The sequence below is a fragment of the Lupinus angustifolius genome, chromosome LG01, assembly GCF_001865875.1.
Source record: "Lupinus angustifolius cultivar Tanjil chromosome LG01, LupAngTanjil_v1.0, whole genome shotgun sequence".
NCBI lineage: Eukaryota > Viridiplantae > Streptophyta > Magnoliopsida > Fabales > Fabaceae > Lupinus > Lupinus angustifolius.
In genome coordinates, this window is record NC_032009.1 from 34,084,187 (window position 1) to 34,156,275 (window position 72,089).

Sequence of the window (72,089 nt, forward strand, 5' to 3'; positions counted from 1 at the left end):
TATGAATTATAATAAATATAAAAATTAATTTATATATATACTTATCAAGTCAGCTTCTGAACCAAACGAGTCGAACTGTATTCAACTTAAGTTCGTCTTGTTCATTTAACGAGCTCGATTTTTAGTTCAAATTCGACTCATTTAATTCATGAACCAAATTTATCGAGCTAAATAACAAATCGAGTTACGAACAAATAACGAGTTGGTTCAGTTTATTACCAATCCTATTTGAAATGCTCTAAATTAAAGTGTGTTCTTATTTCTTTATAATTAGTTTTCTCCACATTTGAGATTTATTGTTATTATTTTTAGCACGGTCATTAGATTAATTTTCTAAAGTGCATTTTTTGATATTATTATTTGCCAATATTTGAGTGCTAAGAACGAATCTATGAGAAAAGAGGTGTGGTCCTGATAGCACCTTCGTTTTCAAGCATATCATCATCACATGATTGAACGAACTAGAGCACTCACAGACTTTAGATTCTCCTATCATGCACTAATTAATTAACTCACAATTCAAGAATATTATGTAAATGCATGACTTCAACTCCTTTTATGATGGTGAAATTTAAAAAGAAATTTTATATTTTATTTAAAATAATATAAAATCATGGTCATGAAAAGTTTTTTACCATGTATCACAATCCAATCTAGTAGTGGACTCTCCGATATTAAAGAAGATACATATATAAATACATATACAAATAATGGGTATCATATACGAGATAAGAAGGATGAAAATGATGAGTGATAAAGGATATCAAATGCTTAATGATAAGCTGCAATTCCAATCTTATGATTTGTTAGTTGGGTAACTATAACTACCTTATTTTCCTTTTGAGATAAGTTCTTACCTTTTCATAAGTTATTGATTTAAAAAATATCATAGATTAAAAAGGAGTTTAGAATAACCTCAACTTAACTGGTATCATCACCAACCATATAAAAAGAAAATTTAAAACCCTTCATAATAAGTTTCCTCCGGTAGCTTATATATAAAATATGAAATAAATATAAAGTAATGCTTAATATTGAACATCAATATATTATTTATTCTTAATTAAATAAACTACTTATGAACTATTGAACAAATTAAATAAGCTAGTTAGTGATATTATCAAATAGATTCATAGTCATTACTTTTGTCAATTAGTTTTTTTTATAGGTATTCCTACCTTTTGACTAACAAATTAATTATTTTCGGGGTTTGTGGTGGTGCTCCTAATTAATCAGTATTGCTCTAATAAATCAATTATATTTCTTGACCTTTTTTTATATTTCTAATGATCTAGTATGGTTTTATATTATTAAATCAACATTTTGTTTGTATTTTTCATTTTTTGTGTGCAACTAGCTATTATTATTTCATTTCCATGAGTTAATTCTCGCTTTCTATAAGATTTCTTAAGAGTGCATTGGGTAAAGATAAAAGCGGTACGGATATGGAAATAACTTCTACAAAATTATTACTTAAATTACAAACAAAGTTCTGGAGGAAAAGAAAATGTTCTTAGATGGGGAAAGTTTCAAACTTATTAGCAACTAACCAGTCGACTGACACTTGGTACTGATTGACCCATATTTTTTATTTTTTTAATATATAATATATTATTTTTTATAGTATATTATTTCAGAAAAAATAATTTAAACATTTATATGAATTTAATATAGAGTGAAAATATAAATAAGAGATTGTCTAAAAGATTAATGAAATATTAATATAAAAAGAAAATAATGAAAGTAATGTGTGGAAGTTTATAGTAGTTATTAATAAGAAACGTTATAAAAGATAAATTTGGAATATAAAAATTATAAAATGATGGTGATTATTACTTGTTTTGACTTTATTAATAGTATAGATAGATATGGATTAAAAATATTATTTTATTACTTTTAAATTAATCAATTTTTTCTCTTTGATTTCATCCCAACAAATAAGTATTATTAATCTATACAAATAACTTGGACAAGTTTAGTCATTTAATTATTGAAGTGCAATTCTTTATCCATTTTTTAACAAAGTTACTTAATTACTAATACACTATAGTTGATACCTTTTTAAAGAAGTTAAATTGAAAATAAAATAGAAAAACTGGGACTGGTTTTTGATATGTAAATTTTAGAAGAAACAAATGATTCTGATCAAGTGTGATCCTAAAAGTCTAAAACCAATACAATGCAGTACCACAATCCAAATCAATGTGGTCCCATTAATGGTAAAGAGGTCTATATTTTTTGGTTACATTTGTTTGTTGCTTACATGTAAAAGATATATTTAACTATAGTTCACTATAGATGCTGCACAGATCGATAATTATAAAAAATACCAAATCACTTTAGAGCTTAAACTTTTAAGCAGAGGCTAAAAGATGGTGTCATTATTTAATTAATACTCCTTCACTTTCATATATTTTATTGTTTAATATACCCGATTTAAAAAATTATTATATTTTGATTAAAATATTCTATTTATTTCTTGAGATAACAAAAAGTAGAATTAATCAATAAAAAAATATGTATAGTTAATAATGGAGATACAAATGGAAATTTTTTGATCAAATCTTGAAACTGTAAGACAATAATTTTGAAATAAAATAAAAAACTTTAAAACACCATGGAATGGATGGAATAATAAATGGCAGCTCTCTTCCTAAAACGTATTATTTCCTCCATTTTTATAAGTAGATACTTTTTTATAAAATCCTTCCATTATCTAAAAATAATTTAAAAACGTATTGCAATCACTAAATTAACTCTGATTTTTATTTATTGCACAATAATTTCATGAGATAAGTCACTTGGTAGCCAAAGCGACTATACATTATAAAGAGTACATGAATGTAAAAAATTGAATAGGGTAATTTTGCATAATATTATATGATCCTGTTTATATTAAATAAAATTAAAATACTGAAATGTTGCTTATGTTATTGATAACGAGTTGATTATGATTCATATGGTGACATATGCAATATTCCTTAAACTTGTAGTGATGTTAATTTGGAGCTTTTGAATAATTCAAAAGTAGCACAATGTTATACAAAGTGGGTTCATAGGTTATTTATAAAAAGTAGACTTTGTATTCCTCTCTCACCTGAAAAGCTTATATTAATTGTTTTATACCTATAAGAATATATGCCACTTCCTCTGATCCTTCCTTTGATATCTATCGTGATCTGCATGCAATTCTTATATATAAAGCTACATTGCATGCAAGAATAAATAAAGTACCACATCCTTTCCCCTTTTCCTATTTTTTATGAAATTGAATTAATTAGTCACCTTAATTATTTGATTGTGTTAATTTATGTGGAATATTTGCCTCAAACTTCTGAATTATTAATCGAAGAATATTTAAATGATTTTCAGATTCCAATAAATTATTATTTGTGTTTTAGACATTATTTAAATTTTACTTAATTTTAGTGTGATTTTATTCTCTCTTCAAGGACTAAAAAATACGTAAGATTTCCATATTTTTAGGACCTTATTTAACTTTTTTAACATCTAAACTTTTTAAGGACTAATAACACACAAAAATGTTTTGTTTAGATAGTAAATCTTTTTTATAAACCCAAAACCAAAAACTATTTAACCCAATGAAGAACATACAATAGACAAAATTTAGATGTTAAAAAATTTGATGTGTAAATAATGCGTCTGCTTGGCATGTATATCCCAGAAGAATTCAAAAGTTTTAAACTTTTCTAAAACTAATTACTTGTGAAAATTTAAAGGAGGCATTATAGTCACGTTCACGTTTCTACTTATGATGACACTTTCATACTTTATTTGTTAAATACCTTTATTCTAATCCTATTATATTAACATGAGTGACGTATATATTTATCTTTTCCTATTTAGAGTTACCTTGATACCTTCCTTTTAAGTTGGTAGAATGTATGAATCAACTTTTATTTATCTTATTTCTTAATCATTTATTTGTTTTCTATTTCTGTTATGTAATTGAATTTCTAAGCACTGTTTTTTCCAAGAGAATGAAAAGGAATGGAGAATAAAGTGCAATCTTCTTTATTCTTTTGACCAACGTGTTTCTTTCCTTTATATATATATATATATATATGTGTGTGTGTGTGTGTGTAAAAGTGGTAATATGCAATTAAGGTAGTACATTATGCTTGAAACTTGAAATGTTCTATAATTTACACACAAAATTACATTTCTTAGTGATTGGTATACTTTTCAATACATTCATTTATTTATTTATTTTCTCTCACACTTTGTTCGTCTAGCTCTATGGATCATGGTCTATTCTTTATTTCTGTGAGGTCTCTGTTATATTTCTTTATGGTTATTTTGCTTTACCATACGTGAAAAAACCAATTATAAAAATTGTATGATATTGTCAGTTCAATTAGTAATCAGGTAAATTGATCCCTATATTAGTACTTTATATCAATTAAATTGTTCCTAATTATTTTGTTTTATTTCCGATGTACCAAAAAATTAAATTATTCAAGCAATTGTATCAATTAAATTTGGTGTATTATACTCACCAGTTTTCATTTAAATTGTACAAGTTATAACGATCAATTTTGATTTAAAATTATAAATTTTTGTTTATTAAAATGACTTAATTTTACTAAAATGTTGTTATAGAGAATTAAACACATAATTATTATATTTGTTTATACTTCTAAAGTATGATCTATACTAAATTACGTATTTTGTTTTACAAATAGTGTAAATAAAAATGTCTATCATCAATTTTAAACATTAGTTTTAGTATACTAAATATGTATATAACTCTACCGATATACAATTTAATTAGTAAATCACTAGTTGAATCACTATATCACATATCCATATCCAACAACAACAAAAAAGAAGCCAAAAGCAAGACTAAGGTTAGCAATATACCTTATGTATAACATCCACTAGAGATATATAGTGACATTATTAGCAAAAACTAAAGCAATACATAAGATGCTCCTATGAGAATCTTGAATAAGTAGTCAGAGCCAGATTTGCACTTGATGTTTTCTTCTTATAATTTGATTGTGACAGTGCACGTTCGGAATATGCATCATTGATGAAATGAGTGAAGGGAAAGAGACACCGATGAAAGTGGGCTTCGAAGGTTTTGACCTCAAATTTGGATAGTGGTGGTGGGGCCATCCTAAGTTGTTGGATAGGCCTAAATTAAATGTCCACTCTATCAAATTGGATATGGGCTAAGGATATGATTGAACCAACTAGAGTCCAAAACAAATTGTAATTCATGGGTGATTTTATATCATATGATATATTCTTTAGCTTATAAGTAATAAACTAATCATTTTGGATATGTGAGTATTATTTTTAATAAGTGTTCCTCTTAGAAATCAAACATCTAATATTTTGTTCTATCTAATTATCTAGTGAGATCTTATATCACTAGACTAATGTCTTATTGATTCAAATGAATGATATGAACAAGGTATATAGTTGCTCATTCCATATTAGCTTTTGTGGTTAGTTAACTAGTCTTCTAGAGGCTTAGATTGTGTTCTAAACTTTCAAGTCCAAGTCATAGTCATGGGCATTGGTTGGGGTCATGTCCTTCAACTTTAATTTTTAAAATAGTGAGATATAAGCACCGAATGGAGCCACAATTGAAAAGGTCACATGCAGGTTTTCAATTATTTTTCATCTCCATATGTTGGTTCGGTCTAGTACGTGCTAAATTCTGCCAAGCAAAAGTACCCAATTATGGAATGGTTCCGAGAGAATATACAATGATAATATAAAAAGTTTAGCTAACGATGCAATGCTTAAGGGCTTATTAAACTTGTTCATAAAAAATATACAAAATTTAAGGTAAAGAGTGATTATTTAAAGGACAAGAGTTAGGTATTGTTTCATCAACATAATGTGCCACACATCTTTGTTGATTCTCAATTATTTTATTTAAAATCATGTTTCCTATGCTTAACCAAGAAAATATACAGATATAACAAGAGTTGGTTCCCTAGAGCCAGGTTTCACTAAATTGACAAGGTATCGTATAAGGTTAAATTTTATGGTTTGATTCGTACACGAGAGTGCCGCAACACTTGTCGATGAATTAAATAATAATTAATTTCCTACACATGAAATATAAGATAATATCTTGTTTAACATAAAAAATTGTCTTGCAATGTTGTGGTTTTGACCACTATTATAATGGCATTTACAACATTTTTATCATATTTATAATTGTGATAAACATACTACCACAATTTATTAAAAGTTTTTGTTGAGATTGATAGTTATGTTAGTTTTTTTTTTGTTTTTCATGTTAAGCCCTTTCTTCTTTTGATGTATATATAAATCCTTGTATTCATCTTTCAGAATAATCAATAAGAAGCATTATTGAGTGTAACAAAGATTTGTTCTCGTTGTTTATTTTTTTTGTTTCTTTCTTTTTCAAGTATTTCTTTATTACCTTTCTTGGATTCTAGAGCATTGCCATGGCTGTTACCTTTCCTAACACAATTCAAAACTTTCAATACTCAGTATAAGAATACACCACGTGCATATGGGGGTGGGGGTGTGTATAAATATTAAAGAGATCATGTATATTAATACTTTCAATTTTACTTGAGTCATTGTAATGGTTTTTCAACTCAGGTTGAGTATTAATAATTAGTTGGTTTTGTGGCTGTTCAAGAAAAAGGAACAAAAGTAGTAAAATTCAAGCATGTAAGAATTATTCCGTATAAGAAAATGCCACAGCCCACAGGATATATATCCTGCTAAACCGCACCATTTCTTCGTTACAAGAAATTTTACGGGCTCGTTATTACTAATTTGTATGAGTCTTTGTTATCACTAATTTGTATTATATAAATCTAATCTTATCTTTGGAGAGTAGTGCAAATGAAGAGCACTTAATCAAGATAAAATATAGATTATAAGAGGGTCAGTGTCCTATTATTCTTTGGGGCATTGCGTGTTGGAAGTCTTTCATCAAGAAGTAGCATCATTGATGTATCCACACCTGAAAAAAGATACATATATTATGGTTGTAGTAATATTTTGAACTCCTGATACAACTTATATTTCTTGTTCCCTGATCTTAAATCCACCCATTAAATAAAGTGGTGGCTTTAGAAGTACACCACCAAAAGAGTGCATGATATATCTTAATTTTGCATGTGCCTGATAGTTTTATTTTGTCTGTCACTACAAGAGTGCTGAAAATATGTTTATATTCAAATACTTATGTAGCTACCCACCTTATCGTGTTTCTGAATTTCATGAACCTCGAGACAGGAGAGCTGCACAAAGTGAGTGAATAAGATAGATGGGTCAATTCCAAATAATGTAATCATCATTCGATAATATGATCAGAGTCTAACCCAAAAAATTAGTCTATTAGGTGGGAGAGCATGATAACTTAACTACTACATTAAGTTTACTATTTTACTCAATGTGGGACTCCTAACAGTGGAATAGTCTTCGATCAACTAATATCTTACTATGTTGGATTAAATTCAATATAATGCATAATTAAATCATACAATAAAAGAAGTAAGAAAATAAGACTAAACTATATTTTAAAATATATATTTCAAAATATACATTTAAGATCATGAATATTCAAGCTAAGTGAGGCATCAGGACAAATTGGGACAACTAGCATAATCTGAGTCCATCGTAAAAGTACATCAGACCTGGTTTCTGAAATTCTTAAACAACCCATCATCTTTATTCCCATAATTAAACACGTAATTCACTCCACCACCACTTCAAATGCATTTATGTATGCTTTGCTAATACATTATTTCATTTAAGACTCTTGTTATTTAGTATTGTGTTATGAGTATCACATGATCTAATAGTCTTTTTTTGATTAAATTCTTCAGCACTTAGGCTTGATTTGGTTGTACAAGAGAAAGTAAGAAGAAAGAAATATGTGAGAAAGAGACCTAAAAGAGAGAAATAGATGATAAATAGAGTAGATTTTTGTGTTGTTTGGTTTGAGATAAAAAGAAGAGAAAAAGAAGAGAAATATCTATATGAAGTCTCTTGAATAAAGATCTGTTATCCCAAATAATGTTGCAAATCTTATATCACAACAATGAAAACATGTCAATTAAAAAATTAAACATTAATTATTTTTTCTATTTTTTTTTATTGTCATCGATGCTGACAAAATTTGGGACATGATTTAGAATAATAGAGATTTCTTCCATTTTAACTCCAAAGTTGAAAAGAAACAAAAAGTATAAGTCTCACTTCGATCTCTTTCCTTCCTCTCCTCTAAACTAAAGGAGAGAAAAAGTTTATTTCTCTTCGATCACTCTTCCCTGCTTCTTTTTCTCTTATCTTTTTATCCTACCAAATAGAGCATTAAGTTCTAACAATTTGTACTATTATTATTGAGAGTAACAAAAAGTGTTACATGTATAGAGGTATAACACTTAATACTCATAGGTGAGTGGAGTCGTCAAAAGAAAATATCATCGAGTGAATGTCGATAGAGTGAAAAATATTGTGAATGTAGACCCATAAGGGATGTAGCAATTTTAGGAGTCTCACATTGGGTAGCATATAAAACTCAATGTGGTACTTAAGGCATGAGACTCTTTCACCTAAATAGATCAGTCTTTTGAATTGAACTATCCTCATATGCTTAAGTCTTAACAGTTTGTGCTTTCATTAAGAGTTGTGCCACAAAAGGGTCATTTATTATAAGATGTATCGATCTATATTATTGAACATTGATAAGTGAGTGAGACGAAAAAAAGAGAAAGTACTACTACTGGTTCAGTGTAGACAAAGAGTTGTTGTGGACATCCACTCTTAAATATGACAACAATATTAAGAGTTTGGCATTGGTAGCTAGCATAATAAACTTAATGTATTACTTAAGTTATGGTGTTCTTCCATCTAATAAGAAACTAGTCTTTTAGATTAAACTCTATTAATATAGTTGAGTCATAACATAATCTTTTTTATTATCGTTTTGTTGATTGTGGGTTAGCAACATACTTTTGCAAGATCGTGTGATATTAAACATTGAGCTTAAAAACAGTTATACTATACTTTGACTAATTAATAGTTATAATTTTTTACCTTCCGATAAATACATGATCCTGCAAGAGAATTAAAGTAAGTTATAAGTTCAAATTTTATGAAAGACATACTAACATTACAAATATTACTTATTCACAATAGTGTTTTATTCATTATCTACGACCAATCAGATATTACTATATAAATATAAAAAAAGTTTTAAAAATAAAAAGTAACAACTGTATATTAATATTAAAATTTGATTGATATATGACATAAAATAAAACACAATTAAGGAGAAATGTTTCTAGGTCCATAATAACAGGTGCTAGGAGAGGAATTGTTAAATCTGGACTATCATTCTACTATAGAAAGGTTTGAGTGTGGACACATTCAAATGTGGATGACTTGCATAAACTGAATAACTGACTCGGATATTATCTAACCATAATAACCCCTTAAATAAAACATATTAACATAAAATGTATTTAATCTTTTCAAATATTTTGCAATTTTATAATTGAGAAATACCATAAATGTATGTAATTAAGAGGTGGGATGATATCTCCCCTTAATTAAAAAATGTTAGGATATAACTATATAGCAAGTGTATTGATTAGTAGAGTAGCAAAACATGGTAACCAGATTTTCTCCCCCTCATAAATAAAAACATAGTTTTCCCATAAAAAACAAAAACTATTTATAGAGTTAAATGTAGAATCTCATACTTTGTTAGGTCTTTTTTGGAGTGAGAGTAAAAAATAAAAACTGAAAATTATATGGACGGGATTTGTTTTTTAAAAAAGTAAATAAATAAATATACCCTCCAAAATAATCTCTTTACCTTATCATCTCATGTATACAACTATACCAGTGCTTTTAATTCAGTTTTGAAGAATTCCATATTTTTGTAGATATTTGAATCCAAAATTATTACATACAGAACCCTACAAATAAACCCATTAGTCAGCTATAACTGATTAATGATATATATTTAATTCATGTTTTATTCTTCTAACCAGTAAAAAAAAATGAAGGATGCATAGAATGACAAAAAGTCTTAGACAGAAATTGTGACTCCCATACATATGGCTATGTGGATTTGCCCCCTTCTAGGAGGTGCATGGTACTATATGTAGATGATTAGTGATGAATATTGTAAAATATTCTATTTTTAGTGAACTTATATCTAAACTCGATTTTAGATATAACTAATTAATGAGGAGTAAGATAAAAATCTGGATCTTACGGAGTTAAGGATGCATCAACTTGTGAAGAAATAAGATAGAAGATCAATGAAATTTATTTAAGTAGTTAGTTATATATTACTTTTTTGGAGTTTAAATTGTTAAATTATATTAAACTAGAGTAAATTATCACCATGTATTTTAGTGAAATTACATAAACTACCCCTCATATTTTTACATCTATACAAACATCCCCTAATTTTTTCATTACATTGATCACCTTTGCATAAGAAATAAGTGGAATCTTTTAAACAAAAAATATGATAAATGCAATTAAGTTAAACAAAACATGATATATTATGGAGACAAGTCCAAATAATATACGAGTCAATATTTATTTATTATTTTTGGTTCGTTACACTATATCATAAGAGCGATTTAAACAATATTTCTTTAGAAATGTTGATGCATTATGTAACCAAAAATAATAAAGATATTTGTATATTATTTTGAATTGTCTACACAATATATCATGTTTTGATTAACTTAATTGTATTTATCGCATTTTTTGTTTAAAATATTATATTTATTTCTTATGCAGTGGTGGTCAATGTAACGAAAGTATAAAAACTATCAGAAGTTTGTGTAGGTGTAGAAAAAATGAGAGGTGATTTATATAATTTCACTAAAACTCAGGGGTGTCAGTGTAATTTACTCTATTAAAATATCTCTACTATTATATTGTTAATAACTTTGAGTTATAAATTATATTGATTCATCCATAGATTAATAACTACATATTATTTAGACAAATTATTTTTTATTGACCATATATTATAAAATTTGAACAAATAAAAAACATAAATTTTCATACATTTAAGATAAATTGCACATTAATATTAATGTGTATTAATGTATTAGTAAATAATGTTATGTTTTTGAGAAATTTAATATATATATATACACGCTACTTGTAAAAAGGAAAATTCAAAATAACTACCAACCATGGTTTAATGTGGGATTTCCCTATTTTGCGCTCACTATTTTCTAATTTTTACCAAAAAAAACTATATATAACTCAATGTTCCTCTCTACTCAATATATGTTCTATATTATATGGTTAACTACTTCTTCTTACTTTATAACTATTAGTTTTTAATATAGAATATGAATGTTCAATTTTACACCAATCAAATAAATTCAACTGTAAATTATAAATATTTAACACAAAATATTGTATTTAACATTTATAATATACAAACTATAAATTATAAATGATAGGAAAGCGAGTTAGCAGGTACGATAATGTCCATCCATATGCCAGTGATATATTAAATAAAAAAATTTCAATCCAACAAGTTTAATGGGATGAGATAAAAAATTATTAGGAACATTATCATGTTTCTATATATTGGTTTCACAAAAAAGACAGAGAGAGGCTAAAGGAAAAGATAAATGGCGCTACGTATATCTTGTTCCTCAGCAACCACTTCCTTCAACTTCAATTCCACTTCCATTTCCAAATTCCCTTTCTCACCATTCACAGCTTCATTTCCAAACCCTAATTCCATTTTCAGCACAATCCGAATCACTCTCTGCCATGCCTCCAATTCAAACCCACGTAACAAACATTCTTCTTCCTCTTCATCAACCACAAAAAAGAAGAAAAAGAAAACCACCACTGTTTCCGACCCTTTGAATTTCACTGATTTCGAAATCTTGCAAGATTTTCCCGCTGGTGTTGATGTTAATGTCCATGATGATGGTACGGATAGCATTCCAGATTCTTCTTTGGCTCACGCTTCTAGTTCATTGCCGCTTCCTGAACCTCCCGCTGGATTTGTTGTTGATGGTAATGGGAAAGTTGTTCAAGCTTTAACTGATCGACTTGTCACTATTGTGAGTTTTCTCCTTTTTAATTTGTTATGTTAGATTCAAGTGGAACTATGTAGTACTTGATGTGAATAATGAATTTGAGTTGAATGAGTATCACAGTTTCGTAATTTCATGTTGTAGTAAAACCCTAGTCATTATGATTTAATGCTCTGTAGTATATGTTTGGTTAGAGTGGAATTAGGCAGAGAGGTGGAGAATGATTATGTCTAGATATGTGGTTTTGGAAGTCTCTGCAATGACATTATATGTTGTGTGGTGCCTCATTTTCCTGAAATATCCGGAAATCGTGGTAAACATAGCATAATCACAATGACCATTTCAGTTTAGAACTGTGCTGTCTAAATACAGTTCCATTTTCTATTTCAGCTGCATATTTTCACTCCTATTTTATAGGGTTTCACAAATGAAGCCTCGAGCACCATTAATTTGCTTCTTAATTTTGCTAAGACATTCAATTATTTTGCTGGTCACTGTAGTTCTATGAAGCACGCATACTTCCACATAGTTATCGTGTCCATATAGGACACTTAATGAACATTTTTGGACATCTTCGAATACTCCTTTTAGTGCTTTACAATTTACTTTTAAAATTTTCATACCATAATAGATGGAAATATCATTAATTTCATATATGTAAGCATTTTATTATATTTACAATGACTCAAAGTAACTTCAGAAAGGTATTTCTGCCTAATTTAAGATTTGTACTTATAAGTTAATTTTGCACTAATTTTATATTTTTTATGCCATGTCTTATAATTTTTAAAAGTTGTTCAATTCCTTAGGTCGTATCATTTTGTAACCGTTTTTCCTAGCTCTAGTTGGTGTCATGCGACAAATAGGCAAATATCATAATATCCTTCTTTGGGTGTGTGTCTCTGTTATGTTGGCTCATCGTATTCCTTAAATCTATAAATTCTGAACAAGTTCGTAACAGGTTGATCCCACAAACAACCTTCCATTAGAATGTGTGGTAAGGAGAGTATTCAGAAGTTCCGAAGGACATGACTGTATGTTGCTCTGCCCAGTTGACACGTAAGATCAAAAGTAAAAAAATTCTGCATTGGTGTAGCTGTCTTCCTATGACTATCCCATTATTCCAAAACCTTTTCGCTAACCCTTTCATTCTATTATTCCTTGACTATGGACGGTGGAATTTTTACTGCAGGCCTATCCAAATATTAAAAAGCACAAATGCGGATGGATGGTCAGCTGTAAGTTTTTACTCCATTTTCTAAGTCGCAATTTTTCCATATATTTATCAGATGATGCTATGAACTGGTGTTGTTGTCTCTATTCTATGATCTTAGTTTTGACAAAGATAACATCTTTTCTCTCAGCTATATGCCTATATATCACAACAATCTCTTTAAAACCCTTCACAAATTTTGAAGCACACACTCGTCTTCATTGATGGGATTTCATTGTTTATTATGGCAAAATATGTAGTTCCTTTTTTCTCTCTTGGTGAATCTCCTCATTCGAGTTTATTCATATTTACCTTTTGGGTTTTAGGTCAGTGATAAGGAAGTTGAGTCTATTCTGCCTGCTGCAGCTTATGCACTTGCCAAGATACACATGCATCTTGTCTATAGCGGGTATGTTTGTAGTTCCTTGCAATGTAGAAAATCATGAATTTAACTTGTGTTCGATTATCACAAAATATTTATGTATCTCCATATTAGATACTGTTATACAGCACGTGGTGGTTTTTGCTACACAGAAGAAGACATATTTGACTTTCAGACGGGTAAGAATTTCTTTGTGTCCCCTTTACACAGAGTACTACTGTCTAATTTTCTTTCATCAGTGTATAAACAAAGCAGAAGTTATGTTCATTTTGTTACAGGAACATCTTCTAGTTTAAAATGTGCCTGTTAATTACTTTGAGGTTTTATAATGCACGGGAAGCTATTCATCACACAGTTTGGACGTTTTTATTTATTAAAAGCTTATCAAAGTTCTGTTTTGTTCCCAGTTAAAGCTTGGTTCTGCGGGATCAACTTTAGACTTTATCTTTTGTTATATTTCTTCTGTTTTTGAGTGAAAATAGCTTTCTTTTTGTGCTATTCCCCTCATCATCTCTCGTGATTATAAAGCCATGTGCTGCTCCATCTTACTTCGGCTTATACAAAAGCTAAGTGCTTCTAAAGCTTGTCTCCATATTTATAGCTTCCATTTATTGAGTCTCCAACTAGGACAATGTCATCTGCAACTAGCTTCCCATTTGATTCCTCTATTCATTTAAAGTTCATTCAAATACAACAGTAAACAACAACCAAGCCTTAATCCCACTAGATTTGGGAGAATGATGAGTCCTCCTTAACGTAAGAACAAAACAGAAAACAGTCAAGAAAAAAGAGAACTGAAGCAAAGCTGCCCAGTCCCTCAACATATCTACTAGCAGGAGACCCATTAATAAGGCCATGTACTTTGCATGAGGTAGAAACCAAACTCCTAATATTATCCCAAATCAAATTTTATGTCATATAATCCTCCTTAAAAATATGACAGCCTCCTAGCCTCCAACAAAAGCCACCGAAGTGTAGCATAGGTTGCAAGTTGCCACAAACTTTTGCTTCTTCTCTTTTACCAAAGCTACAAAAGCTAATCATCAGATATTGGTCGAAGGATCTAGGACACATGCAACATTTAACAAGAAGGAATTTCGTAGCGGAACAGCAGCAGAACTGTGTGAGAACAGATGTAGAACCTGTCTGAGCAGGCACAAGCACAACACATAACATATTTATCAAGGGAAAGAGCATTCCCATAATGGTCATTAGCCTAGTTCTATTAAGCACCATAGCCCCCAAAAAAAAAGAATTTACCTTGGGGAGACTTACTGGTAAAGTGATAATATGCTACACAACTATCTGAATTGTAAGCCCAAAATCTATCTAATTCAGGATGTTTTACTATTTTGCAGATGAGGGTAAAGGAGTGGATGGCTTGCCAACTGAAGCTATAGAAATTACATATTTCGATCTGGTAGTTTATTACCTTAGATTAAACAAATATGTTGCTATATCTCTGTTTCCTTTTAAAAGGTTTTTTTACTAGTAAAATTTAATGAAGCATTTGCAAGTTAGTAAGGAAGCGAAATTCCCTTGCAATTGATATCCTTTCTAGAATCTGGATGCATGGAAGTTATTATAACTATATGGGATAATGCTTTGTGATTGCCTTTGTGCTTTATTGTTTACTACTACGACATGATAAAACCAGTTTTCTGAGATGAATTATTGTTTACTTTCCATTTCAAAGTGTGTTACTATCATCTTCGGCTTCTCTTACCTACCCATACAAATGCTTCTGTTGTTTTCCCATCTTTTTAGACGAATTCTTCTGGAAGAATCCTAGACCATCAGTGCGTTTTAGTATATATGTAATTTACTATCTCTCCATGTGATCTATAGTCTGTTTCTCTCATGCAGGAAGGTGCACAATACATGATTTATACGCCATCTGATCCGCATCTTTTTGTTGCCCAAAACCTTTTCGCTAACCCTTTCATTCTATTATTCCTTGACTATGGACGGTGGAATTTTTACTGCAGGCCTATCCAAATATTAAAAAGCACAAATGCGGATGGATGGTCAGCTGTAAGTTTTTACTCCATTTTCTAAGTCGCAATTTTTCCATATATTTATCAGATGATGCTATGAACTGGTGTTGTTGTCTCTATTCTATGATCTTAGTTTTGACAAAGATAACATCTTTTCTCTCAGCTATATGCCTATATATCACAACAATCTCTTTAAAACCCTTCACAAATTTTGAAGCACACACTCGTCTTCATTGATGGGATTTCATTGTTTATTATGGCAAAATATGTAGTTCCTTTTTTCTCTCTTGGTGAATCTCCTCATTCGAGTTTATTCATATTTACCTTTTGGGTTTTAGGTCAGTGATAAGGAAGTTGAGTCTATTCTGCCTGCTGCAGCTTATGCACTTGCCAAGATACACATGCATCTTGTCTATAGCGGGTATGTTTGTAGTTCCTTGCAATGTAGAAAATCATGAATTTAACTTGTGTTCGATTATCACAAAATATTTATGTATCTCCATATTAGATACTGTTATACAGCACGTGGTGGTTTTTGCTACACAGAAGAAGACATATTTGACTTTCAGACGGGTAAGAATTTCTTTGTGTCCCCTTTACACAGAGTACTACTGTCTAATTTTCTTTCATCAGTGTATAAACAAAGCAGAAGTTATGTTCATTTTGTTACAGGAACATCTTCTAGTTTAAAATGTGCCTGTTAATTACTTTGAGGTTTTATAATGCACGGGAAGCTATTCATCACACAGTTTGGACGTTTTTATTTATTAAAAGCTTATCAAAGTTCTGTTTTGTTCCCAGTTAAAGCTTGGTTCTGCGGGATCAACTTTAGACTTTATCTTTTGTTATATTTCTTCTGTTTTTGAGTGAAAATAGCTTTCTTTTTGTGCTATTCCCCTCATCATCTCTCGTGATTATAAAGCCATGTGCTGCTCCATCTTACTTCGGCTTATACAAAAGCTAAGTGCTTCTAAAGCTTGTCTCCATATTTATAGCTTCCATTTATTGAGTCTCCAACTAGGACAATGTCATCTGCAACTAGCTTCCCATTTGATTCCTCTATTCATTTAAAGTTCATTCAAATACAACAGTAAACAACAACCAAGCCTTAATCCCACTAGATTTGGGAGAATGATGAGTCCTCCTTAACGTAAGAACAAAACAGAAAACAGTCAAGAAAAAAGAGAACTGAAGCAAAGCTGCCCAGTCCCTCAACATATCTACTAGCAGGAGACCCATTAATAAGGCCATGTACTTTGCATGAGGTAGAAACCAAACTCCTAATATTATCCCAAATCAAATTTTATGTCATATAATCCTCCTTAAAAATATGACAGCCTCCTAGCCTCCAACAAAAGCCACCGAAGTGTAGCATAGGTTGCAAGTTGCCACAAACTTTTGCTTCTTCTCTTTTACCAAAGCTACAAAAGCTAATCATCAGATATTGGTCGAAGGATCTAGGACACATGCAACATTTAACAAGAAGGAATTTCGTAGCGGAACAGCAGCAGAACTGTGTGAGAACAGATGTAGAACCTGTCTGAGCAGGCACAAGCACAACACATAACATATTTATCAAGGGAAAGAGCATTCCCATAATGGTCATTAGCCTAGTTCTATTAAGCACCATAGCCCCCAAAAAAAAAGAATTTACCTTGGGGAGACTTACTGGTAAAGTGATAATATGCTACACAACTATCTGAATTGTAAGCCCAAAATCTATCTAATTCAGGATGTTTTACTATTTTGCAGATGAGGGTAAAGGAGTGGATGGCTTGCCAACTGAAGCTATAGAAATTACATATTTCGATCTGGTAGTTTATTACCTTAGATTAAACAAATATGTTGCTATATCTCTGTTTCCTTTTAAAAGGTTTTTTTACTAGTAAAATTTAATGAAGCATTTGCAAGTTAGTAAGGAAGCGAAATTCCCTTGCAATTGATATCCTTTCTAGAATCTGGATGCATGGAAGTTATTATAACTATATGGGATAATGCTTTGTGATTGCCTTTGTGCTTTATTGTTTACTACTACGACATGATAAAACCAGTTTTCTGAGATGAATTATTGTTTACTTTCCATTTCAAAGTGTGTTACTATCATCTTCGGCTTCTCTTACCTACCCATACAAATGCTTCTGTTGTTTTCCCATCTTTTTAGACGAATTCTTCTGGAAGAATCCTAGACCATCAGTGCGTTTTAGTATATATGTAATTTACTATCTCTCCATGTGATCTATAGTCTGTTTCTCTCATGCAGGAAGGTGCACAATACATGATTTATACGCCATCTGATCCGCATCTTTTTGTTGCCGTGAAGGTAAGCTTCCATATGTACAAGTTTCATTGAGCAACTTGAACATGCAGCATTGCATATTATCTTAGTGACTTTTTTCCTCTGAAATGCATTTTATAAGTGACCGTAAACTCTCTAGATTCCGAAGTACCAGTGTCAATGTAGTGTTATAGTTCTTCTAGTTCTAAGTTTCTGTTACTGGGAATCTGGCATGAGATGCAGGTGATGCAAAGCAGAATATAATTAATTTGCCTTTCTTTGTGCAGGATCAGAATGGGATGTTGCAAGTTGCTGATGATGTAAGTAGGCAATCACTAAAGAATTGTTCACTATTTCCTGTCTTTGTTCCATCAATCTTATATTCTATAAGTTGCATGTGCCCTTTTCTATTTTACTCCATTGTTTTCTTAGGTCAGAATGCCACATCAAGGGTTTGGCTTGCCTTAATATTTTCTGTTTCTGGAACTTTGCTCTAATTCTAAGTTTCAGATATTTTTGCTCTCATTCTAAGTTTCAATTGTGAAGAATATCAATTTGTGTGTATGCCTTTTGTCATAAGGTTTATATTAGTGCCCAGTAACTGCTTGAGCTTGCTAATGGCAACATTTCTGAACAGGAACTGCTTGAGGATCCTGCTATCTTTGATGCCATAGATGAGGAAACTGAATTTAATGCTTTAGCGGTATGTGGTTTGTTCTTCCAAATTAACATTTTTTTGTTATTAAGTTTGACCCTATTCATTTCTGCATTTTGTGCTGTCTTACCCGCAGGAAGAAGAATCTGCACTTCTTGAATCGGTGATAGATAGTTGAAAAGATAAGCAAGATAATTCGTAGTTTCATAGCATGGAATGCCACATTCTGGTCTTATTGCAAATATCTTTGAAGATATAACGGCACCCTTTTGTCTATATGATCAATTTTGTGAGGATACTATATTTTACTCAGGATTAAGGACTGCATCAGAGTTCTGTAGTTGTTCACAGTAGGGTGAATTAGCGTTGAAAATTATGCATTAATTTAAACATTTGTGGTGAAGTCAACGTGAATGCATGATAATCCATGTGAATATTGATTTATGTTAGTCGAACTGTACAATCTTTTATCTCTCTTTCACTACTACTCAGAGATTTTGCTTTTATTGTGAATCATTTTCACTACACATGGATCAAACTTCTGTCGAGATTCTTAAGTTCAGTAGTCTATCGAACAACTGTCATAGTTTTAGTAATTCAACAAGGGAGAGCCATATTAAATCCAAGTTGCTATTATCAATTATCATACATACACAACATGTCTTAAAGGGGGGAAAAGTGCTGAACTGTTTAAAGATAACAAGTGAACAATAGGCCAGAGCCCTTAATCTGTCTTCTTATCTAGTGTATGGGATTTATTGATTATCACAGATGCCTTATCTTCTGCTTCCTTGGCATAGATCTCTCCCTTCTGTTGGAAATACCTCTCAAAAGCTCTTGGAAGGAACCTAGGTACCAAAAAGCCAAATAGATTGATTGAAAAGTAAACCAAATTTGCCACTGCTAGACCCCTCCCAAACCAAAACCATGCTGTGTCCTGCATGCACACACCATACACCAAATTAATTAAATTCATCTCCTTCCCATATTCATATGAATAAAGTTTCTGCTAAATATAAGTGTGTGGAAACCATGTAACTATGTGTATAATTATGTGTGTACTGTGTAGTAAAGAGTGAAGAAAGCAAAATAACCTTGAAGTGTGGATTTGCAGGCAAGGTTTTGTTGAGCCACACATTATGTATCCAATCAATATCAACAAAGATCCTCTTAACTGTATACATCAATGGCACCAATGCCCTAACGGGTGGTGAAAACAGTGACAAGCCACTAATTACATTCTCAGTCAATATTTGAACCGAGAGCAAGAACAAGTGTGGGCTTGCTGATCTAACTGCATGTTCATCACCTCTTCCAAACCCACCAAGAACATAGGCCAAGGGCAAGAACAACCCCACTATGGTCCCAACAACAACATAAGCTTGGAAAAACATGCTTCCATGGAAGATAGGGGATTGGGTTCCTACAGACCCATATGAGGGAAATGCAAAACGTGAAAGTAATAAGAGATAGATAGAAACAAGTGCTGGGAACACTAGATCAAGGAGTGGGACAAGTCCACTTGCTGAGAAAACTAACACAAAGGCCACAAGCTGAAGCTCTATTACACGTAATGAACCTATCAGGTTCATGCTTCTAACTCCAGCAGCACCAGCAACATGTTTCTGCTGAGGCTTGTTTGTGGTTGTGGTCGCTGATGATGCTGTTTTGTCTGGCTCACCAGACACTGCTAAGGTCACACCCGACATGGTTTTCCTTAGTTGATTGTTTCACTGAGGTTGTTGATTAATCAAGTCCTTTAACTAAACTGAAAATCTGTGGACAAAAAAATAGTTATTTGTATGTAAGATATAATTGCATATTTATGGACATTGTTAAAGATATCACAAGATTCATAACATATGCATTAAATAGAGAACCCATAATTCATGTAAGGTGTGAATAAAGTAGATGGGTTGGTATTTAATTGCTTAAATCTAGAATATGTATAATATTATACATATAGCTAATAGAACCTCTCTAATGTGATGTGAAAATACATAGAGATATGTACATACCTCTAAAATGACGAGTTGAAAGGGAAACTATGCATATTTATCTGAATAGTGTATTGGCATTTTATCAGATATAGATGGAGAACTGGAATAATCAGATTTTTTATTGATTGAAAAAAAAAAGTGATTCTGCTAGCATTACAATTTATCATGCTAATGTGTAGTGTAGAAAGCGTGACACTTGTTTCCTCCTCCACGTGGATTGTTCACTTATCTCCACGCCTCACGTTGTTCTTGATTGCTTAGAATTACAATTCATGTGTAAAGCTGCCACGAAGGGAGGATCGAGATGATGGTATTGTTGGGATTTGAGAGCTATAATATCATATGGAAATGGAACACACATATATATATATATAGTATTATTTTATGAGAGAAAAATATATGCACTTTTTAATAATGTATAAATTTGTACACATTATTTTATTAGATATTTTTACCATGGATACAACAGTTGTTACAATGCATGCTAGATTTGATATGCGATACAAAAATGGATGGAAGAATTATGTTATGTATATCATGAAATGCTGTACTCATATCAGCACATCCAGAGTTCTAAGATAATTAAATTAATAGGGTCTTATCACTTATATGATTTTCAATTAGCTCATTCTTTTTTTATATGGCCGAACTTCTATATTTTATCCATTCGCAATTTTGAACAATTTCTAGGATTAAGGATTCTGTCCTGTTATTATAAAACACACAAGATAAAATCATGCTCTTGCGTTTATTCAATATTAATTCATGTTGAATAGAAGATTTTCTAACATGGACTATAATATTCTTCAGGCTTAAAATGAGAAACACAATACTGAGAATAGCATCTTTAACAGGCTATCCTTTAATGTTAAAAAAACTCTAAAAGAGTATTTGAATTACAAAGAATCCATCTCAAGTTCTCAATCTAGATTTGAAGAATAGAATATATATTTTTCTAATTTGAATGTTACATTTTGTATGAATTGGTTATAATGGGTTGACAAAATTTTCCTTTTTGGTACAAGTACAAGACATGTAAAAATGATTATTTTGAAATAGTGTCATCTAAATATGTGGTTGAAACAGTGTTGATGGAGATATGAAGAGGATCCCCACCTCCCTCCTCAAACACAACCAAAATATTTCCACTGTTTTTCAAGAATGACCTAGGCACGTGATACCTGTGGCCACATCATAGAAACCATTAATATCCATAAACTACTAAATAACAACTTCATGCTTATACATTAGTTTTAGATATATATTAAAATTGAGTCAAAGTCTCAACTGAAACTTACATTTTTTTCTCTATAGTAACTCACATGAGTAAGAAAACTTGTATAAATGAAATACTAGTATATAGAAATGGTGCTTCATGGTGATGGATTAACTTACAATGCTTGTGAAGGTTGGCCTTTAGAATCATGGAACAAAATCCAGTAGCGACCAATGCTTTGTCCATTAACCCAAGTTTCACCTTTTCCCATCGAGCCAAGGTTCAAGGCAACTGGGTCATCTCCCTCCGGTGAATCAAATGTAGTCTACAATTTTATCATTAGTAATATACATTAAGATTTTCTCTATTCATTTTCTTCTTAATGTTACATTATTTCATTTCATTGATTCATTATTTCATGTCCACATAACTGTTACTATAATTCTGAAATGAAAAATGCATGTTACCATCAATTACCTTAAACCAAGTTAGCCTCTGATTGATAGTATTTCCTATTTGACTCCATTCAACAGGACTGCTATTTTGTTCTTCATATATTTGTAATTGCTCTCCCAATAATCCAACCTATAATGTATAAAATGGATCATGAAAAAAATTGTCATTCTATAAATGTTTAACAGGCAACTGAACAATGTCAAAAGTTGAAAAGAAAAATTGAAAAAAAAAACCTGATACCCCCATGTAGAATTGGTCAAATCATAGGACTCTTCACTGCACTGAATTTCCACTGAGGTTAAGCCAGCAAATCTTCTTTCAAGAAATGCACCTGAATCCTTTTAATAGTATTTGTATGTATTAGTTTTTATGGAAAGATAATAAAAATTGTTTAATATATATATTAAGAGTGAGTTTTTTGTGAGCGCATATGATTAACAATGCACTTACAAGTAGAATTCTTACATATATTAAACTCTACTAAAAATGATAATATGTAGAAACTGTTTGGAAACATTACCGGGAGTCCAACCATAACACTGAGTATAGAAATATTGTTTGCCCCTTCATTTAGAGTAATAGGAAGATCTAAGGTGAATGATTTTACATCATGATTTCCATGTGCACCTCCTAGAAGAGTTAATAAAAATGAGCATATATATGATGTCATTCTTAATTCACATCATTTTTTCTACTAAACTTTCAACTCTCAAAACATTACCCCAAAGGGTTCTACTTTCAAAATTGGCTTTTGAGATGATTCAATATTTACCTATGTATATGTCATCCACAAAAGCATGGGCAACATGAGCAGCTGATTGAAAATGAAGTATTGGTTCATTGCAAGGTGAATTATGCTCAAACCTGTTTATAAAATTGGTTATTTTCTTTGTTAGTTCCAAATTATTATGACCATTAGTAATGTGATGCATTTTACAACTTTTTTGAGAAGCCAAATTAGTGGATATCTAACCTTAGAGTATACCAAAGATAATCTGACTTGTCTTTGGTTAAGTTCATATGCTCAAGCAATTGGTTTGATATTGACAAAGTATCTTCAAAATTTGGTATGGCATCTTGAAACTGCTCCCATTTATCTGCTGAGCTTAAGCTTTGTACTGGATTGATAATTCTTTTGTTGCTCTTTGTATTTACCTATGTGTGAATGTATATATATAAGAATAAATTAATATGATAATCATTTGTTATAACATATAGGCCTGGTTGGATCGGGTAAGGCTTGTTCCTTATCCGACCATATATGTTGGTCAAATTACTTTTTTGAATTAGAACTTAGTCTTAGACCCGAAAGTTAACTTGACCTCAAATGTCGGCCGAGTCAGCTTTTGAATCTAAATTTGATCATAGACCCGATTAAATATAATGCACACAAATAAAACATTATCAATATTACTTATTATTACGAATATGTAATCTGACATATGAAATGATATATGTAGATATTTTGTTAATCATCTAAATATATGTATATATAATAAAAAATTAGAGAATCGACGAGACTTTGAGCTAAAAAAATGTCATTAATTTGTACACAGTTGAATAGACACAAACAAATATGATGAATGGATGACCATAAGACGAGTCAGGTCGGGTCATGTTTGTCTGTTATTTGACTCTAAATATTGATCAGACCTAATTTTAGAACCAAAATTCAGCTCCTCTAGACCGGATGAAATTCGACCATATCTAGGTTCGATCACCATCAGACCAAATTAGGTGAAGGGGTAGCCATTATACACCCTTTAATTAATTATGACAAAGTTGTAATAACTTACAGTTGCTGTGTTGAAAGTCACATTCTGACAATCTGGTAAGATACTTATTGACTTTGGTAGCAATTCATATGATCTGTTTTGGAATTGGACAGTAACCTTATTTACACTGTCATGGTTTACAAGAAAAGCAACACATTCTCCTTCTCCATCTTCAAAAACATAACCCTGATTGAATTAAAAACGAAAATCAATCTAATACTTGGGTTGCAATTATTAGTGAAATTAAAAATAATGCATATTTGTTGTATAGATGAAATGAGACACTTACCTCTTGCATTTGACCTAAAGAGAAATTGGTCTGAATTCCTTGCAATAAAGTGGTAGAACAATACTTAATTGCAGCATGCAACTCCTTGAGATGTCCCCACTTGGGTTGCCTCAAAAGACCTAATGAAAATAAAATAAAATATTTAAAAAAAACAGAAGCACATATATATTTATCAAATGTAATGTATGCATGTGAGGTAGGAGAATAATTAATGTTCTACATTTACCATATTCATCAAGTGGAGCTTGGTCATAATAGGATGTTATAACATAAGCTGAACTGGATCTCCCAAAGTTGGTTCCACCATGGTACTAATATAAGTTTGCAAAAATGTAAATTATAAGGTACCTTACAAATTAGAGGGAAGAGTCTATTAAATAAAAAAATGAATATAGTAGTATCAATACCATATAATAGTTGACATAGCTTCCATTTTTTCTTGCAATAAAAAGAGTGACATGGAATGCAATGTCTTCTGCAGACCTTATGTATGGAACACCACCATACACTTGATAGCTTCAGAAAGAAAAATACAAGGAATGGACACAGTTACTTGATGGGTAATGGATAAAAAGTTATTTAATAAGCAAATGTATAATATATAAGATAATATCTATGTACTATAAGTATAAAAATTTATACACCATCATTATATCATTCATCATTCATTTGTTTTTTTTTTTTAAGAGTCAATGATAATTAAATATGAATGGTGAATGATACATTGACATTGATATTATATCTTTTCCTCCTAATACTAGAGTAGAATTGAATATTTTCTTTGCAACAAGCATATCAGATTAGTTGGTGTGGATAATTGAGGAAACATACAAAGAAGTCCAATTCTCTGTCCACAACGATGGCTTATTTGGGGAGTTTGGTCCTGTAAATGTTTCTCCACATTTCATTCCATTGCAAGTATTGATCTGCATTGAAATTGAAACTCAAAACAACTAAACGAAAAAGAAAATGAAGCGGTCAACATGTTATTAATAAATCTTCCAATTATCATGGATAGGTAAAATATTTGGTGTAATCAAATCACACTAAGTAATTGAAGAGTTTGAGCCTGATAATAAGTATCTAAAAAATGTCAAGCTCACATTGACTAGAGTTTAATAGATATTGGATCAGAAAAGTTTTTTAGATCATTGGTTTAAAACCTAAAAACAACATCTCCGTTTATAAGATAAGATTATACATCTATTATCCCCGATAGATCCTCTTAAGTAAGAATCTCGTATAGTAGATTTTCATTTTTTTAATATATCCTTTATCATTTATATATAAGAATTAGTTAATGTTCATATAGTATAGAAATACTGATACAAACTATTTTCTCCTTTAACAATGTAATAGTATATGAATGTATAAATATTTGATACAGTGTAAAAATATTACAATGACATTTATTTACCTATTGTGAAATCAATGAATTTTGTTTTTATGCTCATCATGAAAAGTCAAACATATGATAATATTTTTTCCTTATAGTTTCTTTTATAGGAACATTTCATAATATATGATTGATTGAGGAATGTAAAGTTCAACTTATATATAGTTTATTCTACTAACAATGAAATGAATGAAATCAAAATTAAACATACAATATTTAATTGCTCAGTTTATGACAAAGGAGTTAGGGTGAATGGGACTAACCACTGGATCAGGAGCGTCATTTTGCTTGCACATAACCCAAGGTACACCAGTTTGAAGGCCCACTGCCATTTCTGCAGCCCATCCAACATACCTTGATCCTTCTTCTCCAAATGGTTTTTCTATGTTTTCATATTCATTCTCAATCTATATTATTCCATGTTAGTAGTATCTAGATCGAAAAAATGTATGCATTGATAATATACGAGTTTTATATATTATCATTGTATCATTTATATTTAATCATGATTGATCCTTCAAAAGAAGTAATAAAGATGAATAATGGATGATGTAATAATAATTGTGTATAAATTTTTATACTCGTATAAATGTTACACTCTAAATAAAAAATGTTATTGAACTAAATGGTTCTTCCAATATCACTTATTTAATAGCAATTTTACCTGTGACAATATAATTGGGCCTCCTTGAGCAGCATATAAGCCCTCTGATTTCATCATGCTCACTATTTTCGTTGTGAAATTTTGCATGTAGTACTGAACGTTGAAATATATAAATATGTAACATCATGTAAGACAAGAAATCATTTTATAAAGTATAGAAAAATTGAAATATATATGGAGTATGTACCTTAAATGGTTCATTGTTTGTTCGGTAGACAATGCCAGGAACATCATGCAACCAAAACGGGAATCCCCTATAAAAAAACATGTTACATGTGATCAATTTTCAGCATTATTATCATCAATCACAGTAAATAATACAGTAAAAGAGATTTTCTTTTGACTTTGAGACCGTGATCCAGCTATAAAAAAACATGTTATTATAAACTCTTAAAATTAAAATACTATAAGGTAACACTATTTGTACTCTTGAATGTGTATGTATATTCTTTGAATAATTTTGTAAACTTATAAAACTAATTTGAGGTTAGTTGAATGATGTGTGAAACTATGAAAAAATAGTTTGGAATGTGAATTATCTCATCCTTATATATAATATATTTATTCTGTGTATACTAAGGTTATAACATACAATTATCATGATTAACTATGTAATTTTTTCTAAATTAATTATCATAAATATTAAATATGCATTTTAGGCTAAAAAATGTGCTATCAAACTAATATGTGTTGTGTGTTGTACTAACAAGGTGCTAGTCTAGTGGTGTAAAACCACACTAGATCCCCAAGATCGAATGTTCAATTCCTGAAAGCTAAGTAATACTTGTTGGGAGGGTAGTCACGAATCCCGAAAATAATTAGTTCTTTATTCAAAAAGGTGAGAAATACCCTTCGTAATACAAAAAAAACTAATATGTTTTGTTCTTTTAAAAGGGGAGTTGTACTAATGTAGATGTAAAACACATCAATGGAAAACTCTTAATTTTTAAGCATTTAAAGAAGAAAAATGCATTTCTGGATAGCTCATTCCGAATATTTTATCCACACAAATACTAAAATTGGATGAAGAAAATTTACTTTGAAGCTAAAATATATGAAGAGAAAGAAATACCCGTATGTCCATTCACTTTCGATGTAAGGTCCAATCCTGAGGCACACATACAGCCCTTGAGCTTGGATTTCTTTTATGAATCTCACCAAGTCATATCTGCCACTGAAATCATACTGTTGTATTCAACGTATTTAATTATTACACTGTAAATACCTTTAATATATTTATATATCTAGAGTATTTATGCACTAAAAATTTATACAAAATCAATATATCATTTATTATTTATTAATCTTATTTTTATTCAAGAGTTAATAATAATTAAATATAAATTATAGATAATATAATAATAATATAAAAAAAAACTAATACCTGACCGGGTTGGGGTTCGTGTAGATTCCAAAACACATAGGTTTGAATCACGTCCACTCCACCTTCTTTTGCTTTCTCTATCAAGTTTGGCCACATCTGCAACAAATAAGGTTTCTTTGTCACTATTCCTCAACCTATCTACTTCTCATATATATATATATATATATATATATTTCTCTCTCGTTATTATTTTTGGAGATATTTGGGACCATCTTACTTTACAATGTGAATTTGTTATGGTTAGGAGAAATTAAATTTAAAAATGTTTAGCAAATGAGATTCTTAGGCATCTAAAATGTAAAGGAATGGACAAATTTGAATTCCACATTTCTAGATTGAAACGTTGAATTCTCATAAAAGTATCAAATTATGTGTGAAATGACTATGTGGTGTTCTTCTATCTATTTCTTTTTTGCCAAAATATAAAAATGAAACATATTATATATACATCACATTCCCAAACACCACATTTCAGTCTAGAAATGTGATAAAAATATTTTTATACCAAAGTATCCAATAATAGTGAAAAAACAACTCTTGTATTTCTACAACACTTTCTCTTACCTTGTCTTCTACTCTATATCCCATTTTATATCTCTCTTTCTCATAATGCATCATCAATCGCAATCATTATTTTCTCCCTTATATTTCTATCTTCCTTCCCTACACCATTTGTTTTAATTTATATTTTATGAACAACATTTTTCCTTTATAGATGTTTTAGAATTTTAATAAATATTTATGTTTTTCCTAAAATTATATTTTCATTTTATTATTTTTCTTTTCTATCCTTATGATGTAGTTTTCAACATAGATAAAAATATTATATCATTCAATTAATTTATTAAATTACTTACACATTGAAAATAAGGATGGCAATGGGCATGGGTGAGTAGTGATTTCTCGTTCCCAAACCCACAATATTTATGGGTACCCATGCAGTAACGAGTATTTGAGGGTACCCATGCGGTAACGAGTATTTGAGGGTACCCAACAAATTTTTAATTTTAATTATATATTTATATAATTTGTAATAATCAATATGTAAAAATAATTGTTACATGAATAATATGATATTTATATAATAAATTTATCATCATAGTCAAATAGTTGTAATTTATTATAAAATAATTATAAAGTATGTGGTATATAATCTTAAAATAATAATGAAAATTATAATATATATATAAAATTTAATTAAAAACTAAATTTATAAGTTTACGGGTACCCATGAGGCGGATATCATAAAACCCACTCTCACCTATAAGCTATTATTACGGATACTCGTCGCAGGTATTTTCATGGGTACTGATGTATGAGTTTTTTTTTGTCATCCCCTTATTGAAAACAAGGGAATACATGTGAATGAATTGCAGAAGAGGAAATATTTCTCGTCTCTATATTTCACCACTTGCACACATAGAAAGAAGATGCATTGGCACATTGATTATGTATAGTTTAAAACATTAAATTACCTGAGGAGTGCTACGAGGATAATGAATGGAACCAGAGAAGAGTATTTTTCTGTGTCCATCAATGACAAGAGACCTTCCATCATATGTAACTTCTGCTTTTGCTTCCATTAGTAATGTCAAATACAACAATAACAACATCACCAATGCCACCCACTTTTCCATTACCAAGCTTGCTTTTTCAGCTCTCTTATTCTCCCTTTCTGAGAGACACGTGAGAGTCACATATGAAGCAAGCTATTAGGGATAAACAATGTTAACAATACATATTTTAATATTTTTAACATAATATATTTTTTATTACAGGTTGGATATCAACACTGCCATAAATTTTGTTATCTCAGAAGACATGAGTTCAAATATTAAAAATAGCATATTCTTATTGAAATTGAGAATCTCGTCTATTAAGGCTGATTTTTTTATTATTTTTATTCACTAATTAAATAAAGAGGCCATAATTTCACTAATAATCCAATACAAACTACAAAGTGTAATGAAAAGAGAATAAGATGCTAATATTTATCGTGACTCATTGACCAATGCATAGATTATTTATTGTTCATTTGTGGATGGGCATTGCATGTGACACCCAAATTCTGCAATCTTATCAAATTGGACAGTTCTAGCCAATGAAACAATCACAACAGGGCTATGCACACATGTTTAAGCTTCAATAAGGAACAGGGGTATCTTAGTCATTCCACGCACTCTGTTTGCTTAGAGAAATGTGACTGGTATTGTCCCTTTTGCTTGGGTTAAGATTTAAGCTCACTAACACTATAAATCAATAAAAATAGTTTATTAATAGGATAAGTATTTTATTTAGCTTATTATATTATCTAATATAGAGACTCTTAATATTGTTGTCTCCTTAATACTAATGTCTATAAGGATTTTCACTTTATTAACATTGACTTAATATTAACTCTTTTTTTGGCGACTTCACTCATATATTAATATTTTGTATTATAAGTTAATTCAGCCTATAGTTTACTCTTTTCATACACAACTCTCAATAAATGATATAAATTGTTATAACTTAAGTTTATGATAAGAACTTGACTCAAAAAACTAATTTATTAGATAAAAAATTTAATAATATATACTATATTGAGTAGATTATATTATCCAATATCAGATTTTTATCAGCTTGTTCACATGACAATATTGCAGCAGCTAGCAGCAATGTAGCTGAGCTGTGAGCAGCATAACAACCCATTGTTATATTATTGTTTTCCACATTTGGTAATGGAGGCCATAAAAAATTAAATATAAAATTATACACCTAAATTCAATGATTGTCTATTTCCTTCTCTTATATTTTTCAATTTTACCAATTTAATTTCTAATAATTTTAAATTACTATGTATTTAATAATGTTTTTAACATGGAACTTTATTAAATACATAGTAATTTAAAATTATTAGAAATTAAATTGTGTGGCCACGTCATCACTTAATAGTGCACATAGGCAAGTCCATTAAGGTTAAGAGACGAGAATGAATGGAATGATTAATGTAGTTCAACATTGGAGACTAAAATGATAATTTAAAATTATCAATGATTAAGTTTGTAAGGTTAAAAAACATGAGAGATCGAAAGATGTAATCAAACTAAGGCATTTTTATAACTTTTATTAAAAATATCAAATGAAATCATCTTGACCACATTGCTCAATGTAAGGCCCAAACCCAAGTTGTAGTAGTCCAACCTCAATTTGAAGGTTGATCCAAGTTTCTACTTAACAAGTGGTAAATAGTTATATTTGGTTCCATACTTTACAATGGACACAAGAAAATGAAGTCAATGTTGGCAACTAGTGTGAAGGATGAAGAAATTTCCCAGAAGGTACTGAATTTACTACAGTTCAAAATGTTCATTTTTCTTTGACCTATGTTGGCTGTTCCTAAGTCCAAATAGATTCATTGCACATAGTTGTTCAATTACCATGTTCCTTGAACTATAATTCCTTTGCATCTTAAAGAATTGATTTATTAGGCCACTTTACAAGAAGAGGACGAGTAAGTAGACACATACATTAACATCGAGTACCAACAGGCGTTGGTTCAAGTGGTACATGCTTGATTCCCCTTAAGTAAGAACCCAAGTTCGAATCTTGTGGATAGAAAAAATACCCGTTGGGAGAGTTAGCCCCACATACCTGTAGATGTTCCCGACTCGGATAAGTATTGAAATAGAACTGGTTTCTATTTTCTCAATCCATGCCAAAAACAAAGTGACAACATGAATACATGATGGAGAAAATATTTGTTTAGAATTATTCACAAGATGACAAACTAACTAGCACGAACGTTTGATTATTTGTAAAAAAATTATACAAGCTAAAGTCAATTTATTTTTACATTGTTAGTTCACACTACATGGTAAATTTTTATATCTAAAATAAACTCATTTTCTCCAATACTGGTTAAAGATGGAGACACATACAATCAAAAAAATTAAGAGTCTAGATTTTTTATTATTTTGGAATTAAATAATTGAAAATTTGTAAAAAATTTCATTTTCTTGTATTCTAGTGTTATAAAACTTTGCTCAAACCGGTTGATCTGACAAGTTCAAATGTGAACAAGAAATCAGACTGATGCAAACATCTCATCTAATTAGTTTTGTATCAAAATCAAATTGATTCGATTCGACTTGGTCATGTTAAGCCTAAAATCAATGATTTGGATGGTCGGATCGCTCTGATCGACTGAGTCAATCAATTTTTATAAAAAAATCAAACTTATGTCCTTTTAAGATGAAAAAAATTAATTGCTTTTAACTTATTTTTAGTTATGTTCGTCATTTGTTAATTTATGTTATAATAAAAATATCGTTGTTTAATTAAATTTTAAACTTATTATACGTTTTTTATTGCAATTAAAGCATAACACATATATTCTTTAACGACGTTTCCAACTTATTTATAACATTTTATAGCAATGAAATATTTTTTTTTGTTAATTGGTTATTTAATTATGCATCATAATATTTTTAACTTTGAAGTATAGAGTTATTAAGTAATATTAACAAACATTCTATTTTTTAAAATTTTTAATAATAATCAATAACTTACTCAGGACCTAACAGAATCACCAACGAGTTGAAGCTAAATAATATTGATTCTAGTAGTAAGAGAGTAGAAGAGAATCTTATTTCATATCAATTATTCCCCAGTGCATAGTATAAGGTATCGTAATCCCTTACCTTAAAGGCACCTGGGTCCTACCGAAGAAAATGTTGTCGAAATGTTTCCACATAAATCCTTGGCAAGGTAACATCCATGCAGCTTCCGCATTAGACCGACGCCTTTGTCCATGTACGCCACACGTCACATGAAATAAGCTTCATAAATTTTAAACTCTTTTTCTAATCCCCTACAACTATAATAGATGAGATAAAAGAATGTTCTCGTTTGACTCGTAATAAAATGCTTAGCTACTAAATTGAGCATTTTATTTTTTTATGTTATACTCTTCATATTTTTTATTTTTAAGATGATTTTTATTTCAATTCATCGCCATTTTAATTTTTATATTATACTCTTCATATTCCATATTTTCCTCACAAAAATTGATCATATATACTAACGAGATAATGATTTAGTGATATAAAGATTTTCAATAAGACATTGAGACAGATAATCATGCAACTTGAAATAAAATGGTTCTTTTTTTAATATAGTAAAAAGATATTTTTGATTATACAAAAAAGCTTGTGGTATACTTTCACAAGTATAGCCTTAATTTGAGCATGAAAATACTACAGGACTAAAAAAGACAACAAAAAACTTTCCCTAAATATAAGAAGGGTCAAAATCCTCTCCACGTAAAAAATAAATAATATGACATGACATTTTTATTCTTTAGATGTAACATGATTATACTTTTATCATTAAAAGTAAAAACAAGATCAATAACTTATCCCAATATTGGACAATATTCTTTTCCTTATAAGAAATTATTTCTTCATTAATTTTTTGTAACACTAAACATATATGTGTTCATGGATACACTTATAAAAAGCATTTTAATATCTTTCACCCATAGATATTAGTTTTACCTTGTAGCATTTGCCTTATTTAGTTATGTACGTTAAATTGTGGCCCCAACAGTGATTAGGAAGAAGAAGAAGAAACAGCACATGATCACTACACGTGCTTCAATGTTGCTTACAGCCTCTACCGTCATAGCATGTCAACGGTATTACTCTATCCTTCTTCATTATAAATATCATTTTCAGAATAAAAACTTCTCCGATTAATTGTGACAAATTAGAAAACTTAAAATAGTTTCAAAACATTTCAAATAATTTTAATATTTTTGTAACTATTTTTCCGACGCTTTATTCACAAAGACTATTATAACTTACCATCACAATATTTAATGACTAATTTAAATTTTTACTTTCATTTAAAAGATTAATTTAAATACATATTTTGTAAGAACTAGATCATTCACTAATATTTTTAAAGTATTTGACACTATTAATTGCAATATCTTAATTATTATTTGAAAAAAGGAGGTTAATTAAAAAAATATAATACAAAACAATAATTTCATAAAAACAAAATAGAGCAAAAACATAATTTTGTTAATAAAAAAAATGTGTATCAATTTAGTGTTTGAAAAATCAATAAACTCAAAATAATTTACAAAACTATCAAATTAGAGTCAAATTAATCATTATTAATATTTTATGGCTCCTAATAAAAATTATTTTAAATGAGGGATCCATAATGTTATATTTTTTATTAAATTGATGCAGAAGGAAAAAAATCCATATTCAGTGAATAAAAAATTAAATGACATTCTTGAATTAGTAAATCATAACTAAGAAAAAGAACTTGACGGAAGCAGTGACAGAATAAGCATAAAAAGTGGGACACTCCCATTTCCCAGTTCCCAGTCACCATATAAAAACCCACGCCCCCCTCTTCTCTCATCAGTTTCAATTTCAAAGTATCTAAGCAGAGAAGAAAGAGTAATAATAGTTGCAGGTTTGAGTTAAACTCTATTGAATCAAGAAAGAATATACACGAATGCAAGGTGAATTAGTGTTACCACCAGGGTTCAGATTTCACCCCACTGATGATGAGTTGGTGAATCATTACTTGTGTACAAAATGTGCTTCTCACTCCATTCCCGCTCCTGTAATCAAAGAAATTGATTTATATAAGTTTGATCCATGGCAGCTTCCAGGTATTATACTTCATTTCTTCTTCATTTAATTGAAAAATATTCTAATTCGCTTCAATTTTTTCATGTTTAGGAATGGCTGCTTATGGTGAGAAAGAGTGGTACTTCTTTTCTCCAAGGGATCGAAAATATCCGAACGGTTCACGTCCGAACAGGGCGGCTGGGACTGGGTATTGGAAGGCTACCGGAGCTGACAAGCCGATCGGAAAGCCGAAACCGCTTGGGATCAAGAAGGCTCTCGTGTTCTATGTAGGCAAAGCCCCTCAAGGAGTCAAAACTAATTGGATTATGCATGAATATCGCCTTGCCAATGTTGACAGATCTGCTCACAACAAAAATAATTTGAGAGTATAACAATTTTTTCATTCCTCATTTACTACTATCATTATGATTTTATCGTGTTTTCGATATTTTATTGGTTGTCTCTACCTATGTCATTTTCCTGACAAGAATTATTTGATTTTGATGGCAGCTTGATGATTGGGTGTTATGTAGAATTTACAACAAGAAAGGGAAGATTGAGAAATTAAACAGCATGGAACAGAAACCACCACTATCAAATGTTTCAGAGGAACTTGTTCAGTATGAGAATGAGAGAAAGCCTGAGATTAAGAACATGTATGGCCACATTGATTTCAGGAATAACCAATTGCACATGGACACATCAGATTCAAGTCCAAGGTGGGAGCACGTGGTTTCACCAGATGTCACGTGCGACAAGGAAGTGCAGAGTGAGACAAAGTGGAATGAACTTGAGCTAGGTCCAAGTCCAACCTTTGATTTTCAGTTCAATTTCATGGACAATGAAATACACATGCCACCATATGACCCTTTTGCCCCTCAGTATCAAATGAACCAGCCTTCCCCATTTCAGGACATATTAATGTTCTATCAACAATAATAGATGAAAATGACCCTTTGGAAGTTGGTACATGTGTTTTCATTCATTGTAGAAAAAGATTGCATTCACACCTACCTATATGGCCCTATAAACCCAACATTGGTGCACGTGTGGTGACTATTTTCTTCATTTGGATTATAGTAGGATTGAGAATTTGAGATTATGTGTAAGTAAAAAAATAAGCAGAATGATCTAAAGATGTTGCAGTGTTGACATCTAAGGACTCAAGTAGAGAATTCTTGTTCCATTGATGTTGTAGTCACAATTTTTTTATTTTTTCAATTCAAAGGAATGAAAAACTAAATGTAAGTTTTCCTTTTGGTGAAAGTGAATCTCTTTTTGCTTTAACCTTGTTTTTCTAAACACCCCAAGTGGGAGAGTTCCAAATCCCACATTATCATAGCTCATAGAGAGAATATTCCCAAACTGGGGAAAGAGACTTTTGCAATGGTGCACCCTAGCATGCCTGTCCATGTTTGACTGTTTCAAAACAAATATATACATATAGTAAAGTATTTATGTAAAATCAATGAGTTATTATATGTTATTATGATAAATGAAAATAATTAATGTACACTATTAGATCTTATTTAAATGGTCAAGATTAAAAGATAAATGTACATGACTATCATGTGATCAATAACTAACTTTTAATCCGAACTATTCATGATTGGTCGTAAGACAAGATTTATTATTTTCACATAAGACAAGATTTTTAACACAGAAATGTTCTTATTTGAGTGGTATGTTCCAAGAAAATCACACATTATGGGAGTGTACATATAACGTTAAGAGATGGTCCTCTAAGTAAAAGATGTTGAAATAGATGTTCCTCTAAGTAAAGTTTTCACAAAGTTGTGAGAAATAGATGATGAAATTTCATTTATTACACTATGAGATTTTTATAGGAAAATGGTCCTCTGAGTAAAATTGAATGGGATCTACCATCTAACTCTATAATCAAAAAACAAAAGTCGATCTTTGCATCAATTTGCACTATCTTAGCTCTTTCAATTCTGGGTTAATTCTTCACAACAATGCAGTCAAACTAAGGTGATGACTCAACTTCTGTAGTAAGAAATAGTGAATACTGACATACACTACATATCATTCTGCTGGACCTCCATATCTTGCTCCAATATATTATACACAACACAAGGGTAATATACATATAGGATATGATTAAAAATACTTTGGATAGATGAATGTTGTATGGGTTGTGTAATTTAAAGTGATGGTAGAGTGTCTTAGGTGAATTGAATATGTGTTGAAGAGACCACTATAAATTCAAATAAGATAGTAAATTAAATATATGTTAGTCCTATTTATAGAGGTAAAAAGACCAAAATATTATAGGTAATCTGATTATGAAATATTTACATATCATTACTTTATTAATGGATATAATGTATAACAATGCATTATAAGATCATCTTTCAATTCATATAATTGATCTCACCTACTAACACTAAGGTTTGGTTGTGGTTGAATTTTTTATTCACTTTCTCCCTCACATTCCAGGTACCCAATTCGATCCAATGACCTTGATACTATTTGGATTGCAATGCTCTTCCATTTATTATATATCACATTTGATTTGATGTAGCTAACTAATAAAAGATTACTCATCCTAAGTAATGTCTTATTCTCTTTTCTTTTCTCAGTCAATCAAAATGTAGCTTTTTATTACTTTATTGTTTTTTAAGATTTTCTTTTATTCATATTATAATATGTGATTGACTAAGGATATGAAATTACACATCATTAAATACAGGTGATCTATATCTTTAACTAACAGTTTTGGATAGAAAGTGGATGTTGATATTCGATTATTTTTGCAACGACAAGGAAAGATAAACATATTATAATGATGTTGAGCCCTAGTAATTTTTAAAGAAAGCAACAATGTTATATACACATGTCTCTCTACAAAAATTTCACCATCCAATTATATCTGGTCCCACGTTATTGTATGCATATCAGAAGATGTGGATCATTGTAGTCAGCGAATCTGTAGAAGCATTTTCCTTTTTGAAGATGTTGACAGCATAAATATTAAATACCCAAATCTTTATCAAAATCTGATCTTTTTAACACCATATTCTCAGCTGCACTTGTCAGGTATTTGGTATTCCATATCAGGAAACTTTCCTGGAGTTTCTGCTGTGACTGTTACTGTTGTGTGTGATTATATCCTTCACATTAGTAACGGCTACACTAGTAATATTTTTGTAGGGCTAGATTTTTATTATGATAGATATATTATCCTTCATACTTCATAGGTTGGATACATAAATTGAGTTTTAATTTCTGCAGTTTATAGGAATGCATTGGGATGAACTTAGCATTTCCAATCCATGTACTTAAATTCCCCCGTGTAAGTGTAGTAAAGTAACTATAACTAATACATTTAACATAAGCATATATACGTAATATATTTATGTCTGACATTATTGATAAATCCAAATTATTTATTCACATTCTTCACTAACAATCAGAGGAAAAGTTCCAATGAACATTAGGAGTATCAAATAATCAGTCAATTTTTTTTTTATCTTGTCAATGTTGGTCCAAAGTGCTGTTTTTTACTGTGATATTTCTAGATAAAGTCTAACATCACATGTGGTGATATTGTGCTAGCATGCAATCTGCGGTGGGTTAGAACATAGAATGTCTTCTCAGCACAGTCATGTCATTTTGTCCATTTCTTTCTTTTATTGTTAAGAACATGATGTCAAGTGTTAGTAATTTGCCATATATTTATAATCTTGCTAACTGAAGAACGGACAAGGATTATCAGTTTTGCTTCATTGTAATTGGCCAGAGACGTGGTTGGGGACAGCAGATCCCCATCTAGGTGTTACTATTTATTTTGAGCAAAAGTGGGGAGGAAAAATATGAAAAAGAGGTCCTACCGGGAGTCGAACCCAGGTCGCTGGATTCAAAGTCCAGAGTGCTAACCACTACACCATAGAACCATGGTTGTTTATAAGTGGTAGTGTTATCAACAAATCGGAGAATCAGCACACAATTTCTCTTTTTTGAATAAGAAAACAAATCAAAGCTTTGTTTTTTTCATGTGTGTTGTTACTTGTTAGTACTTATTTCCATCCTTATGTTGAGCATCCATCACGTGTAATATGTTTGATGCACACAATACATTAAAATCAAAGTGATCCAGAAAATATTATCAAATTAATTGCTCTTAATTATGATTAGTATAAACATATGTCAATAAGACAATAACAACAATGGTATAAACTCTATACAACAATGGTATAAACTCTATACAACAATATAAGAACTTTTTACATTGTTAATGTATCATCTATTCTTTATGTATTAATCATTCAGAAAAAAAATCATTTCCCTAATAGAATAGAGGGGAACAATTACTAAGAGCCTTCTTGTCTAAACAATAATGTATAATATTATCTAACACCAAATATTAATACAACAAAAAACATCGCAAATTTAGTATATGTGTTTTAAAATGTTGAATACATAGACTTCAACATCAAGGGGTGGTGGCGCAGTTGGCTAGCGCGTAGGTCTCATAGCTTAGAGTAATCCTGAGGTCGAGAGTTCGAGCCTCTCTCACCCCAATCTTCTTTTTTCAAGGATCAACTTGCCACAATCATGATTTTAGTGAAATTGATGGCTCAGAATCTCTTTTAGAAAACTCAAATCACTATGATGTAATTTAATTTTTTTCACCATCATTTTGAGGAATTGATGTAACTTCACTAGTTAGTTCAACAAGTTTGTCTGATTCAAGTAGGAAGTTTTCCAAGGTTACAAGGGACTGTGATGCCTCAAGCTGCATTTGACATTAAACTCATCTCTAACTCATGAATATCTGCTTGCATTTTTTCCAGCTTTATTTCCAATTAAGCATTCTTTTGAAAAATTACTTGACCACAAAAACTAGCTTTATATCTAAAGAAAAAGATATATGGACAGATGTTATCTAGTGTCAAGTGGCATTACTGTAATACTGTGTATGTATGGGTTCTTAGGTTTCTAGTCATAGTTGTATATTACATTAGGATTAAACGTCAATCTAAGTTACTTGAAACTTGCTTTTCAAAACTTTTCTATGAACTCTCTTTCCCCAACATTCATATAATCATTTACTATATTTGAGTCACTGAAATATCTTAAATTCTGACTGTTTTTATTACAACTTTTTTGTAAAATGGTAAATGTCCACATTTACTCTTAAAAATGTATGAATGATAAAGATAAAAAAGCTTAAAAAAAGTTTAAAAAAAGCTTAAAAAAAGTTTAAAAAAAGCTTAAAAAAGTTTAAAAAAAAGCTTAAAGAAAGAAAAAAAAAAGAGAAAAAAATGAATAATATTCTCATTATTGAATTGAATGATAGTTTATAATAAAAGTAAACTATATATTCATATAATAAAGCTTAACTAACTAAAACCACTAAAACTAACTCTAACTATAACTAGTCTAATACAATATCAACACAAATACTAAAATATAGTTCAAAATATATTTCATATTGTAATGTAATGTGGCATTTTAGGTTTAGCGATACTAGTATTGATAGTTGTACTTGTATAACTGTTTAATCATAATGCTTTTATAACAGTTTAGTGTCCATTTATAATAACATTGAATTAAAGTATATATGAGTCCTGCACATCTTTGTATATAACATTTGATCCTGTTATTCAAATGCCAATTTCTGCATAGGTTGAGAGTAGCTCTCATCGATTAATGATGTGGCAAATGGAATTTTTTTGGGATTCAGCTCTTTCTCTAGAACCACCACAATATTCTGACATACTGACAATTAATTATGAGAATTGTTCTGTTCTGCAAGTCAGCTTATATCATGTTTGATTGCAGTGAAATTCCTGGAGAGATGGGGCAGATATAACACCAAGTTATGATAAAGTGGTGTAAGATTCTAAATCCCAAAAAAATCAAAAGATCAAATTTTGGATTCTTATGAACAACAATGGTTAAAAAAACAGTTACACATCTCGAAAAAGATTAACTCCTTACTCATAAAATGAAAAACAAACCGAGGTAGGATCATAGTCTTGCTGGATCCTCAATAAATGTCCTTTTGTATAAGGATTTTTAAGCAAGTAGGAAAGGTATTAGCTTCTTATATTTGACTCTAATTCTAATTGATTATAAGATCAATCTTACTTTTGTTATTATTGGTGCCTCAAAAAACACTTCAATATTTGTGGACTCATTTTTTATTTTATACAACTAAGTATTTAATTTTTATATATTTTATTTTGAATAAGTTAAATGTCTTCTTTGTATTTAAGGTGAGAATCATAATTTCAACTTTGAACTAATGTTCTGATGATTATTTATGATTATCTTTTTTTTATATAAAAATTAAAAAATATTAAAGATAAAATAAGAAAATAGAAATTACACCATAACATTATAATATTATATAATATTATAGATATATACATGGAATGCAAGTTCAAACCAATGTAATAATATATATTCAATATAAAATAGTGCAAAAAACATTTCTAGTACATTTGTATGTAAAAATGTGGTTTTGTATATTATTTACATAGAAGTATTCTTTCAAACTCATTTTTATTTTCATTTCTTGTAGAGGGATTATAAGGTCTTATATGAAGAAATAGGGAATTAAGAGAAGAGAGAAAGGAACACAGCAACCTGCAAGAATTTAAGCTCCTTATATTGCAATCCATGAATGCATATATCGCCTTTTAAATAACTGAACTGAATCAATAAGATTGTAACCATTTTTATCATATCATTATTATCATTTCAAAACAGAAATGTTTTTTTATTTATTAAATTCTTCCAAAGTCAACAAATTCAACTTCACCTTTTCAAACTAAAATAGAAACCGAACAAGCTCAGTGATAATAAATAGAAGCTAACAGTAGGTCATATAACATATATTTTTGTTAATAATAAATGATTCGCTGACAATATAAAAAATTCCTACACGATATAATCTCTACTCGTTTAATATATCAATCTTCTCATCTTATGTGTAAAAAATGAATCCGAAACAAGTGCCGATTTCCCTTCCGCTATGAAGAAAGCAAATATTTTTTCTTACCCCAATAAATAGAAAGAAAGAACAAGAATAAACAACCTGCAAGTGTACCCCAAGTTGTACTCCAAAATTGATAAGGTTGTCCATCAAAGAGATCAATATGAATATTCATGCCAAACAATCCCACCACCACAATACCAGCATTAAGCATCATGTTTAATGTGCCATATATTACTGCTACTTGTAGAAGTTGATTTCTCTTATCATCCAACATTATGTTGATGTAGTCCTCTGTGTCATCCACATACTCACTCAACTATTAATTAACCATATATCAGTCAACATTTGAGAGAAATATATATGCACAAACAACACAAAAATACTTTTACATAGTTCATTATTCACCATTCATATTTGATTATCATTAACACGTTTAAATATAAATAATACAAATAAATGGTGAATGGTGTATTGATTGTATATAAATTTTTATACTAAGAGTGCAAAAACATTACACTCATAATAAGAAATGAAAATTAGAAACATACACTGGACAATTTCTGCAAGATTCCATTTATCTGTGCAAAATAAGCTTCTAGCAGCATCTCCAATTCTTCAACATCAAGCTTTGGATCAGAGGAATTATATGACCTTTTGGAATGTGATTCATCGCTATAGACAAAACAATAATTAAATATGTAATGGCTGAGCAGAGAAATGGTGCATATATTTGATTAAGTAATAAGTATTTATTATACAAAATAAGGCTATTCTATTATATATATGTTGTTAATTGTTTGCACCTTTGGTCTTCATCTTCATCGAATTCTGTATTGTATCCTTCTTTTAATGATGTCTGGTCTACTAAGCGAGTTTCAAGCTTTTGTGTCAAGTACATTTCAGCCATGTCATGGTCATCATCCAACAAATGTTCAATTTGATCTCTTACCTGAAAAACCAATATTGATTGCTTTTAAATAACAGGGTGCACAAGGTAGCTTAATTACTATCAAAGATGATGATGACAGAGTGAATTTATTTTCCAATTTAATGTCAGATTAATAAAACCTTGATACATATATGGGGACATGACACATGAGCAACATAGTGAATATAGGGATCGGGATCCTTTTCAGTAATAGAGAGTCCAACATTGGATTGAGATTGCGATGGCAAAAAAAATGTGTGATAGTTATGTACCTTCTGCACACGACCAGAAAGTGCAACCAATCGACTTTTGATCTGTCTTACACGTTCAAGATTGAGTGTGCTAATCTTAGAGGTCAATTCATCTAAAGCTGGGTAAGCCTCATCCTCCAATGTTTTAGTCTGATATGATACAAGTCATAGAGTTTATAAGCATATATAACTCAATATAGAAGATAACATATATGGTTAAAGAAACAAGAGAAACTTCATCAACAACAAAAATCCAGAGAACAAAAACAAAATCCATGATGGAAATTTTGTAAGATTGCCTGCTCTACTAGAAAAAGATAAGATCAATTGTCCCACAAACTGTCCCACATATAGTCCTCTATACTAAAATATATATAATTCTATTATTTGAGTTCACTGATAAAGTCTTGCAATATTCTAATTAGAAATTACCCATGTAAGACAATATTAAAGTGTTTATAAGTTGAAGACATATATTTTGCTAATTTGACCCCACATTCCACCAACAATATGTATAATTTACAAAACTCAATGAACATGTTTGCTCTATGAGTGGAAGGCCTATTGGTTCTCCATGTATCATGCTAGGCCAAATGTGCTAGGTCAAATGTTAAATGTTCAATTTCTATAAGCAACACTCATTGGGAGGGAGTCAGACACCTGAGGGGAATGGTTCATTACCCATAGGACAAAAGGTATCCTTAGTTATACCAATTTCTTTTTAGCAAACTCAGATAGAGTAAACATATAGAATAAAAAAGTAAGTACAAACCTCAGATTCAAGGCACCTGCAAGCAGATTCAAGACATGCTTCAAGTGCTTTGAACTCAAATGGTAACTGCTTAGGTGGTGATGCTACAGGTACATCTTTTCCACTCCTAGAGCTACCCCATTTGATTTCAATGTTTGACTTGTCTGGTAAGAAATCAGAACCTTCATGCATTGTCATGGGTGAATTGTTTTGGGAAATAGTGCGACTGTTCAATGAAAATGATACCTCCATCATAGTATTTGTGCTATAATCATTAGTATCCATGTCATTGCTCATCTGCGGTGTCAAGTTTAGAGTCAAATCAATGGGAGAATTTGAACCAGTAAGAATGCAACAACAAAATTAAAGTTACTTTGTTCTTCGCAAATGATGTATTTAACATTTTGTAAAGTGTGAAACATGAATGAATTCCTTGATTCTACCAATACATTTTTATAAATTGTCGTTACATCATTTATTATTATATTTATTATTATTAACTTTTCAGGAGAAAAAAAAGTCTAAATAAATGCATGAAGGTTGAATAATGTAGATTTTACACGGTTAATATCAATTATATGTATATGTTTAAATATATTAAGTGAATGTAGTAGTATCCATGCACACTTCCTCTAGTATTTATCTGCACTGTTCCGCAAGGTTAAAGTGTAACTTTTGAGGTAATTTATAGTCACAAGTAAGTAGTTTCCAAAAAAAAACTAAGAATTTTGAATAATTTATTGATCAGTTTTACCTTTTAAAATTGCTCAAATTAATTGCATCACACTACAATACATACTAATAATTATATATAAATTATAAATAAATAATCATAAATCAATAATTATTAGAAATAATTACTAATAATTCTACCTAATAATTATAAATTTTTAATAATTTTACCAAACTATTAATAATTATTTATTATATATATGTATTAAGTTACTCCAATTAATTATCATAACCAATTAAACAAATAATAAGTTAATATTACATGTTTTTATTCATCTAATAAAGTTCAGCGGCAACAAAATTAATTCAATCAACTACCTACATACTCATAGCTACAAATTAATTTTGTTGAACCCACCCAAAACTTTTAACCGAATTACACATAAATAAGAGGTGGTCTTTATTTTTAAAACAAACTACGACATTCAATTTAGTCCCTTCTAAGTATCTTGAGAACTTTTTTCTGTTCCCATTGAAGGTGCATGTCACGATCAAAACGTGGAAGTTCAACCTTGGTGTATATGAATAGAGCTATATCTTCTATCCTAAATTTTATATTATTACCATCATTGGTTAGAAATAAAGACTACAAGAAATGACACATGTCTTATAATATTGTTATAGAGATGTTATGAGTGATGCTAGCAAATATATTATAGAAAAGGAGTTCAAAATGGTGAATGCTTAAAGCTCTATCCTAATTGCTTAAGTTAATAACTAGACTGGGTTTGTTTTTAGAATGAGTAAATAAACTGTCATTCATCATTAGTTTGATAAAATGCATGCAGGTTTTCCATCCGTATTGGATTAAATATGCCCTTATTTGGCAAAGTTTCTATGTAATATCTTTCCATAAAATTCTTATGTTAATCCTCCTGGTATCAAACACATAAAATGTAATTAATGTTAACAAGTTTCAAGATACCATGATAAAAAGAAGAATCTAAGCTAATTTAGAATGAAAATATAAGATTCAATGTTAAACATGAATTACCCGGTGTGGCATTTCATTGGAAGAAGTGGAAATGCGAGATTGAAGATCTTGAAGAAATTGAAGAAACAAAGGATTGGATGAGTTAATCATGAGAATCTCAGTGGCTGTGATAATTGCTTTGATATGTTCCAAATTAATAACAATAGCTTTCTCTCTTCCTAAGATTGATGATGGTTGAGACAACATTGGATCCAGAATCCTAAGATCACGTGCTGGTAAACTTGTTCGTCTCATAATGTAATGTTTTCCAACTTCTTCAAGCCGTGATTCTCCTGTTTCTGAAACAAATAACCATACTTTCACTCCTATACCTTTTCTTCGTGTTTGTGCCGTTGATTGCGTCATTCTTACTTTCTTCTATGATGTTTTTTTCAATTCTCTGTATATGTATGTTTGTTAATTATGATCACTTTCATAATAACCAAACCTATCTTCCTTAAAACTCTCTTATTTCTATACTTGCGCAACAAACTTTCAATGCAACCCTCTTATTTATTAATTGTTTTATTTATATAATAAGGCTTTTCTGCTGGGCCAGTTTTTATTTCCCAATAACTATAAGCCCAAAAGATCACATATCTCAAGTTGATATCGTCAATCCTATTTCACCTAATAATATGATGTCACATAATATTTTATTTTATTCAACAAAAAAATGAAATGATATATAAAAATAAATATTTTTTAATGACATATATGGTATGATATTATTGGACGGGACAATTTATAGTGAAATGAATTTGTGCAATGCATGGGATTTATGGATTTTTAACTAATAATAAAGCTAGTTAATTAACCCAAAATAAGCCAGTTTTACAATAATAAAATTGTAACAAATTTAAAAATGAAACTTTGAATTAGCTAAGACTCTTTTTTAAATTTAAGTTAGATCACCTTTTCAAATTTCTAATTTAAACGAAATTACTTTTCTAAGAGCGTTTCTGCAGTTTTCCCCCTATCTGGTATAACAACCTTCCCAAACTATCAGCTTTAATTTTATCCTAGTCACTCCAAATAGGCTTTACTTCTATCCTTTCCCAATATGAGTGTAAATGTCACAAGTTCTATGACGTTTTTATATATAACTAAGTGATCTAGAGTTTCAAGGAACATTATAATACTAATCTTTATTTTAGGGCACCATATATTTTGGTATAAACTATCCTGCAGGATAAGATAAAATAATTAATGTATGCCGGTCATAGGCATGGATCATCTCCAATATTAGAAAGGAAAATCGAAGGATATAACTATTATTATATTTTGTTTTTCATAACTCTTCGTCTCTTCCCTCTCTGTTATTAGAGATGATGTTAAATATATCTTTAGTTAGAGTTAGTTTTAGTTAGTTTGTCTTAATTTTCCATGTATAAATAGTTTATTTTCATTGTAAACTATCATTTACTCATTTTCATTCAATATTCAAATCCAATCATTCAATGAATGAAATTCGTATTCTCTCTTTACTCTTGATTATTAACACGGTATTAGAGCATAATCATTATATTGATCGCTTCCGCTTATGGTTCTATCATTACATTCAACAAAGCTTCATCATCATTCTTCTCTTCTTGCTGGAGTTTGCAAAGTGTTCTTATTCAATGGAATGCTGCCATAGAAATAGACAATTATGTACGTCCATTTTGATGCTTTGAAGAAATTGCATTAGTTGCAACAATAATAGATGTTCCAGGGGTTGCAGCAGCTTATTTTGGTTTCTTGGAGATTCTATTCAATGACGTATACAAAGGAGAAGTTAGTGCTGGCACATGCATGCACAAAACTTCTTGCACAATGGGTTTAACACATTGGCAAAAAGAATTTCTTGATGAACTTGAAGGTGGTATCATTTCATAATCCATTTTTTGTGTGCCATATTCATGTTACCCTTTTGTGTATCTTTTTTTCTTTTTCTGATCATTCACACACACCATCATTGAATGGGAGCTTGTCAAAGACATGAGATATGTATAAAACAATAATTCTGCACATCTATTAAGGGGTTATGTTACACCCTTTTATAGAAAGGAAAATACAAGGATTGCAGATTGTTGTTTGCTGCAACAGCTAGCTAAAGAAACGCTATATACAAGGCCAATCTTAATAACTATAGCCGTGATTTGAATGATAAATTATAAGACAGCTATACAAACAATTAAACATCATTTTGAATGTGAATGATAAATTATAGGCAGTGATTTGCTCTTCCTTGAATTGGGTAATAACTATAGCCGTGATTATCTCTTAATATACCCCCGCAAGATGGACGGTCTTGGGACTAGGCCAATCTTGGATAATAATGTAGATAATCTAGCTGAGGCAAGTGGCTTGGTCAGTGCATCGGCCAACTGATCATCACCTGAAATGTGCTGAACTCTAAGTTTGCCAAGATGAACTTGTTCACGAACAAAGTGAAAAGCTAGAGCTATATGCTTCATTCTTGAGTGGAAAAGTGGATTTTTGGAGTATTGAGTTGTGTTGAGGTTGTCACAATAAATGATGGGTGAAGAAGATAATGTGACACAAAGTTCAGTTAATAGGGATTGCAACCAAAGTAGTTCAACGGTGGTTGTAGCAACTGCGCGAAACTCAGCTTCGGTGGATGATCGAGCAACACCTTGTTGTTTCTTAGAACTCCAAGAAAGTGGATTACGACCAAGATAAACAATGAAACCAGTGGTTGAGAGATACGTGTCATGATCACCAGCCCAATCTGCATCGGTATAGGCATGAAGAGTAGGTAGAGAATCTCGATGAAGAACTAAGCCATGATCAAGAGTGCCATTCAGGTAATGTAGCAAACGTTTAAGTGCTGCCCAGTGCAAGTCGGTTGGTCTGTGCATAAATTGTGATAATTTATTTACAGCAAAGGCGACATCCATACGTGTGAGAGATAAATATTACAAGCTTCCAACTAAGGCTCGATATTCAGTTGGATTGGGTATAACAGAACCAGCATCAACAGTGAGTGGAGGATGAGCTATCATAGGCGTGGAAACAAATTTGGCAAGAGACATATTTGCACGAGTCAATAAATCTCTAATGTATTTCTTTTGGCAGAGAAACAAACCATGAGCATGATGAATGACTTCAACTCCAAGAAAGTATGACAAGGGACCCAAATCTTTCAGGGAAAACTTGGTGGCCAGTGACTGAATAAGCTGTTGTAAGGCATTTGGTGAAGGACCTGTGATAATTATATCATCCACATAAACCAGTAAATAAAAAAGTTGACCATGCTTGTTATACATAAACAGTGAAGTATCAGCTATTGATTTGATGAAGCCAAACGAGATGAGATAAGAACGAAGCTCTTTGTACCAAGCTCGTGGAGCTTGTTTCAGACCATAAATTGCCTTACGTAGCTTGCATACATGAGTGGGTTGAGCATGATCAATGAAACTAGGAGGTTGAGACATGAAGACTTCTTCTTCAAGGGTTCCTTGAAGGAACGCATTATTGATATCCAGTTGACGAATAGGCCAACCATGAGTGACAACCAGGGACAAGATCAACCGAATGGTGGTAGGCTTTATAACTGGGCTGAATGTTTCAGTGAAATCAATGTCAGCTCTTTGATGAAACCCCTTGGCAACAAGTCTTGCTTTGTAGCGTTCAATCTCACCAGAAGATTTATATTTGATACGGAAAACCCATTTGTTACCCACTAAATTTTGTGATGGGTGAGATGGGACAAGAGCCCATGTTTGATTTTTGGTGAGGGTCTGATATTTGTCAGTCATGGCAGCCCTCCATTGAGGACTTTTGAGTGCTTGAGTAATATTTAGTGGTTCAGTGGGAGAAGGATTGAGTGTGATGTGGTGAGTATATTTGGGGTTAGGTTTTTGAGTGTTATTTTGAAGCCTAGTGACTGTGGTTCGTGAGGTACAAGGAAGGGGGAAAGGTTGAGAGGTTGGTAAAGGTTGAGAGGTTGGTGAATGGGAAGCTGGTGTGGCAGAATGTGGTTGTGATGGAGAGGTCGAGGTAGAGTGAATTGGTGGTGTGGCTGGTGGAGCTGAAGCTGAAGGAGAGGTTGAGGGAGAAGCTGGATTTGCAAGGGGGTTAGTATGTAAAATAGGAACATTAAGCATAGTCCACTCCTCAATAGTATATGTGTTGGATGGTGAATGAGTACTGCATAGATCATTATAAGGAAAAACATCTTCTACAAATTTCACATATCGTGATGTAAAAATGCGATTAGTTAATGGAGACAGACAATGATATGCACTTTGAGAAGAGGAATAGCCTATGAAGACACAAGGAAGAGACTTGGGATCAAGTTTATGGAAAGAGTAAGGCCGTATCCAGGGATAACAAAGACAACCAAAACTCTTGAGCTTTTGATAATTTGGAGCATAGCCAAACAGTTTGAGATAAGGAGATAGATTGCTAAGAGTTGGAGTTGGTAGTCGATTTATTAAATAAGCAGTAGTGGATAATGCATGGGACCAGAAATTGAGAGGCAGTTTAGCATGACTGAGTAAGGACATACCAGTTTCAACAAGATGACGATGACGACGTTCACCATAACCATTATGTTCTGGTGTATGAGGAGGAGAAGTAAGATGAGAGATGCCATGTGTGGATAGATAAGGAGTCAGTTTGACATATTCACCACCATTATCACTGAAAAATTGTTTTATTTTACAGTGAAAGAAATTTTCGACTAATGCTTTGAATCGAATGAAAATGTCAAAAACATCTGATTTTCGTTTGAGTGGATAAAGCCAGATATATTTAGTGTAGTGATCCACAAAAATGACATAATACTTATAGCCATCAGTAGAGTAAATTGGTGCAGTCCAAACATCAGAGAATAATAATTCAAGGGGATGGTGAGATGTGAGAGAAGAAATGGAAAATGGTAATTTATGACTTTTATTTGTGTTGCAGGCATTACAATGAGACAGCTGAAAAGATGGAATTGATAAATGAAAGTGTGAATTTAAAACCCTAAGAACCGATGAAGAAGGATGTCCTAGACGATGATGCCAAGCATGTATAGGTATGCTGACAGAGATTAATGCATGAGGAAGAGGTGGATGCCACTCATAAACACCATTGCTAGTTGGACCTTGGAGGAGAGTATGACCTTGAGAAAGCTCCTTGACACGAAAAAAAGAAGGTAAGAACTCAATACTGGTATTATTTTATTGACAGAATTTGGAGATAGACAAAATGTTACGTGAAATGCATGGTACATGTAGAACATTTGAAAAGGTGAATTTTGTAGAAGATGTGGATATAGAAAATGAACCTGTGTTTTGAATTGGAAGTGAGGAACCATCACCAATCACAATTTCTTCTGTACCATCATATGGAGCATGGAGTGAAAGATTAGATAAGTCATTGGTCACATGGTGAGAAGCACCACTATCAAGAAGCCAAGTATTAGAAGAAGGATTCATGGTAGTAGCCACATGTGCTTGAGGGGCATGAGGTCGAGGTTGATACTCCTTTGATGTGGGACGATGTGAAACAGCTCGGGGAACTGGTACATTAGGAAATTGACCCTTGAATGAGGAGCAGTTGCTGAGAGAATGTCCTTGTGCCCTGCACCATTGGCATTTGCCAAGATAGGGACGCTGTTGGCGAAGAACATGAGAGCCTTGTGCAGGATGATATTGAGGGTGTGGTTGCGGAAAAGAAGTAGCAGATTGGGTCTTGGCACGATACTGAGCAGTATTGATAGTCATTGGAAAGTTGGATGAAGTAAATTTGGGAGAGACAGTGATTTCTTTGGTGATTAGTCTTTCATGAAGCTCTTCAAAGGTGATAGGAGTATCTCTGGCATTTACTGCATCAATAACAGACTTATATTGCTCATAATCCAAACCAGAAAGTACCTTATCAATGATGTCTTCATTGTCCATGGGTTTGCCCATGGAAGCAAGACGATCCGTGCATTGTTTGATGGATTGCATGTAGGAAGTGATGGATTGAGTGGAATGAGTAATCTGACTGAGATGATTTTTTATTTGCTTAAAATGTCCTCGAGAAGGGTTGGCATATGTGGTGGCAAGCACTTTCTAAGCTTCTGCGGTAGTCGTTGTTTCTTAAACAAGGGCAACGAGATCATGGGATAAAGTACCAATAAGGGCAACAAAGATCAACAGATCTTGACGAAACCATGATAGATTGGCAGGGTTGACAGTGGAAACACCATTCGCATATGTGAGAGTAGGTGGGGGAGAAGGAAAAGAACCATCAACATATTTCCAAAGATCATATCCTAGTAGAGTGGCTTGAAGTTGGGTTTTCCATGCAACATAGTTCATGGAGTTGAGCTTAATGGCATTATGCACCTAGATATTAGTGAAAGGTTTGGAAGGATCGGTTGGGTTGGGAACAATGGTGTTTTCAAGCGACATGATTAGAGATGTTTAGATTGGGAGAATCGTATTTACTGATACCATATAAAACAATAATTCTGCACATCTATTAAGGGGTTATGTTACACCCTTTTATAGAAAGGAAAATACAAGGATTGCAGATTGTTGTTTGCTGCAACAGCTAGCTAAAGAAACGCTATACACAAGGCCGATCTTAATAACTATAGCCGTGATTTGAATGATAAATTATAAGATATCTATACAAACAATTAAACATCCTTTTGAATGTGAATGATAAATTATAGGCAGTGATTTGCTCTTCCTTGAATTGGGTAATAACTATAGCCGTGATTATCTCTTAATAATATGAGAGACCAACAACACATATGATGAGGATGATAATGTGTTTCTTGGCTTCTTTACAAGGTCTCTCACATTAAACTGATTCGTTCCAGCAAAAACAAGAAAGAAAAAAATTGAGAGAACTAAGAGAAAGAAGACATCTTAGCTTTTGTTATTGATCTTGAATTAAACCTGCACAATGGCAAAGTGCAGAATATATACATCTAATGAAGATTGGTAGTTACTTAATCAATCAAGTAAAGGTAGAAAAAGTAAAATACCAACCACAAACCCAACTACCATAACAACCATGACACAAACTATACAGTAACCTATACACATATTGCTGCAATACATACAATGGTGTATATAGCCATATATTTAACAACCCTCATTAAGTTCGAGAGTGAATACCATTGACTCACAACTTGAGTAGAAAGTAATTGAATGGAGAAATTCAATGCTAGAGCACATATAGCATTGGAAAAGAAAATCCAAAAGTTGAACTGAATCTGTGAAACTTCCATCATATGCAGGCAACTAATAAACAACATATGATCTTGCACCGTGAATATCATAATGTGGAATACAATATAGCTCCCAAGAAGTTGAAGCAAGAAAAGCAGCCAATACTTCAAATGTTAGACATGCATAAGTTATATACAATATCTCAGAAGTATCATTTTATAGTAACTAGTCAAGATGGTGATGTTGCAAGTGGAGCCTCCTCCTTATCTTTAGCAAGAGGAAATGTGAGGATCATATCCATAGTAGTTAAACTCGCGATTTAACTAGTAGGATCGGTAGATCTTACTAGTTTTCAAGAGGTAACGAGCCGCGTGCCCATTTTGACTGCGATGTCACCATTGCTGGTGAGATCGTCGGGGAAGAGCGTAAGATCGGCCAAGATCTTACGAGTTTCTGTTTTCATGGCAAAAGCCACAAATTGTAAAATAAAATCCCAATCTTCAAACCTGTATAGAAGGGAAACCATGGATCAAAATCATTTGACCCGCCCAAAATTTTTCTAAACCCTAAATTGCAATATAACAAACGTACCATACCAAAAATTGATTCTCATAGAAGTTCCTCTCATCTTCACTTTGGGAAAATTATGCTCACTTTCTCTCTTTGAACAAATACAACTGCCCTTTCTCTCTCTTATTAGAATAAGTTATGCTTGGTGTACATGACAACACAGATTTGAAGTACATGTTGAGGAGCCACTTGATGAGATTAATGAAGATGAAGAGCTCATCGAAGATGATTATCTTGATATCCCCTTGCGTGATTTGATTTATTGATTTAGATATTAGGTTCTTATACTTGTTTGTGTTTTTTGTTGCCAAACATTTTACTTGATTGTGTTGACAAGTTAGTTTTGCAATTATATGAGACTTAATACTTTAATATGCATATATTTTGATATTTAAGTTTAAGTTTTATCAAGTGTTACTTGTTAATTTTGTTATTTATAGCAACGGAGAAAGTTGAAATTTTTACTATTTTGTGTATATGTATATATAAAAAAATTAATTATTTGGTAGGATCTTACGATCCGTGTTACGATTACACATTTTATGTTTTCTTCTACCCCTTCTGATCTTATATAAGATCTCGATCTTGTCAACTATGGTCATATCTCTTCATTTAAGAGATAGAAGAATTCTTCAAAATATAGCACATGAAACTATCAAGGTTGTGCTAAGAGAATTAATATGGGAGTTCTTAGAAGAAAATGAATTGAAAGTAATGATGTTGTTCATCAAGAATCAACACAACATGAAGAAGATCAAATGATCAAATGATATTATTGCTCAAGAATACTATCTTGGTTTCTTGGCCAAAGGATAAGAGAAATTTGGACAATATTTGCCTCAAGATTATCAAAAAGAATATGATGAAATATGAGCATTCTTTTTTTTTTTTGCTCAAAAATAACAAAATGGGAATATGATGAAATATGAGAAATGTAGTATATGAAGTTTGTACAAAGAAATTAAAGAATAATAAAGAAAGAGAGGGATTAATTGAAACCAAAGAAAGAAAATATTTCTATGCATGACCAAACTTTCTAATTCTGGAAGACAACTTCAATAAACTTTGTAGCTGGAACAATCTATATTTTTGTGTCAGCCATAATAGATAAAATTATATTCCATAAACTTTGTTGACAATCAGACTCTTTGCAAGTTAGAAAATGAGTAGTTCCCTTTCACATCTCTGAATCATTCTTTCACATTCTTCAGCATTTGCAAGTGCATAGGGGTATCATGGTTTAGCATATTCTCCAGCATTTGAAATTGAGAGTCTTTTAGCCATGGATGATGAAAGCACCTCAGGTTGGGCAATCTAAAAATGATTAATCATAAGCACCTCGAGCCTTATGTTTAAATCATTTGTTGTAAACATTTTTATATGATTAATCATTGTGGGCTTTTTACCAAATAACACATATTGCATTATAACTTTAATTGTAAGTTTTAAATATCCTTAGCTAATTTTTATTATATATTCGAAGAAAGTAATATTTTAAGTGATGTGTGATTGGATGACATAATTTTATAATCCTCCAAAAATGTTTATAATCAAGAATTTTAAAAAAGTAAACATGGGCTTTATTATATATTCACCATTTTAAATCCTTTGTTGTAAATATTTTTGTGAGGATTAATCATTATGGGTGTTTTTACCAAATAACACATATTAAATTATAACTTTGATTGTGGGTTTTAAAAATTGTTAGCTAATTTTTATTATATATTACGTGAAAGTAATATTTTAAGTTACATGTGATTGGATGACATAATTTTATAATCCTCCGAAAATGTTTACAACAAAGAATTTAAAAAGTGAACATGAGGCTCAAACCTACAACCAAACGCTTAAAAGCTTTGTTACCTACAAAATGATTTGCAAGACATTTTATTTATTAAACTTACTCATAAGTCATTATATGGCAACATAACTTCTGTATATTGAAAAAAGTACTCATAAGTTGTAAAAGATGTAAACGACTTTTTGGCTTAGAAATTATTAAAAACTGTTCCACAACTTTTATATACAAAATTAGTAATGCACAAAAATTATACAATAACACTATGGCTTCTAAAAATTGTCATCCAATACCCAGTTACCAATTTTCAATCTAACAATTAATAAATAATTCGCATGGAAGCAAACTAAGATATAGTTCACATATTAATACCAGCCATATTTTTTCTTATAAATAAATGGGAGTGTATGCATATGTAATAGACTGATACTAATATGAAGGGAAAAAATTGTTGTGAGTTGGCTTGTCAGTATAGTACAAAAACAGTTTCAAGTGCTAATAAATTGATGATGAAGGAAGCTATGAACAATAAACAAGTGCAAATTGTTACCAAGTTTCAAGGTTGTCCTGGAACCATCATCCCTTAGCACCTCTCCTCTATGTAGAGAATTATTATATGTGACATCATTAATAAACCCAATCAAATATCAATCATTGATAATAAAGTAATGATTTAAAATTAAATAAATTTATTCTAAACTAATAATAAAAACTGTGATTCGGAGCATGGGTATGGACAGGGGAAAAATTATAATGCATGTAGTGTAATATTTTTATAAACTATTATTATATTATTTATATTTCGTTATCATATTCATTATTCAAAAAGAAGTGAGACATGAATTGGAGTAATATACTAATTTTGTACAAATTTTTATACACATAAATATTAGATTCCTAATTATATTCATTTCCCAAACACATTCATATCCTGAAGACATGGTTTGATATCTTTTTACTCTCTCTCTCCTTCAATTTCAAATTCCAAAAGATCTCTATTATTACTGTGACTCCCACCAAAAGATGGATGGAGGAAGCTCATAGCATCACTGATCACACCCTTTTTCCTAACATGGTTTCTGAATTTTCAACAACTTTAAAGGCTCCATAAATACTTTTACACTAAAACACACATGTTTTCAGACACAACCACTCTCTATCACACACATATATAGCAGAAGAAGATAGAAACACCGTTTCTTATATTTTTCTCTTTTTTCCATGGCATTAGTTTGCATCATCTTATGCATGTAATATATCTGAGTCGTCATGGTAATGGAAGATGGTCATATAGAAATAGTAACACATTCATAGAATCCCTAGAGATATTGAAAATTTATAAGATATTCGATGAAATCAAAATTATTTGATAACACAAAATAATATAAACTCTATCTTATGTGTTATAAGTTACTAAAGTGAAGTTTTTCAAATACGAGTTTGCTGACATAAGTTAATTTATTAAGTTACTTGATGATGTTACCAACATTCTTTATAATATTTTGTCCGAGAAAAAAATGTAAGCACATCTCTGCATCATTAATTATGTATATTTAATCATTATTGACATCTTTATATATCTCATCAATTATTATTGCATGCCTTCAATACTCATTACTGGCATTTCAGCACACAACAAAATCTCTAATTAATTCAATAGAGTGCATTGATCAGTTAGATTTAAAATATTGCTCACATCATATAATTAATATAATGATGCAAAGAAATTTATCCATTAAGTTGATTTATTAGCTTTTCTTTACTGGATTACTGTTAATTTACCTGAAGTACATCCAATCAGATTCATGAAATTTTAACCCTTCCTTATAGTTTTCACCAGTCTAACCCAAATAGGGTAAATTCAAAAAAGCTGAAAGCAGTTTCAGAATTGAGGGGACTTTATAGAGTTTGAAAGGCTAGAAAGACCTAGAGGGTTGAACAGTTAGTTGCAGATAAAGAATTTCACTTGTGATAGGTTTTAACTGTTCCTGCCTCATGCTAATGCAGCTTTCTTGTCCACGTGAAATAAACATTCTGGGGTTTGATTAGACAGTTTACTCATATTAATTACTTATAATAACAAATGTCTACTTTCTTGCCCATTATGTCATATATTAATGATAATGAAATAAAAATATGAATAATTTTTAATTAATATATTATGTTTTTATTTGTGCTAGATACTGCTATTTGAAAATGAAAGTGTTGGTTTCACACTGAAAATAAATTAACACAAAAACCTCACAAAGTAGAGGTGTTTCTATACAACTGTTAAATTAAAATCACATCATAAAGTTCTTTTTTCTTTCTGGATGTTCTCCATGTGATATGCGCGAAGCTTCTGTGTTCATTTCTTAACACACCTGAAAACAAGGAAGACCTGAAGATGCAGATGCATGCGTGTCTCTATCTCTTTCTCTCTGTGACTCAGAGAGATAAAGGAACATAAAAGGGGCTTAGTTCTTCAATAAAAGTGCTTCAGGTGTTAAAAAAATTACAGCTTATATGTGATACTTGAGCACAGTTACATTCCAATTAAAAACTTCTTTTTTCACGGTGAAATGATTTTGTTGTGCATGATTCCAATGTTTTGAAGTAAATGCAATTCAATGTTAAGTTCTAAACAGATGCACACTACTAAACTTGTATTTTTGTCATAATTTATATACAAATACAAAGTGATGATTGAACCAGAACCAAAGTATATAAACTCATCATTTCAAGTGGTACTTTTCATTTTTCAAACTTGGACGGAACCTGAAAGAAGCTAGCATGACTGCACAAGGTTAGCCACAAATGTGATGAAAGTTCAAGTCAGAAAGGGTAACAAAAAATACAATCTTTATAAAATATTTACAACAACCATAGCAGTGAAATGATACCATATTAGATTCTAAATTCTTACATTGCAAATTATAACTGTAAAAATAGCCTTTAATTTTCTGGTATATAGCACATAGAAACTAAGCTGAAGGAACAGAAAACCTTACCAACAACAAGTCGTAGTAAAATCATCATAAACAAGTTGAAATTAAGAGTTGCAAATAACAAAGGTTAGCTGGGGAGAATGAAGCCTGATCCGAGAATCATTACTAACCTTAGAAACTTACACCGAAAGAATTGAGATTAGTACACACACTTCATAACCCTAGAGCCAAACAACTTTCCTCCCAACTAAACCTTTGTGGGGTTAGAATATTTAACCAAACAAACATTCATATACAATAGTGAAGTTTGAACTTCAAAAGCAAACAAGTTTTGAGGGGAATGAAGCCTGGTCCGAAGCCTTATTGTTCTTCAAAACTACGAACATTGATTTGTAAAAAGCCTCGAGCCAGCCAACATTCCCCTCAACAAAAAAACCCATCTGGTGAATCAACTTTTTGTTTCTTGCCTCCACTCACCTCACCTGAAAACCCTAACCCACATACAGGTTCTTATATAGGGAGGCTGAGTGTGTGAGTTAGAGAGAGAGAGAGAGAGAGCACTGACTCACACTACACTAATGTGCTATTTAGTTACCGATTCATATGTTCCAAAACCAGCTTATGCAGAATGGCACGTTTAAACTCAATTACTGCATGCCTAGCTACCTTTAAGATAGTAAAATTGCTTAAATTGTTGTCGTGATTGCACAGTCTTGGTCACTATGATTACAATTATTACAAGCGTTATGGTGTGATGTGGTTCTAACGATCATTGTAACTACAATATTGTGATCGATACATTTTATAATTTAAATCACTGGACACTAATAAAATAAACCAAATTATTATAGTCAGCAACATCATAAAAGTTGTAATTAAGGAGATCATTCATTGAACAATCAACACTTATGTGATTCAATTTTTTTATGCCAGTACAATTTTCTTTTCTTCTTACCAGTATCTAGAGTGAGATTAACTACAGTGTTAGGATCATTTTTTTCCTGAAATTCACGACTCACACAATTTTCTTTTTTTCTTTAAAAAACTATGGGAGTGCAAATGTATAATGAGATCTTGTAAAATAACTGTATAGTGAGCTACACAAAATTTCAAGGTAAAGTAAATATACTATAGCTGTGAAGATATTACCCTCTATAGTGTAAGGTATTTTACAGGCCAAAATACATTAATATGGACTAATTACAATGTACATTTAATAAATTGAGTTGAGATGTAATATTGGTTGATGATTATGTTGAATACTTATTTTTGTCTAGTCACACACACTACATAAGGAAACTTAATATTGTTGGAAATATCCACATCACGTTGTAACTATTTCTTTCGGCAAGAATATTTTTCGCACATAAGATTCAAATTTAAATCCAAGCATAATGAGAAGCCATCATCGCTTAAACTAGGGTTGGCAATGAGCCGAACCAACTTGGTATTTGTTCAAAACTTGATTCGTTATTTAGCTTGATAAACTTGATTCATGAACCAAATGAGTTAAATTTGAGCTGAAAATTGAGCTCGTTAAATAAATGAGTCGAACTTGAGTTGGATATAGTTCGACTCATTAGGTTCATGAGTTGATTCGATATATTTATATATATAAATTAATTTTATGTATATTATGATTCATACATTATTTTTTATATTTATTGTTATTATATATAAACAATATTAATATATATAAAACATTTTGGAGTATTTTTCAAATTTTAATTAATTATTTGAGTTGTCCAGATGAATCATTCGAACTGAACCGAACAATTCGTAAACTTTAATCGAGCCAAACTCGAGCTAAAAAAATAACTCGTATCAAAACTCAAGTTTCGAGCTGAGTCAATCCTTATCAAGAGTCATGGTTCGGCTCGTTTCGAGCCCTAATTCACCTTTGGTTTCACAATTGGACATATTAATGAAATTAAATACTATAATATATCAAATATAAAATTAAAATAATTGTATTATACACTCATAAATAAAATGTTATCTGAATTCTGTATTCTTTATTAAAATAACGGAAGCTAAATAAGACAATTAACATTTGCCAGGTTTGGCCATACAGGGAATGTTAAAAACTGACGCTAGGACCAAACATCGTTTTAGGAAGTTAATTAGAAATATTATTTTACATTGGAAAATGGTTTATTTTTAATATTTTAATAAGTTTTAAGCTTAATTTTATAAGATTTAACTGCTTAATTGGCATTTGTTAAATAATAACATGAGAAAATTTGTTAACACAGCTCTAAAATATATACATACCAATAATTTCATCCATCTATCTTATCTTAAATATTCACTCGGCCATTTCACATAATTAATGACCCGAATAAGATATTACTTCCATAAGAATAAACTCATTATATTGAAAGATATTAACTTGTAATAAAAATTAAAATCATTAAATAAATACGATGAACTCATAACAAAATATAATTCGACTAGTTAATGAATTAGGTGATATATTTTAAATCATTTTTCTCTTAAAAATTAGTAGCATTTCTCACCTAGTTTATATTTTTTAATGTTAAGAAAGCAGGTTTTGGTTCGTTTCAAATAGGAATACCTGCTGCTGCCCGTCAACAAAGGACCTATTACCGGCAACCAGCTGTTCCTCCTAATCAAACACACAGAACAAGACAAAATGAGTATTTAAGATCCACTTTACATTATAGATGAGTGATTGAATCTGCATTTAATATGATTCGTTCATCATTGCCTTATTATTATTTTTAGCCTTTTGTTATCCCTACTTTCAATTTCCCAAATAGTACTATACTTTACCCGCACGCTCACACAAATAATCCCATATTGTACTCTTCTTGGGTTTATAGGTTGTAAATGAACTCATATATTTTGTACTAAAATTTATACCATTTTATATGTTCTTCTTTTTTACTGTCAGAAAATTAAAATAAAAGTTAAATATGTATTAATGAGATCTTTATTTGCTTATTATATTTTTATGGAGGTAATATCCCATTGCCATCTCAATGACAATGATGATGGAGAGTTAAGTCATGACTCTACTTCTTATTTGATTTTCAGATTAAATAAATACTCCCTCGTAAAATTGTTAAAAACATTATGACCAATCAAATTAAGGTAAAATAATATATGACAAGAATTTAAAATTAGATACTACAATTATGATTGAGTATTGAGAAAGAGAAAAAAGAGTATATTAATTTAGCATTGTCAGACTTCAAATTATGTTGACTACTTTTTTCTGAGAAAAGTAATTTAATGTATTAATTATTATTATGATAAATGTTTTTTATACAAGTTATGATATATGTTAAATAAGAGTTGTAAATTGTTAATAATAATTATGAAGCATTGAAGAAGGTGCTATGTTATTTTTATTTACTATTTTAATTTTTATATCTTTATGGGATGGAAGATGTAGAATATTTTTAAATCAAAAAGTAATATGTGATTTCAGAGTAAATGTATTCATTTACTATTTTTAATTATGTACTTCTCTTTCTACCGAAAAAAATTATGTGCTTCTCTATTTCGTTTTACCCAGTTCTTGTCCATTCATCTTATGGTCACTAAGTTTTTAACCATAATTTAATCTACTATTATATTACATAAAAAAAAATCATTGCAGGAAAGGGAGAGATTAAACCCCACACAATATATGTGTATGAACTTAGCATACATGATCGGTCCATACATATTAAATTCATAAATATATTATTTCTTTCTATGACCACATGAAAGTTCATTAAGTTTGGAAGATATGATCATAACAATGCTTGCAGAAGATAGTACATATATGTTATCTCACAGTTTATATCACTCCATATATTATGAGCTTTTGATCAATCAAAAAATACATTTAAATTAAAATTTAGTTATTAAATATTTTGTTAATCAATCATAAGTGCATGACATATGGTGTAAGACAATAGACATGCCCTATGAAGAAGAAGGGTCTGGTTTTACTTCTTGAGAACTTCAAATCAGATAAGGGTATTTAAGTTGTTCAACGGTGTAGTAATATGTAGTAGAACTATTATTATAGGATCTAAAAATTACTGAATTCCAATAATTAGAAGAATGGAAAAGAAATGATAATGCTAATGATTATGAATACAGTTGGTGATCCTATGTATAAATGTATAGACTATATTGATGTTTATAAAGTGGGTATGGCTAGTGGACAAAGATCATATGTTTTGAACAGTGTCATATTTTCTATCCCGAGTTGATCTAAGTATTATTTTTTTTATTCATATCGTAATATAATATTAATTCGGGTAGGAAATAGGACACTATTAAGAAGGGCTGATCCCTTTCTATTGCTGTGGCCATCAAAAAGTGTTCCGTGAAACACGACATGGGAGATAGCGAATGGGGAATGAGTGAATCGCAACCGTTGAGTTCCAAAATCCAAGAGCCAGGAATAAGGAAACCGTAGACCGCACATGTCGGTGTCAGCGAGAGCGTAGGAACGGGAGAGAACCCGAATAACGAGGAGATCATGAAATTAATACCATCACCAAATACTCTATCATCTTCTGTGTAATGCACCAGCTGCATTTAATCCTCTTCGCGCTGACCACTCAAACTGAACAAGAATTTACTGTCTCCGAGTATTTAAATTAAGAGAAAAAGATGTATGCACTGACAGTGTACAAAATTTATACATTGTCATTAAATCATCCATTATTGATGTTTAGTTATTGTTGACTTTTCAAAAAAAATAATCCAAATAAAAGGTGGATGATAGTATGCATGTGTATAAATCTGTACACGGTCAGTGTACAGATTTTACACTCTTAAATTAATTCCTTATCAATCAAAATATGTTACCTCAATTAAATATTTAGACATTTTCATCTAATTGGTTCCTGATAGGTTATATGATTGAAACAATAGATCCTTGTCCACTCAAACCAACACAATATACATACTAGAAAGTAGAATCTCACCCCTCTCTACTTTACACTCTCATCTGTTCATTTCTTTTCCCCTTCTTCCCAGTTTCAACCTTTTTTTATGTAAAGCAAATAAAACCAAACCCAGAAATGAGTTAAGGAAAGCATTTTACTCTGGTTGATACATCTAGTATATGTCTTCTTTCCATAACCCAAATTACCTAAAGAAAAGCACACATATCAATAGAACAAAGGATTTGTTTTTACATATATTTTCAATGACAAATATAATATTTCATTATATATAAAATAATAATAAAAAATTATCATATTTCTTTTTCCTTTGTTTTTATAGTTTGCATCATGATCTTTACTCATATCAATAGTATTACCTTTTGTCATTCATTATATCATTTGTCATGATTGGTTAATACCATGTAATTTATCAAGTAATTACTTATTACTGATATGAAATAACAATACTTCTTGACCAATTCAAAGATACACAATAAATGAGAGATAAATCATATAGTATTACAAATTATGAATAATACTCTCTTACTATTTGTTCTGAAACTTTTGATTTTTAAGATTATGGATGTACATATATAGTTTTAAAATTTGATAAAGAGAAAAAAAATGTATGTATTGAGAGTGTGTGACTTTCACATATTGTCATTTCATCATCTATTGATATTTAATCATTGTTGACTTTTAAAAAAAAGTAATGTAATCTAAATGAATGGTGGATGATGTAGTGTCTGAGTATAAATATTTATACTAACGTGTATAAAATTTACACTCTTTGATAAATGGTATAAAATTTATATATAATTTGATATAAATAATTTAATTTAATGCACATTCAAAATCAAATTAAAATAAATGATGAAATAATGAGTGAAAAAGAGAAATAATAGATAATGATATAATTAAAATGTAATATATAAATATATATTAAGTTTCTAAGAGCACCCATAATTATTGGTCTTAAAACTGTTCTTAAGAAAATAAAAACATTTTTATTCTGTTCTTTATTGTGGCATTCTTATTATGTGTTTTGTTCTTAAATAAGAACAAAAGTAGCTAAATAAGGACACACATTGTTGAGGAGGGGAAAACAATGAAAATACATAATCCAAGAATAAATACATACACAAATATATATAGAAACATCAAAATATCCATAAATATCAAACAATCCAGAATCATTACAAAAAATTAAAATTTTGTAGAAACGAAAATTAAAAAATATCGAAGAACCACAACTTGTCTTCCTTGAATGAAAATTTCACCGATTACATGTATGTCAACAACAAAATTATATTTTTTATTTATAATTGATTTATAGTAAATTATAACAATTTATTAATAAATAAATAAGTAATTATTCTTAATATTTTGCTATATTTATTGTAAAATATAAAATTGTGGGTAGGCTGTGAGACCCAATAAGAATAATAATGATGTTTGTCATTATGAGGAAAAAATAAATGTTATTCTTATTTTATGGGAAGTTGTAATAAATTATAAATAATAATATGTAAGACTCAAATAAGAATAAAAATGTTGTTATATAATGTAGATGCTTTAAAATATCTAAATATTTGAAATAACATCAAAAAAAATTATGAAAAAGGATGTAATGAAGTAAATAATTTTTAATGAAAAAAAATAAAGAAAAAATAATTCTTAGGTGGTATAGTGTTTTCCTAGATGGTAATTGTTGAGTCAAACCCTAGTGCGACAAATCGACGGCTGAGATTCTCTAAGCCCAGAATGTTGCTGGCATTTCATAAGATTGCATTAAATGCTCGTTAGTACGGCGGAGAGTGGGGCCCCTCGCGAGAGGACTAGAGCACATGGTGTGAATTCAAAGGTAAGGGACCACCCTTTGTTACCCAATATGTTTGGTTTGTGTTGAGGTGGGGACCACCATTGCAATTATCTGGTCAAAAAGATTCTAATGTAAGTATACTTCAACAAAAATAAAGAGAAAATTTAATTTTTAATAACATACTAGTAATATACCGGTGTATTTGCACGGGTCATTTCATACTGGTTTTAAAAATATATTTAATATTTATAGTTAAGTAAAAGATTTAAGTTGTTAGTTAAGTAGATTGAGACATGCATTAGTTTAATAATACAATATAAATAATAGATGTGAACGAACAATTTAAAATGATAAATCTTAATGATATAACTAACATTGTACATGTTGAATCAGAATAAATTAAACTTCAGTTCAAAATATTTGTTTCTACATAATTGTTTGTAATTCATTATATGTGATGACTTTGGATAATAAACAGATTAGTGCGAAAGTTTCAGGCAACTAAAAATGTGAAAAACAACAAAATTCAAGGAACATAAATGAATGCACAAACTAAGTTTACAATATACATAACAACAAAATCTATTAAATCTACCATGAATTTGTAAATCTTGATGGCAAATTAGTTGTTGTAATTTGGATTCTAGACTCTACTACACCATCATTACATTTCAAGATGTACATCTATGTGATTTTTTATATGGGTGAGTAATTTTATATGTGTCAATTAACTTTGTAGAGGGCAATGCAAAGACTTTGGAAAAGTACTTGAAGGAAGTTATTTTGTGTGAAGAAACTTATTTTATAACCTATCATTATGCATTAAAATCCTTTTGAAAATAATTAAAGGAATTTATTATGTCTGAAAAATCTTATATGATCTTAAAACTATTAAAATAGCACTTTCAAATATCAATATCTTAAGCCTATGTCTCATACTTGTTTTCTTTCTTCACGAGTTCTATCTTAGTTCCAAATATTATTGAATAACTTTACATGGTTATTTAATGGCCTAAAATATAATGATTTCGTTGTTACCTTGTTAGTGGAAACTTAGAATGTGATTTATTCTCCTTAATATGATAATGATTTAATGTAGTCCGGATGGTTACAATTGTCCAATATCAAAGTAGTTGATGAACTTTAGACATAACATGATATAGTTATTAGTATCCTATTTATTAAAAAAAATCATCAATAAATTTATAATTTCATTATTATTTGATTCTAAAATAAGATTAGTATAAAAATACATATTATTATTATTTGACTCTAAAATAACTGTAAACAATATGTTATGATTCCTACCGTTACTATTTTAATATTGCTATAATAATATTATATTATAATATTAGAGTCAAACACTAAACTGTAAATAAAATATATTTATAATGAACATTATCTAAAATTAAGGAATCATAAATAATTCAAACAAAATATGAATAAAATATGTGTTATAATGCATATAACTATTTATATCTTATGATTGTTTTTAATAAAATACAGGTAGAAGAATCAATTACATGATGACAATTAAATTAAATCAAAGATATTATTTTTCAGTAATTTTAATACCAATAAGAATATTATTATCTTCATTTTAGATTGAGGTTGATTATTTTTTTATAATATGGATTTGACGTTTTAATATTCTGAATTCCTATAATCATAAATAATGATTAAAATTAATTTTAACATCAATATTTTAGCAAATATTATGCCTTATTTTGTACGCATTGCATAGGTAAGCATATCCCTTATATTTTTAAATATTTATTTTTATCTTTTTAAAATTTTATAATTTCATCCTTATGCATTATAGGAAACCCGTGTAATAAAATTTTCAACGGTTTCTAAAAATAAAATTATCAAAATTAATTCAACTTAAAAATAAGACAGAATTTGAAAAAATCTAACAATGTAGGAAATAAAGATATAAGTATAGATATTGATTAAGTAAAAACAAATTTACAATTTTGTACAATTATTGTCCTATAATGGTCAATGATATATTATGATCATCCGCTATATACAAATCATAATTGTACAGATTGCTTGTCAACTAATCATATACATTTATTTATTTGATGAGTATAAAATTAATTATTATATTTAAAAATTTAATTTAATTATTAATTTTCAATAGTTCTATTTTTTATTTGGACCAAAAAATTTGAACTATTCTAGTTACTTACGACATAAAAAATATAATTATTTAAATGTCTCTTTAGTAAATATAATTGTAATTATGTATTAAGTTTCCATTGTTAAAGTAATTGTGTATTATGCTCAATAAATCACATACATTATGGAATTAATGTGTTATATCACCATCTTAATATATCTTATCGTTTAACTTGATTGATTAATCGTGTATAATGTCAGTTTTGTAACTCCTCTAAAAAATTGATTTTTTTCTATTTTTTATGCCATTAAAAATAGAATTATTTAATTATTTCTTCATCAATATAATTATAATTGTGCATTAATTTTCCAATTTTAAAGTAACTGTGTAATATGCTCAATTAATTACGCATGTTATGATATTCAATGAATCAAGACAAATTATAGCTTAATAAATATTACTCAATTAATATTCCATATGTTTATTAAGTATAGTTCGACAAATTTAAATTTCATTTTTGTAACTCGTCCATAAATTCAAACAAAATAGACTATAAACTGAATTAAATATTAACATTCCATAAATTTATTATTTATAATTCTGCAAATTTATATTCATAATGAGCATTGCTTAAAATTAGGAAATCATAAATAATTTAATCAAAATATAAATCAATTGATTGTCACAACCAAATCAAATTGCTTTAATATTTTGATTGTTACATCCTATTAAAGGTTAAAGAGAAATTAAATCCAAAAATCAAATCACAAAATTAATTATGGGGAACCATTGTTTAATTTTTCGATAACGGGATACAAGGCAATCATGCCTAATAATTTCAAATTCTAAAGTGTAATTACCAATTGATTAATTATGTATAATGTCATTTTTGTAACTGGTGGAAATTTTTTAAACTTTTTTTAATTTAAACAAATTATTGGGAATGGTGTAAAACATTAATGAGTGAGTATTACTAAATTAATATTCCGCAAATTTATTAGTTATAATTCTACAAATTTATATTCTATTTTTGTAACTCATCCATAAATTCAAACAAAATAGAATAAATGGAATTAGATATAAATATATTCCACATATTTATTATATACAACTTTGCAAATTTATATCCATAATTAGGATTGCTTAAAATTAGTGAATCATAAATAATTTAATCAAAATATAAATCAAACGAATTGATTATCACAATCAAATCAAATTGCTTTAATATTTAGATAGAATATACATGTTCAACTATTAAACATGACAAATTATTTATGATAAGAAGAATTTTTTTTAAAGATTATTCTTACCAATATAAGGTTGACACATTCAGATACTAAAAAAATTAACTTTGAATGAAAAAGGACAAACCCATAATAAAATTAAAGACACTATTCTTACTCAGATAGTGAATGTAACCTCTAATCGTTGTATTCGAGGATGTGAGGTTTCTCTTCTGCAAATGGCGAAATAAAGAACATCACCAATTCGTATTTTTTGTTTTAGAAAAATATCCACAAAGGAAAAAATATTTTAACAAACGTCATGTGAGGAAAATGAAGTTTTTTGTAGAAGGCAAAAAAATATTATATAGTGATACCTTGTTGGTGTAAGTGAATGGAAAGTTGAAGAAGTTGAAATTTGTTAACTCTGTGGATAAAGAATATTGTGTGAGTAAAATAATGTACATGGATAAACTGATATAATAAACCAATTATATATACCAACAAAGAAAAAATGAGAATGACATAAAATCATACCTTTGAGCTGGTTTGACAGTTGAAGATAATAAATTTGTTTAACAGAAATTGAAAAAAAAAATGAAAATTAGTTATAAGAAATGTAATTAAGACAAATAGATTCTTAAAATCGTTACATATACTACTAAGCAGTAAGTACCAATATGTTGATATTTACCCATAGAATACACAAATTTAGTTATGAGAATGATGAAGTAAAAATGAAATAAAAAATAAAATCATACCTGAGTTGGTGAAGATGATAGATTTATGGAACAAAAATTGAAAAAAAAAATAGTTATGAGAATGATGAAGTAAAAATAAAAAGACGAGAGAATATCATATTTCTGAGTTGCTTTAACATTTGAAAAGGAAGAAGTAAAAAATGAAAAGAATAGAAAATGATACCTTTGAGTTGATTTAGATTGAGGAAGAAGATTTGTTGAACAAAATTTGGAAAAAAATGAGAAATAGTGTGAAATTTGAGTAGAGAGAAAGTGAAGAAGAAGACTACTTTTCAGAATTTCAATGTCATTTGTCAAGTATATCCAAAGGAAGAGTGTCTACTTTAGGAATTTCAACAATCCATCAATTTTACAAAAAATCGTTTACTTTGTACACTTATCACAAATGAATATTGTCTAATTTTGTAATTACAATAATTCTTCAAAGTGACAAAAATAACATTTGCTTTGTACATTTGTCACAAATGTAGAGTGTCTACTTTAATATTTTCAATAGTCCTTTCTTTTCTTATATAGATAGTAGATAGATTCATTCTTTTAATCACAATAAAATTATATTTTTATTATTAAAATAAAAATAAAATACATATATTTGTCTCTCCATTAATAAATAGAATATGTATTCTATCAATTCATCACAATGCTCATTAATTTAGTATTTCAAGTTGAACCCTACCACATCACTCCAATTTGGGTTTTAAAACATGTTTTAAATTATGTTCCACCCTAATAATATAGAAATAAAAATAGAAAAAATAATAAATATTTAATGTCTTAATTGACATTAAATATTTTGATTGCTAAAAGATACAATTTAAGACATGATATTGTTTGTGTATTTCATAGGCCCACCTCTGACATATGCCTTCATGTCCCGCTTCTAATTTCTGAACAAGTTTATTTTATTATTTAATATTTAATCATATCTTATTACCATATTATTATGAAGAATAAAAAACTTGATATCACTATCAATACATAATCAAATTATAGACTGATAGAATGGAATCGAACTCTTATACAAGTTGGTGATACCTATATATATGTAGTATACTTGCCATTACTCTTGAGTTGAAAGGAATGGATGTAAACTCAAAGCAAGTTGTGCCCGTGTGATCACTTCCTTTTGCTTAAATATGTGTATGGAAAAGGAATATATAGAGAACATTTTAAAATGAAACTTCATGGTAGGTTTAGATGATGGGTTTGGAAGGGAAAAGAAGGAAAATATATATTTTTCAATTTTAAATTGAAAAAATATTTAACAATTTTATAAATGGGTAAGTAATAAAATGGTGAATTTTATTATGAAGTTTTTGTTGTCATCCATTATTTATTTATAAAATTATTATATAATTCTTTCAATTTAAAATTAAAATATATGATTTTCCTCTCATGTGCTTCTAAAACCCTCCATTGAAAGAGACCTTAAGTCTCTAACTAGCTGAAGGTAATAAAAAATATAAGCTATTTGAGGTTAATTGAGAAGTCTTAGAATTAAATCTCACTTTACTTTATCTCCTCTAGGAACCGATGTGTGTAAAAAAAATGAGTGACTATTTCTCAAGTCTAATTACCTAAGGCAAAAAACCATGCAAAGAATAAATATATCTATCAATGCATTCATACTAAATTCAAGAAACGAAAAAGAGAACGAATGTATATCAACATTCATATGTATTTACCATATGATAAAATATTGGATGTAACATGTTCGGGATTGAAAAGAAACATTAAATAGGTGTACACGTGTTTAAAATACTAAAAAGTTATAATTAAATTAAATACAATATTTAATCATTAGTACGTGCACCCGATGATACTCTATTTTTTTATCGACAAAAAAATAATTTTATTAAAAATGTACCAATAGTACTTAAGAAGTATAAAATATTTTTAGGGAAATGTTAACAATTCCACTAAAAACATTATTCCTACATACAACTAAGTTAATAAAATATTTTTAGAGAAATATTAATAACTTAACTAAAAGCATTGTTTAAGAAAAAGGAAAAAGTTACCTTTGAAATTAATGATTTAGCATATAGAGAAAAGTGTAATATTTATATATTATTAGTGTAAAAATTTATATATTTTCACCATATTATTCATCGTTCAATTGAATTATTTTTAAGAGATAATGATAATTAAAAATAAATGAAGGATATACAAATGATAATATATAAAACTCATCTACATTTAGTGCATTAATCTTTTTCTTTATTCAAATTTCAAATTGTCATTTTTATATTTGTTAAATAATACTACTACCCCCAAGATACTCATTAATACAACCTGAATGCACACTCTTCTTATACTTTGTGATTAGAATACTAATTCATGTGATGAATCCATTCTCCAATGTGATTCTACATAAATTTCAACAAGAACAAAAATGTATTAATTATAAAAGAGGAGTGTATAACATATGTATTATACTACTAAATTCTCCTCCACATCATAAAATGACATATGCCAATTATAACTAATCATTAATAAATAAAATATTATTTTATAACATATATATAACTTTCTCATATATATGACGATTTAATAAGAGAATACGTGATTTTATGGGTTTATTTGCAAATTAAATTTTAGAGAGAAATAAAAAAAAACTCAATAATCACAAAATACATTTATAAATTCGCTTAAAATCTTCATTTTCTCTTTTTTTTCTAGCAAATTCTGAATGAGATATTGGTGCAGGTGGGAAGGGAGTCAACAAGGTAATAGGGTCACAGCTCTCAAATCTCGAGCCATAAGCTGAACAGGAAAGCTATGTCCCAATGTTTTGACTTATCATCGCAATCATTTATTACCATCCTCAACTTTATATATCAAGATGTGTGCGTGTCAAACTACGGATTCCAAACATATTTTCCGTTTTCACATCTTCAAAAGCAGCAACAGTGCTTGCATTTTCAGCATCAAAAACATTTCAGAAGCTTTGTAATGTTTCGAAAGGACAGTTAATTGGTGATTGCATGAGAAGGAAATTAATGGGTTTGATGAAAGCTGAATTATAGGACCACTACATGATGACATTTAATGTTGAAGAAATCAGAACATTAAATAAAAAATTTAAGACATAGAATAGGTGTTGGTAAATAAATAAACCACAACCAACAAACTATTGGTTTAGTAGTGTCGTGCTGAATTCTAAGATGACCAAAATATCCTGATATTGATTCCTGAAGTAACACTTGTTGGGAGAGGCAGCGATGAAGCACGAAACAAATTAATTCTTTATTCAAAAAGATAAATATATATTCTTGATAATACCAACAAAAAAAAATCATGAGACAAAAATAATAATGTCTGCACCATTGGTATTCCTAATGGTGTATCAACCTATCAAAAATTTCATCCACTCACAGGTATCCCTAATGTCCGACCAAATATTGTTGTATCACTTGATTCACTTCCCAACACATTTTTTAGTACCATCTAGTCTAGTGTAGGAATTAACATAGGCATTTACTCCATCATGGCCATCTAAAACATGGAGATTAAACAACTAACTCAACTATAAGCAATAAGATTTGTAAAGTTAAGCCTTAAAGAAACATGTGATAAAAAATAAATTAAAGAGAAAAGTATAAATACCAATCTTACTAATACCCTTCGATTTGGAAAAGCATGGGACATTGTGTTTTTCAATATGTCGACCTTAGACTTGATTTTGCGCAATATGACCAACATAGAGCTACACAAAGTCTATACTTCAATGCATTATCTTGTAGGGGATTGCAATCTAGGGTACACAAGATC

At 30.1% G+C, this 72,089-nt stretch overlaps 5 protein-coding genes and 2 non-coding genes across 9 annotated transcripts; 3 read left to right on the forward strand and 4 right to left on the reverse strand.

The window, feature by feature from the left end:
• Positions 11,587–19,037, forward strand: LOC109361864. The gene is made up of 10 exons (XM_019607398.1): positions 11,587–12,092; positions 13,027–13,124; positions 13,258–13,303; positions 13,605–13,687; positions 13,775–13,839; positions 15,019–15,080; positions 17,918–17,977; positions 18,220–18,252; positions 18,570–18,635; positions 18,724–19,037. The coding sequence occupies exons 1-10, from the start codon at positions 11,649–11,651 to the stop codon at positions 18,763–18,765; spliced, it is 999 nt and encodes a 332-aa protein (XP_019462943.1). The 5' UTR covers positions 11,587–11,648; the 3' UTR covers positions 18,766–19,037.
• LOC109361870 lies at positions 19,202–20,712 on the reverse strand. 2 transcript variants are annotated; one of them, XM_019607402.1, is made up of 3 exons: positions 20,606–20,712; positions 19,682–20,363; positions 19,202–19,524 (listed from the first exon to the last, which is right to left on the reverse strand). In XM_019607402.1, exons 2-3 carry the CDS (start codon positions 20,294–20,296, stop codon positions 19,312–19,314), a joined length of 828 nt encoding a protein of 275 aa, XP_019462947.1. In that variant the 5' UTR covers positions 20,297–20,363; positions 20,606–20,712; the 3' UTR covers positions 19,202–19,311. The 2 variants fall into 2 exon arrangements, with proteins under 2 accessions (XP_019462947.1, XP_019462949.1); XM_019607404.1 differs by lacking the exon at positions 20,606–20,712 and having other exon boundaries at positions 19,682–20,541.
• On the reverse strand, positions 21,441–29,439 carry LOC109361877 (beta-galactosidase 6-like). 2 transcript variants are annotated; one of them, XM_019607408.1, is made up of 18 exons: positions 29,243–29,439; positions 27,768–27,863; positions 27,456–27,568; positions 26,571–26,637; positions 26,384–26,476; positions 25,983–26,126; positions 25,155–25,249; positions 24,731–24,839; positions 24,550–24,634; positions 24,324–24,442; positions 24,056–24,220; positions 23,233–23,414; positions 23,032–23,123; positions 22,780–22,889; positions 22,493–22,597; positions 22,281–22,388; positions 21,983–22,128; positions 21,441–21,768 (listed from the first exon to the last, which is right to left on the reverse strand). In XM_019607408.1, exons 1-18 carry the CDS (start codon positions 29,402–29,404, stop codon positions 21,633–21,635), a joined length of 2,127 nt encoding a protein of 708 aa, XP_019462953.1. In that variant the 5' UTR covers positions 29,405–29,439; the 3' UTR covers positions 21,441–21,632. The 2 variants fall into 2 exon arrangements, with proteins under 2 accessions (XP_019462953.1, XP_019462955.1); XM_019607410.1 differs by lacking the exon at positions 26,384–26,476.
• On the forward strand, positions 34,201–35,689 carry LOC109361885 (protein ATAF2-like). The gene is made up of 3 exons (XM_019607414.1): positions 34,201–34,443; positions 34,514–34,788; positions 34,913–35,689. The coding sequence occupies exons 1-3, from the start codon at positions 34,284–34,286 to the stop codon at positions 35,339–35,341; spliced, it is 864 nt and encodes a 287-aa protein (XP_019462959.1). The 5' UTR covers positions 34,201–34,283; the 3' UTR covers positions 35,342–35,689.
• Positions 38,248–38,319, reverse strand: TRNAQ-UUG. Its single transcript has one exon. It is a non-coding gene; the product is annotated as a tRNA-Gln (tRNA).
• TRNAM-CAU lies at positions 38,863–38,946 on the forward strand. Its single transcript is given in 2 exon segments — positions 38,863–38,900; positions 38,911–38,946. It is a non-coding gene; the product is annotated as a tRNA-Met (tRNA).
• Positions 41,361–45,512, reverse strand: LOC109361888 (magnesium transporter MRS2-F-like). The gene is made up of 6 exons (XM_019607419.1): positions 45,029–45,512; positions 43,324–43,599; positions 42,573–42,701; positions 42,176–42,321; positions 41,921–42,044; positions 41,361–41,688 (listed from the first exon to the last, which is right to left on the reverse strand). Exons 1-6 carry the CDS (start codon positions 45,371–45,373, stop codon positions 41,407–41,409), a joined length of 1,302 nt encoding a protein of 433 aa, XP_019462964.1. The 5' UTR covers positions 45,374–45,512; the 3' UTR covers positions 41,361–41,406.

What these genes read in the sequence shown, in the direction of transcription:
- LOC109361864 (XM_019607398.1), top strand. Translation starts at nt 11,649, where the DNA reads ATGGCGCTACGTATATCTTGTTCCTCAGCAACCACTTCCTTCAACTTC. An exon ending in TTGCTCTGCCCAGTTGACAC is followed by an intron (nt 13,125 to 13,257) that starts GTAAGATCAAAA and finishes TTTTTACTGCAG; the next exon opens with GCCTATCCAAATATTAAAAA. An exon ending in CTGAATTTAATGCTTTAGCG is followed by an intron (nt 18,636 to 18,723) that starts GTATGTGGTTTG and finishes TCTTACCCGCAG; the next exon opens with GAAGAAGAATCTGCACTTCT.
- LOC109361870 (XM_019607402.1), bottom strand. Translation starts at nt 20,296, where the DNA reads ATGTCGGGTGTGACCTTAGCAGTGTCTGGTGAGCCAGACAAAACAGCA. An exon ending in CTGCAAATCCACACTTCAAG is followed by an intron (nt 19,525 to 19,681) that starts GTTATTTTGCTT and finishes GTGTGCATGCAG; the next exon opens with GACACAGCATGGTTTTGGTT.
- LOC109361877 (XM_019607408.1), bottom strand. Translation starts at nt 29,404, where the DNA reads ATGGAAAAGTGGGTGGCATTGGTGATGTTGTTATTGTTGTATTTGACA. An exon ending in AGCTCCACTTGATGAATATG is followed by an intron (nt 24,443 to 24,549) that starts GTAAATGTAGAA and finishes TATTTTCATTAG; the next exon opens with GTCTTTTGAGGCAACCCAAG. An exon ending in GGCCAACCTTCACAAGCATT is followed by an intron (nt 21,769 to 21,982) that starts GTAAGTTAATCC and finishes ATGTGGCCACAG; the next exon opens with GTATCACGTGCCTAGGTCAT.
- LOC109361885 (XM_019607414.1), top strand. Translation starts at nt 34,284, where the DNA reads ATGCAAGGTGAATTAGTGTTACCACCAGGGTTCAGATTTCACCCCACT. An exon ending in TGATCCATGGCAGCTTCCAG is followed by an intron (nt 34,444 to 34,513) that starts GTATTATACTTC and finishes TTTCATGTTTAG; the next exon opens with GAATGGCTGCTTATGGTGAG. An exon ending in ACAACAAAAATAATTTGAGA is followed by an intron (nt 34,789 to 34,912) that starts GTATAACAATTT and finishes TTTTGATGGCAG; the next exon opens with CTTGATGATTGGGTGTTATG.
- LOC109361888 (XM_019607419.1), bottom strand. Translation starts at nt 45,373, where the DNA reads ATGACGCAATCAACGGCACAAACACGAAGAAAAGGTATAGGAGTGAAA. An exon ending in CCAATGAAATGCCACACCGG is followed by an intron (nt 43,600 to 45,028) that starts GTAATTCATGTT and finishes TTGACACCGCAG; the next exon opens with ATGAGCAATGACATGGATAC. An exon ending in TCTTGCAGAAATTGTCCAGT is followed by an intron (nt 41,689 to 41,920) that starts GTATGTTTCTAA and finishes GTTAATTAATAG; the next exon opens with TTGAGTGAGTATGTGGATGA.